The sequence below is a fragment of the Chiloscyllium plagiosum genome, unplaced genomic scaffold (assembly GCF_037043375.1).
Source record: "Chiloscyllium plagiosum isolate Xiang-an unplaced genomic scaffold, Cpla_swu_hap1 HiC_scaffold_4, whole genome shotgun sequence".
NCBI classification, from domain to species: domain Eukaryota; kingdom Metazoa; phylum Chordata; class Chondrichthyes; order Orectolobiformes; family Hemiscylliidae; genus Chiloscyllium; species Chiloscyllium plagiosum.
The window spans coordinates 56,902,361-56,974,449 of NW_028270142.1; positions in this window are offsets into that span (position 1 = coordinate 56,902,361).

Below are 72,089 nucleotides of genomic sequence, written 5' to 3' on the forward strand. Positions count from 1 at the left end.
TATTTTCTTCTGTTCTGAATGGTTAGCTCAGGGGTAGAAACTCTCGGTAAAGGCTGTTATTGTTGTTAAGACATGCCTATCTTGTAGCAGCTGCAGAGAAGTATACAGCAAACCTTGTAGGTCGTTTCCCAGTTCTTCGAGCATGACATTAAACAGGATCAATCATTGTTTAGATTGCTGTATGTATGGAGGTAACAGTGGACTAGACAAGCAAGACAGTGAAAGTAAGAATCAAGGAGACTGCATATGCACCGGAGGTAACAGTTAATAAGATTCCCTACACAATAACCATAGCAGGCAAACAGACGGTTCACAAACTGAAGGTAACAACTGAAAAGATTCCCCAAACAGAAAATGTAGCAATCAAGAGCACTGTTGATACTGTCTGAGCCACAAGTGAAGAGATGTCCAAGGCACTGTGAGTAACACCAGAGAAGTCTGCTGTTATAATGAAAGAGGCAACGCAAGAAGGTATCCAAACACTGAATTGAATTTAAAAGCTGACTAGCCCATCTATATACCAGCATTACAATGCAACAGAGGATGTTTCTCAGTCAGATGGTAACTGACTAACATTCAAGATGTCCACCATCTCTGATGTCATAATAGCAATTCTGACCCCTAAATAACAATCTTCTGATATCATAAACTAGTCGGTTGATGTTCAAAATATAAACAATAAACCATCATAAGTCTTTTTTAAAAATAACTACTTAATTTGAGGAGGCAATGGCCACATGATATTGTCATTGGACTAGTAACCCAGAAACCCAGGTAATTATTTTTGTTTATTCATTCACAGGATGAGGACGTCGTTGGCTAGGCAGCATTTATTGCCCATCCCTAATTGCCCAGAGGGGAGTTAAGAGTCAACCACATTGTTGTGGGTCTGGAGTCACATGTAGACCAGATCAGGTAAGGATGGCAATGTCCTTCCCTGAATGTTTGGGTGACCTGCTTTGAACCTCACTACGTCTGACGGTGAAATTTGAATTCAATAAAATAAATCTGGAATTAAATGATAATGATGACCATAAAATCTATTTGGTTCACTAATATCCTTGAGGGAAGGATACAGTTTTCCTTACATGGTCTGGCCTACATTTGACTCAAGACTCACCAATTACCACCCATCTCAACCCTCTCCTGACAGCATTCTTCAGTTGTCTCACAGAGACTCTTTGGAACTTGAACCTGGACTCCCTAGAGCTGAGATCTTAGTGGTTTACAGCTTGTGCACCCCTCCACAGTCCTTACCTCAAAATTGACTACAGGGATCAGATTTAGTGTATTAGTTTGGAACTCTGAGATTGTCCTTGACAATAAAATGAAGTTAAACAGTATCCATTCAGCATGTTTATTTATCAGACCTGCATAATCCATAACTCCCAATAGAAACAGAAACTGCACCTTCACTCACAAGAATGTTAAAGTAATATTCAGGTAACTTGTGCAGGTAGAATTGGTCGTCAGCGGGGCCACAAAATGAGGGATATGAATTAGCATTTGCTTTCATATCGCAGTTATTCTTCTATTCAACCAGGTGCAAGAGATTTTTTAAAAATCAGGTGAAAACCAACTTGCTGTCACTCATTAAGCTGCACTGCCAATGACCATGGCCTGGATTTTCAAACATCCTTGCGGGCAAGGTTGGCTTCGACATACTTTGAAAGTAGCATTCTCGGGTGACTTATCGGTCTTCCAATGCCTCTGGAACGAGCTGCAAGTTTCAAAGTACATCTGGATTGAAGGGACTGGGGATGGTGTTGGTGCTGGGATACTACAAACTGCTTGCCTCCAATTAACTGGCCATTAAACTCAGGGAAGAGCTTATTAACATGCTTCTGAGGAGATGCTGCAGAGGGGCACATGGGTAAAAATAACAGCCTGGTGAACGTTACTGCAAACCTGTCATGAACACTGCAGGGACCTATAATCTAATGTTGCTGCAGAATTAAAATGTTGAAAGTAAGAACTGATTTTTGAAGCTGAGGTGATGAAGCATTGGCACAAAGTAACGATTGCTTGAGCAAATGCACCATGTGCCGTATAATTATTTGGCCACTTGTAATTGTTGTGAGGCTGATAGCCCTCTAACATCCTGCCTGCTCCAAAATGCAAGAGATCAACAAGTCCAACCATGACTGCCATCTGCCTTGATCAATGCACTCCAGAGCCAGTGCCCATCTCCAACCAGCACCCAGAATCTATAATTAGGGGCTGAGTTCACCCCAGCCTCAGTAAGGGTATTGTAGATGAAAATAACATCCTATCAGCAAAACAAAACCAGCGTGGAGCTGGCATGCAAAATGATTCCTGATCACAGTGGTGGATTCCAGATGGGTTCCTGATAGCAGACTGAAAAATCGAGTTTCATTTCTCATTAAATGTCCGTTTTCTTTTTAACCACCTCTCTGTGGAATGAATTTAGAAGGGACACACTTTTAAGCTTCTTATATAAAAGAAAAGTGAACCCAGTAAAAAGCTACAGGCCACTGCTCTGAGATGGACAGAAGCTGAACATCAAAAGAAACCAGGATTGATGAGATATGCACAATCACTGAGGCACATTGGTATGTTGCCCCAGATTACCAAAGGTTATTGACCATAATTCTATTGAAAATTACACTACTCATGTGTGAATTGATTGAAGATTGTGATAAGAGAGGATCATCGCTTCAGTTTGAGGACTGCTGGTGAATTCAGGAATGGGACAAAGTGTCAGGGATCATAGTTCATTGCTTCTTCTGGTCAAAGGCTGGGGAAAAGCCTAAATTAAATTCAAGTTCTAAGGGAAAGGTTGTGAATGAAAATCTTTGACGTATTGCTGGGAACTGGAAACTAAAATACAGAATAGTTTTCATATTACCTGGAGGAAGGGGAAATGTAGACAAGAAGCTTACAAAAGGGATGTTGGCGCGCCTGATTATAGAGAACAGAACTGAGATTGACTGTTACCTTTTATATTTACTAACTTGCTTGTATATGAAGCAAACAACTACTTGTATCTAGTCTAATCTCATGAAATGTTTCTGAATCTGCATTCAGAAATGTTACATTTGGAAATACGAGCAACTAACTAGATTTCAATTTCAGTTGTAAAATGCTGACTGATAATCTAAGATAGTCTCTGAAAGGAGCAATGAATGAACCTGAAATATTACAAAGGGTATATGAGAAATGGTAGATTGTTGCTACAGTCATTGGCAGGACCAACACATTTGGCAAATGGTCTGAAGAAATTTTCAACTTGGTCTTCTTCACCAAATAATTCACTAGAGTAAGACAAAACCTGCTGCTGTTGAAATGAAAGATTTTTCTGAAGGAAAATTAATCCACCTGATCATCGAACTGGACTACTGCTGCACATGGTATCTGACACTGAATCCCTCTAAAACTTCTGTCATGACTTTTGTCATTGAGAAAGTATTAGTTTATTAAAGATGAAATAGCAAAACATTTAAAAATGCATAATGTAACCAAGTCATGTTAGCAAAGCTCATGAACTGGAAATAATACCAAACACATTTATTACAGTTCTTTCAGGAGGTAACAAGCAGGATGGATAAAGAGGAGCTGATAGATATAATATAGTTGGATTTCCAAAATGCACATGATAAGATGCCACCTGTTAAGCTACTCAATTAGATTAGAGGCTATGGCTTTTGTGGGCAGTATGTTAATATGGATAGAGAATTGGCTAACTAATAGAAGACAGAGGGTTGGGATAAGGGGGGCATTTTCATGATGGCAACCCGTAAATAGTTGACCACCATAATGATCAATGCAGGGCCACAATTATTTATAAGTTATATTAAGTAATTAGATGATAGAAGAGGAACCAAGTTTGCAGATGGACATTAAAAATAAGTAGAAAAGCAAGTATATAGAGTGGACAGAAGGATATAGACAGGTTAATGAGTGGGCAAAAACTTGGCACATGGAATATAATGTGGGAAAATGTGAGGTTAGAAACATTGACAGTAAGAACAGAAGTGATGTTCATTATTTAAATGGTGAAGAACAGCAGAAAGCTACAAAAGAATTTCAGGGTCCTTGTGCTTTCTTCTCAAAAAGCTAACCGACAAGTTCAGAAGGTAATCAGAAAGGCAAATGACTTATTAACCTTTATTTCAAAGGGAATGGAGTGCAGTTACATCTTCCTAAAACTATACAAGACATTAGTCAGAACACAGCTGGAATGCTACAAATACTTTTGTTCCCCATATCAAAGGAAAGTTATACAGGTATTGGAGGCAGTGCAGAGAAGGTTCATGAGGCAGATCCTGGGTACAGAGGGATTTCCTTATGAGGAGAGGTTGAATTGGGTTTCTACTCACTGGAATTCATAAAAATGAGGTGACTTTTTTGAAACATACAAGATCCTTATAGGGCTGACAGGATTGACGTGGAGAGTTTGTTTCCCTTGTGGGAGAGTCTAGGACCAGAGGGTATCATCTCAAATTAAGGAGTCACCCATTGAAAGCAGAGATGAGGAGGAATTTGTTTCTGTCAGAGGGTGGTAAATTTGTGGTATTCTTTATTACAGAGGGCTGTGATATTAAGTATATTCAAGGCTGAGATCAACAGATTTCTAATCCTTAAGGGTATCAAGGTTTGTGGAATAACACAAGTGAGTTACAGATTGTTAGATCAACCATGATCCCATTGAATGGCCAAGCAGAATTGTGTCTACTCCTATATCCTATGTTCTTACTGGGTATTTTCCAGCTCAACAATGTCAATGACAAAAATAATTCTACATCTACAAGGATGGCCAGAGATAAAAGCATGATCTCAACCTGATATATATTCGAAGTAACTCCAGTCAACACTTTTTTTCTTCCAAGAACATCTAAGAATAGGCCAGAACCAACCATGCTTGGTCTTTGTTGTGTGTTACTGGCACAACAATTGGGACCTCAGCCTCTGACCTATGGTACAATGCAGCAGTATACTTTACACATATCTGGCAAAGGCTATCACATGCATATCTTAGTGACATTCAGTTAAATGGAACATCATAATTGGAATCATCCATGCAACCCCAACACCCCATTCCCTTGCTTCCTGACCTGGGAATCATCACTCACCCACATATCCACCAACTCCCAAAAATCCTCAAGCTGGTTGAAACCATCTGTGCTGAAGGCCTATGATGACATGATTGATGCATCTATTGCCTGGCTTTCCATCTCAGCACTCCACTGAAAGCAAGGTCTATCAACTAATATCTTTTGGATCATGGAATGGGAAGCAGAAGTAATCACTTTTTTAAATAAACCGAAGAATTGTGATGCTGAAGGTCTGAAACAAAACAGAAATTGCTAGAGAAACTCAGCAGGTCTGGCAACATCTGTGGGGAGAGAAATAGAATTAACGTTTTGAGTCCAGTGACCCTTCTTCATCTGAAGTTACAGGAAGTTGTGAACAAGTTCTTGTGACAAAGCCCATTTATTGAATGGCAGACATTGAACAATACAGGGACAGTGTTTTGCTAAACAAGTTCAGCAAGGCCCCTGCACAATAAATCTCCAGCACTGGGGCCTCAGTACATGGTCAATATGCACTTATTATATGCACTAATGCTGCGCATTACAATGCTGGACAATAATCACAGTTCAGATTCACAAGAAGACAGAAATATGAAGATTTGAAATTGAGTTCAAAGATATATGACAACTTTGTACAAAGCTAGGTATTCACACTCCTGTTTCTTATTTATTTTCATCCCTCTTCCTAATATTCTTTCTGTACCTCTCTATATATTTCAGCCAATGCAGACTAGCCATTGCTGCCTCAGCACTGGGTAACAGAGTGGCTTCCCTGGGTGATTTTGTTTTCTTGAGCTACCTTTTAAATATTAATTTGGTCTGTCTCCTTCCAATCAAAAGGGCTGACACTGAATCAAACTTACGGATAATGATCACTTTAGTCATTGAAATACAAACGTACTGCTTGATTACAATGGCTCAAAATAATAATTTGGTCAAAGGTGGGGTCCCAAAGATGAAATTTCCATTCCTTTTCTTTTTCTCTCTGGGTGTACAAGCCTCTTTACAGTTACAGTGGGAAAGTTGATGCTATTAAAAATGCAGGCCTCCCAGTCATATTATGGTGCTGAAGCTTACAGTATGGTTAAGAGAATTTTTTTTATTTTTGCTGTAATTGTACACAGACAACCGAAAATAAAGTTAGGAACTGACTTTTTCTTACAACACATGTTCAAATGAGAGAGAATGAAACGACTTAATGGCTCTTTAACCCCAAAACAGTGTTTGGCAATGCAGTTATTTAAAAAAAAGAAAAAGTGCATGTCATAGATTATAGCATGGATTTAGAAATATGTGAGGAATTTCCAAGATTTGAACATCAAGGTGAAATAGTTTAGAACAAGATTTACCTCAGGGAAACAGAACAGTAGTAATTGTGCTACAACCCATGCACAGCTTTGATGTTCCACCTGTTTAGTTTTGGATTGCCAGCTGCAGGCTAACTTTCACCTGCCTTGGCATTCCTCGAGTATTATTTCACACGGCACAAGAAAGGAATGATCGGTGAAGGTTCAATTGCAGACCTTCTGGGAGAGAGGCCTCCAAGGCTCTGAGGTAGTCAGCAGTGCCTTATAAATCTCACACAGCGGCTTGTCTGATCAGTCAGGGCTTCTACAGAGGAATTCAAAGATTGCCTCAGACAAATTGCAGAGAAATCTGATCTCTGTTTTTTAAGACAGTTGACGACCATTTCGAAGGATTTTAGCACAGGGAGTGAATGACAGCCCACAGCTGTTTGGCCAACTTCGGCCTGAGGAAAATGAGTTTGGTTAAATTGTGGAACATTTGCGGGACAAGGTTATGGGCTGTGCCAGCCCATGGAGTCCCTCACAAGCTTTTAGCTCACACAGTTGAGATAGAAGGCCAAGGGAGTCAGGGGACTCCAAGCATCTGAGTATCTAATAAATGCAAAATACTGCAAATGCTGGAAACCTGAACTAAAAAAAAGAGCTGGAGAAACTCAGCATGAATGACAGCACTTGTGGAGAGAAAAACAGAGCTAATGTTTGAGTCCAAAGATGCTTCCTTGGTATGGATAAGCACCTAGTGTCGTTATTGAATTAACTGGATGAACCTTAGGCTGAACTAACTCTAGTTAAGAATAGGCTAATTATAGTGGAAAATTCTGGGACAGGACCTAACCTTCTCCTGAAAGAGATAAATTTGTTAAATGATTTGAAGAGGATAATACTACTTATAAGGTTTTATTTTCTAATAATCTAACTAACCTCTTAAATTCACTCTGTACTGCTTTAATCTTTTCCCTAAAAGTGTCATTCCTACCAATCCATACAATAATATCTAGCTTCTCAAACTCACCTTTAACAATATGCTTGAAACCTTTAGGGACGTCCTTAATCCTAGCATGAGGAAAGTAACAAATCATTCAAAATTTATGCACAATGCCACAGAATCTCCTGTCTATGCTCCTGACAGGACAGTCCCCTATAACCATAATTCTAATAAAACTTGCCAAACGTGGCTTAACATAAGAGCCATTCCAAGTGTTCACTAACTAACTGGCCTTTCCATTTTCCTCGGAGAGGCTAAATGCTTCAACAATCCCAAAAACTCAATATCTATTTGATAGAGGAATAGCAGGGGATGCAGTGGCAACCTTGAGAACTTGAAAGAAAGCAAAACTAGTGTTCAGATTGCTCTGTAATCAGAACAAGGAGGTTATTGTTGTCAAAATACTCAGGAAGAAACCATTTTTTGCAATAGCAGAAGGCTATTTGGATGACAGTGTGCATTGAAATAGTTCTAATGACCTCAGAAGTTGAGCAAAGCTTTGTGAGTTGCTATTTGAATAACAAGAAAGTTAACTGAGAAACAGAAAGGCAATTTCAATTGTAATGCTGTGCTGTTCAAGAAATGCCTTGTTTGTCATAAGTTTGATGGGCTGAATGACTTCCTTCTGTACAGTATAAACCTTTGATTTGATGATATGACATTTTTACTCAGTTGCTGTGTGACTGTATCACTTATGTCAGTTGTCTTCATTCAACAAAGGATCTCTTCCTTTTGCCCAATATTAATTTATTCCATGTCATGAATCCTGACAGATTGTAATCTCAGGATTCAAAGACTGCTTCAGCAAATTTGTACAATGCATTTCTTCAGCAGGAAAACACAACACATGCCAAGGAATGCCAAACCATTGAGTGAGACAGAACAGATATTTGGACATTAATTCATCTAAAAGAAATTCCCTGTCAGTCAATGAAATCAGCTCTGACCTGGCATTTGGGAATAGACTCATGGAAGTCAATGGATTTGTAATCATGTGGACCTATTATTATATGTTTCTCTCTATTTTTCAATCTGTCATCTATCAATTTCTACAAAAGAGACCCGTAGAGAAGCTATTTAATATAGTGTACTAGTCCTGCAGGCCCACGTTAAATTTCTGTCTTATCCTCCAGAGGTTTGAAACCAGGAAATAGAGGAGAAGGAAAATGATAATCAAGATGTCTAATTTCACTGTAACTCCAACAGCACTGCTGCCAAATCAACCGCCCCATCATTCACCCTTTCCCTTGAACTCTTCAGCTTAGAGACATACACTTATGGGATAAGGGAGGGTCACACATTAGCTCAGATGTAAAATTGACACGTGGCAAGCTATGGAGCACTAGGAAACTAGCCAATACAGATGTGCAATTGAAGCCTGATGTCGCTGAGTGGAGGGTTAAGAAATGTCAGCCATGCCTGTACAGCAACCAGATGATTACTTCAAGGGTCTTACCATTAAAGGAAGGATGCTAACTAAACATCAAACACATATGGAGATTCCACACATCCTCTGCTAAGATGTGTGGCAGATGGACGGGAAAATAGTAGAGCGCATTGCCTTGCAAACATCTGGTAAAATGTCATATTGTTGCGGTGCATCTGCAAACCTTTTTCTGCTCTACGGGAGATTCGGACCAGTCTACCAATGTAAAGGCATTGAATGAAGACTGGCAGAACTGGAGAGACATGTTTGGAAGAAATCCATGTCAACAGACTGCAAAGTTAATAGAACTATATGTCAAAGGAAACTCAGTTGACATTCAGGGATTTAAGGATTCTTCTGTTTCTCTGAATTAGGCTAGTTCCCCAGTTACTGGCTGACAATTAAAATCCTGTTCCCAAAACCAATACAAGCTAATATGTGGCCTATAACAAAGTCATTTCATCCCAGGATGAAGGGGAGAACCATGATAGGAGGGCAATCTCTACCATAAGAGACTCAGAATAGTTTGATCTTTGATCAATAGTTTGATCTTAGATCTTTGATCACCATCAGATGGCATGTTGGATTATGTAGGCTATATGATGGTAAATGATCAGCAGGTTGTCAAAGACAGTATGTAAACAGTTGCAGTAAAGATACTGGAGTTATTGATGTAAGACTGCCAGCATTTGAGGCTAGGTTTTGTACTGATGCTGAGACTCAGAATTAGAACGTAATGGCTGGTTGTCAGGACTTAGGATGTGATTAGGACCATTGAGAGGAGAATGAGGACAGATTGCTTCTCAACTGATAGTGCTCCACATGTTGTTATAAATCCACACTTATTATCAAAATGGTGTTTTGCATTTAGTTGGCTGAGAACCACTGGTTAAGTTTTAAAAGATGGATAAATAGAATTTTCAGTAAATTAAAGCAAAGACTACTAATATGATGGAATATTTTATCACACTGGCCAAAGCCATCAAAATGGAATCAGCCTGTTTATAAAACCCCATCAGACATTATCACTGTGTGTGTGTGTGTGTGTGTGCGTTGGGGGGGGGGAGGGAGGCAAATCAAACATCTCCTCACCCATATACAAAACATCTATATACTTGTAGTGAAGCACACACATTACAAATAATCAGTTCAGGAAATGGATTCTGGCTGAGAAAGGAACTTGACAAGCCAAAATCTAAGCACGTCTAAACCATGGACTTGGAATTAAAATCCAATGTCTATGTTTGGGTGACTGGTCAGCTGGTGAGCGGGGATCATATGATAAGTCAAGTAACCCTCTCTTTTGTGTTTAAGAAACTGCTTTTGCTCAAAGCCACAGGACAAAGAAGGGGAGATGCTGAAACAAGACTCCTGAATTTCTTTCTGTCTGAGCATCCTGTAGCTCAAGCCTAGCCTATTATTTGTCAATTCACATTTCATAGGCAATGTTTAAAGAATCAATCCAGCAGCTGCTGTCTCCAGAAGAAATTTTAAAAAGTGTCAATATCTTTAAATTGTCTCAACTCCAAATCCAGAGACCAGCAAGCTTAGTCCGAGACCATCCAAGACATCAATCTCCAGTGACTTTTATTAGATGCTAAAACAAATGACTTAACATATCCTGCCACTTTGAAATTTACTCATGTGTCTAACAGAGAATCATTGTGTTTTTTATTATTTTTATTTAGACTTACTATTAAGTACAATAAATATTTTTTTTAAAAAGAACAAATTACAAGGAAATCTGTCTGTGTGAGTATTTTACAATCATGGCATGTAAACATTTAAACACTCACTGAATTGGCAAAACAATTCTTTTAAGAAATAAAGGAACAGGGGTGGGAAAAAGGGCTGTGCGATTCCGCACAAAGTGGTGATAGCATCTATAAAGGTGTTCCAACTGAGTCTATTCTCAGCTATGTACTAGCATTCGATCTATTTCCATTTGTTTAACAGGAGCAGAGTTATTATCAGCATTTCTGACATCTTCTGAGACACTTTACATTAGCCCTTTCTCCTCTTTAGAAGGTTATGATCATGGATTAACACCAGTTCACACAATGGTATGTAATCCACTGGTTGTGATCCCGCAGCAGTGCTTTGAAGAGCAAGGTAGTCCTCCCCGGTTTCCATCTAACATCATCAGCAAAGTAGATTTTCTGGTCATTATTGGTGTGTGCTTGCCTCCAACATGATGTTTTACTTGAAGCAGTGATGTTTATGTTATCTCCTATAAGAAACTGGGCATGTATAATATAGTGTTGAAGATTCCAACAGGCATTTATTTACATCTAACAATTACATATAATTATGTTTTCTGGTCACAGAGGTGTTTGGGCTAATATTAAGCTTTTAGGTTACAACAGAGAAACATGCTTCCAATAGGATATCATTCTTCAAGTGATCCAAGGTAATATGGCATCTTTATACCCTTAGGTCACATGCTATGATGCAGTGATGATATCATGCACATGCCTCTTAAAGGCACACTGACATGTTAGAACTGTGAGACATAACAGAACAATTATTACATTGTAGTTTGTGGAAATTTGTTGAATAATAACTCTCTGCCAAATCTTTTATAATTTACAGCGACCCAAACTTCAAATGTGCAACATTGGTGATATCGTGCTTTGCGTTGTCCTGAAGTTGTGAAAGGCATTACATAAATTCAGACTATTCCATCTTTTTGACTTTCCTTATTCCTCCCTTTCTTGCATCCCAAAGTCCTATCAGGAATGGTCACCAGAGTTTCACTCTCACTGATTATGGATAAAAATATTTTTTGTGGATATGAAAGTGGCTGTACAACTGAGACATTATCTAACTCCGAAAGCAAATTGTTTTGACTGGAGTCACAAACTTCAGTTAACATAATAACCACAGAATCTACTGGAGATAAACCGTGTCCATATCAGCATCTTCATTGATAGTCCTAGCTCTTAATCCTAGCATTTACCGCCCCTTTTTCACGGAACATTTCCAGAATTAGTAATTTTTTGCTTTAATATACTTGGTTACCTTGAAATCTAAGGTCCAAAATTCAATGTAAATAATGTGTATATACATAGTGGTACTTTTGCATATGGTTCAGTGCTTTCACTCAGAAGGTCAAGCATAAGAACATCATGAAGCACCCAATTCCCAGCTCCCAGCTGTATCATGTTGTTGTGTCTAAATCCCACACATTTAGCACTTTTCAGACAGCCTGTTGGATATGTTTCTATTTGATGTAATACACGGTAATGACTTATCTGTAATAGGAAACAGGCCAGTGCTTCATTATTCATGATATGGCATTAAAGGGATCTCGTACTTGCTTGAGAGTATCATTGTGTAAGGTTGAAGGAAGTGGTTACTTTATTACTATGTTTGAACACAATAGTGAAGATGTTATGGCTCTTCAATGAAATTAACACATGGTCGCATCATTATCAACAAGAAAGTGATATTAAATCATTGGTGACATTTTCCAGGTGATTTAAACCAGGTTTCGTTAACATCCCAGGGATCTGAGAGGAGCAATGGCAGTGAGGTCTACACCAGTTAAAGTGCACAATGGGGACAGAGTTTCCTGATTAACAGAGGAGGGTGAAAGAATCTCTATTCTCATTGGACAGAGGTGTGGGAGATAGAGGAAAAGCACATTCGATCAATTCAGAAACTTGGAGTGCACGTTCCCAACACAAATGTGACTGCCATGACCCACCTACACATGCCCAGTTACACCTCTGACATCATAACAGCATAATTTTAAACTTTAGGGCCATATCTATTCACATTATACACTATCCTCTGCTGAAACTAGGGGGAAATGATGGCCTAGTGGTATTATTGCTGGTCTAGTAACCCTGAAACTCTGGTAACCTGGGTTTCATAATCCCGCCACAGCAAATGGTGAAATTTGAATACACTGTAAATATGGACTTTAGAATCTAATGATGACTGTCAATCTATTGCTGGTTGTTGGGAAACGAAACCCCATCAGGTTCAGTGATGTCATTTGGGGAAAGAAACTCATTTTTACCAGTCTAGCCGACATGTGAGTCCTGACCCACAGCAATGTGGTTGACTCTTAATTACCCTCTGGTTATTAGGGATGGGCAATAAATGCTGGGCCTAACCAACAATGATATTATCAATAAACAAAAATTCACACACTGTATTTACCAAAGCCAGCACATGCTCTTTTAAATGGATAGAGCTTTAAGATTGGTCCATGCTACTGAAACCGTGTTCACTCGGGAGCAGTGGTGGATGAGGACGATGGGAGTGGGCAAGGGATGGGGGGTAGGGGAGGGTGTGAATGGAGGAGATGAATGGGGGTACAGGTAGGATAGGGGATGGGCATCAGGGAAGTAGGCATAAGTGGTGACAGATGATGTGATGGAAGGACACAAGTAAATGGGATTGATGGAGAGAATGGGGAGAATGGGGGAAGGAGAAGTGAGGATGGAGTGTGGGGATTGCAGAAGCAAGGATGGGGCTAATGGGCAGATTAGGATGGTGTCCCTGCTCCCCCCATCACCCTCTCTACCCTCCTCCATCAGTGCTCTCCTCAAGCCCCCATCCTCAGTTCCTCACCCTCCATCTATACACCCTCCTTTCACAATGCTTACTCCCTCTATATCTCTGTCCCCATACCCTGGACCCATCTAGACTCTATGGTTGATAGAATCTATGAGGACAGAGTATCATAGATTTGATCAAAGGAAGCAAGTCAAACTGTTGGAAAACCTTTGTTCATTAATACACCCGGATCAGCACCTAACGCCTACACATGGACTGTTCTCTCATGAAATGAGTCAAGATATCCGTCCTGCCACAGGCTCATTCCTAAGAGCCACAGAGCATACCTGCTATACCAGATAATTGCTGGTTTTTCAACTGCAACAACAACATGCATTTATATAGCATCATTAACATAGTCAAACCTCACAGGATGGCATGATCAAATACAAGTTGAACTGAGCTGCATAAAATGATATTAAGACTGGTGATCAGAAAATTTGCCAGAGGTTTTGAAGAGCACCTTAAAGGAGGTGAGAGATATAGATGTGAGGTGGTTTTGAGAGACAATTACAGAATCTATGATTCATGGCAGAGGAAGGGACACCCACCAATGGAAAATTGGGGTTTATAAAAGGCCAGAGTTGGAGATGGACAGCATGAGTTTCTTATAGATTTCTATAATAGGCAGCCTCCTGACACAAGACACCAATGCCTTCCTTGCCAGAGCAATTCAATTTATACTCGTCAATGGTGATATCAACCTGCAAAGACCATAACAACAGTGCCACAACCAATCCTAAAACCATCTTGGAGCAAGTATTGGTAATTCAGTCTTCTCCAATTGCAGAAAACATCCTTAAAGAGATTCTATTAAACTATCCTCTAGAGATGATATCTTCCTAGAATTACAATGTGGTTTTAGGGTTGATGTTGGGATAGCCATTATGGTGTTTTCAACAGGACAATTACAAGAAAAGTGCAGAAGACAACATCAGGATCTGAATATGTTGTTCATAGTCCCAGCTAAAGCTTGTAACAATGTTAGTCAACTTGGTATATGGCACCTACCCTCCATGACTTGTGGTAACCAGCAACATAAAGCAAACATGTGTTGTGGCTCCCCGACTCTTCCTTCTCTTCTCTGTTGCAATGCTTAAGGAATTCATCAGAAACATGATTTTAGACAGCAACATAAAGTTTAAAATTCTTCAGTCTCCCCAAAATGCATCCTCCATCAAAGGCTCAGAGGCAGTTATCAGAGAAGTTGATTGTATCTCAGCTGCCAACAATAAAAAAAAGTCAAATCTTTGGGAAACAAATTAGGCTTCTAGAGGTTCCATCAATAAAGAAAACTGGCCTTCTAAGGTACCAAGATTATAAAGCAACAACTTTGTAACGTAAAGAAAGTCCATCTCTTTAACAGAACTCTTGAAAATGACTTTGGCCTGTCGGTTCAGCTGCTAAATTCAACGAAATTATACTTCGGAGTGAAGACATCTTTACTTCGGGTCCACAACATATGTTTCCCGAACTTGTGAAAGTGCACTGTTCTCTTTCAACTGTGCTTTCCTTGAGTGTGTCTGTGTATGGGTCATTGCCACAGCTTTAGCATTCTGATCTCCCATTATGACAGAAGATGGAGGCAATAAAAGGGGTGTGATGGGGATCCACATTTGGTGGGATGCAATTAACATCAATGGGTAACTCTCTCAGTGGTGAGATGACCAGTCAATTAAGACACATAAGGCCCCAATTACTGGCAAATTTAAAGCTTAACTGCCATTTCACTACTGGGAGAATGCCCATATCAGCCAACAGTCTCAATGCAGAGTTTGCCAGCTTTATCGAGATGTCTTCCCTGCAGCAGGCGTGGGGACTATCCGAACCAGAGGCTCTTTTTCTCAATATTAGGCTCATTGGCAAGAAAAGCTGCACCCACTGCTCAAATGATTCCTGGAGAGGGGTGAAAATGACCTCTACCATTTGAATTCTTGAATTTTCCTCATGTCTCCAAATGTGTCACCAGATTAAGACTCCCTCGCGATCTTTCCAAGCTCAATAGTACTCACCTCTCCCATGTTATTCTCACTATTCCTTGAATATTTTTCAACTTTGCAGTCTATTGCTCTTAAACTTTTGTAGATGCATTGGATCACATAGTATAATTTATTCCAGTTCACCATACTGAGAAGACATCAGCAAGCCTCTTCCTTGAAAAAGAAAAATCTCCCAAGAGGGATTTTATGCATTTATGATTGAAGATCCAAATCTTCCTATTTGTGGAGAGCAGAAAATAAAATTGCCCATTGATTTCTCCTGGACATTTCCTGCTGGACATCCGATGCAGGATCCAAAATAACAGAAGCAGTCCAGTGGATCATTCTCAAAGCATGCTCCCTATTTACAACGATAGCTGCTGCATTCCAACAACTAACAAGTTTTAAAAGATCCAAAACCACTTTAATAGCTACTAAGGAAAGGTAATTGTGTCATGTAAGTGGGAGTGGGGATAAGGTGACTGGTGAATGAGGCAGTAGAATGCCAGGTGCGTGAGGGGGTGCCAGTTGGGTGAGGGAGAAAGTGGGTGAAGGTGAAAGTGCCCTCCTCGAGATCATCAACTACATAAAAGTTATTTGCTGGATTATCTATTTTTGCTTCATCTGCAATTCTACACATTTGGGGACTTCTCTGTTTCTGGTAGATGTTTCAATAATCCACAGGGAGTGGTTTAGCTAATGCTGAAGTACGTTTTGAATACGTACAAACTTGCACATAATCTAGCTGCTTTGAGTTATGGCTTAATTATTATGGCTTAATTATGGCTTAATCAGGCTACCTCAAGACATTGACCATAAATGGGTTAACAGTTAGAGGCTCCACAGAGCAACATAAATTACTGGAAGAGGGAGAAGAGGAGGGGGAAAAGAACTCTCAGCTAGGGACCATTGCTGCAGAGGGTCTTGAAGGACTACATCTACTGATGGACATAGATGTTCTTTATAATAGACAGAGTATCAATGGCAGCACTTAGAGGTTAAATGGTTGTGTCTCGGCACCAGATGTGACATCAAGTCCCACATATGCATGATGATGGAGACGGCATAAGCAGCTCAGAACAGGGCAGAAACAGCAAACAAGATTGGTGTGCTGCCTGTCATTTAGCTTCTCTCCATTTATGAGTATAGGATCCTGACTCTGATCGCAGTGAGCAAGGTCTGGACTGGTAATGGATGCTGCCTTTGTCTTACTTTGCCAGGAACCTCTGAAGGAAGGCCATCACCCAATTTAACAGAGGCGTCCCGACAGCTATGACAAGCTTCCTGGCTTATATCTATGCTAAACAGAAAAGTAAGACAGCACTGTTGTGAATCTGATATTTCTGGTTGAGGGAATGAAACACAAAAAGGCAATCTAAAGCCATGCAGGAATACTGGGAGGATCATTGTAGGCTCAGAATGAGGTGAGCACCATGAAAGTCCAGAGGTGGACTCCACTCATGGACTGGAGCTGGTTGTGTGCCCCTCAAAGCAATGTCCTTGCTGCAGCATTATACTGATAGTTACCAGTATAGCCTGTGATTCAGCATTCAAGTAAAAGCACTTTGTAAGTGAATTGGAGATGTGCCAGGAAAATTGTTAGAGAATGGCACATTGGATGCCAAAGTCTATGAATGTGAGGTGTATTTGGCCAATGCCCACAGACTGTACACTGAGATTGCCTGGTTTCCAACATGGAAGCTGGTCAGGGCAGGTATCAATCAAGCTAAATCTGCCAGTTGCTGACTCTGAGATTGTTTAGCGAGTTTGACAAAGTTAGAGGCTGAATATTAATGAGGTGAGATGGGCTGTAAACAAGGTGTTTAACAATTAGTAATGACTGTCAATTGGCAACTCTTCACTGCCTAGTGAGAATTTCGGCACACCACTTGTGAAAAACATAAAAGATAGAGGGAGATACTCCCTATGTCAAAATAAGCCTTGCTGCACTTCTCATCTGATTCTGCTACATGTCTCTCCATACCTAGTCACTCAGACTGATTCTGCCTTTTTTCTGTATTATTCTAGCAAAAAATCCATAACTTTTAACAAAAGGATACATACTGTTTGAAATGTGAAATAAAAACACAAAGTGCTGGAAATTCTCAAGAGGTCTGGCAGAATCTGAGGAGAGAGAAACAGAGTTAACATTTCAACTTCAATGTATCACCTCTTAAAGTTATGAAGAAATGTTATAATTCATAATGTTAATTCATTATTTTGACACTGTAAAAGCTCACCCCTTAGCTTTCCTTTTTCAAGGGGAACAAAATCCAACCTGTCAATCCTCTCCTGATGTGCATAACCACACATATCTTGTCTGCCCCCTCTGTGTGCCTCTTTTTCAAATATTCTGTCAACCAGAACTGTATGTTGCATGAAATAATCAAGTTTCATTGCAGATTTAACATAACCTCCCTTCTCTTCAATCAGTTAGAATGAACAGTGTGGGAAGCATAAGATTTACCTGCAACAGTACAGCTTTATTTCTCATTGTGATCCCCTTTTTCTGGGATTAACCAATTTAATGTGCTCCAATTCTTCCTGAAGTAAGTTCCATGAACAAACAACCTGTATTCACCCATCTGGCCATTCCTCACCCATGGCAGGCATGTTTTATGGTGAAGTTCACCCTTCCAACATCAAAGGAGATAATAGCCCTAACTGATATCGATCTCCCTTATACAAGTACACTGAGGCCAAATATATCAGGTGCTGTCTACATAGAGATCATCTACTGTACGTATGAATACGGGTCCAACTGGTTTGTATAATTTATTACTTTACCCATGAGCTTATTGGCAGGCAGAATACAAAAGTCATTTTATCATCAGACATGTGATCACACATATTGCTTGAGTGTACGAGACAGTCAGACCCTGATAATACAATTTGCTATTCAGAATGACATAGTTCAGTCATTCAAATAGGTTTAGCCCAGACTCTGTTATCAACACATAGCAAACACTATGCAGTATTAATATAGAATCATGTTGTCTGTCAATTCCTCCCTTCATCAGATTAGCTTTCTTATTGTTGGTGTCTCCACATCCAGTCATGTTTTAGCAGCTTATATAATGTAATGATGTGGACTCAAGGACAGATATTGTTTAGGCAGCCTAATGTCCAGCTCTTATCCTGTTGGTACAGTTGTTCAACAGTGAAAACAATCAGAAGCAAGCAGTTCTCTTCATCCTCATTGACTATTCCTACCATCAACAGCACAGTTTTACGTTGCCCGCAATTCTACTTTGACTCACGTATCCAAAATTATGAAGAGCAAAGATCTGCACCTAAAAGTTTAGTGACCAGGGAAATGAAAATTGGGATTGTTTGCACCTGTTTCATTTGGGAGGTGAAGGCTTGGAGTTATAGAATCATAGTGATGTACAGCACGGAAACAGACCCTTCAGTCCAACCCGTCCATGCCGACCAGATATCCCAACCCAATCTAGTCCCACCTGCCAGCACCCAGCCCATATCACTCCAAATCCTTCCTATTCATATACCCATCCAAATGCCTTTGAAATGTTGCAATTGTATCAGCCTCCACCACTTCCTCTGGCAGCTCATTCCATATACATACCACCCTCTGTGTGAAAACGTTGCCCCTTAGGTCTCTTTTATATCTTTTCCCTCTCACCCTAAACACATGCCTTCTAGATCTGGACTCCCTAACCCCAGGGAAAAGACTTTGTCTATTTATCCTATCCATGCCCCTCATAATTTTGTAAACCTCCATAAGGTCACCCCTCAGCCTCCAACGCTCCAGGGAAAACAGCCCCAGCTTGTTCAGCCTCTCGCTATAGCTCAAATCCTCCAACCCTGGCAACATCCATGTAAATCTTTTCTGAACCCTTTCACGTTTCACAACATCTTTCCGATAGGAAGGAGATGAGAATTGCACGCAATATTCCTACAATGGCCTAACCAATGTCCTGTAAAGCTGCAACATGACCTCTCAACTGTACTCAATACTCTGACCAATAAAGGAAAGCATACCAAACACCTTCTTCACTATCCTATCTACCTGCGACTCCACTTTCAAGGAGCTATGAACCTGCACTCCAAGTGTTGCTCTTTGTTCAGCAACACTCCCTAGGACCTTATCATTAAGTGTATAAGTCCTGCTAAGATTTGCTTTCTCAAAATGCAGCACCTCGCATTTATCTAAATTAAACTCCATCTGCCACTTCTCTACCCATTGGCCCATCTGGTCCAGATCCTGTTGTAATCTGAGGTAACCCTCTTCGCTGTCCACTAATTTTGGTATCATCTGCAAACTTACAAACTGTATCTCTTATGCTCACATCCAAATCATTAATGTAAATGAAAAAAAGTAGAGGACCCAGCACCGATCCTTGTGGCACGCCACTGGTCGCAGGCCTCCAGTCGGTCAAACTACTCACCACCACCACTCTCTGTCTTCTACCTTTGAGCCAATTCTGTATGCAAATGGCTAGTTCTCCCAGTAATCCGTGAGATCTGACCTTGCTAATCAATCTCCCATGGGGAACCTTGTCAAACACCTTACTGAAATCCATATAGATCACATCTACCGCTCTGCCCTCATCAATCATCTTTGTTACTGCTTCAAAAAACTCAATCAAGTTTGTGAGACATGATTTCCCACGCACAAAGCCATGGTGACTATCCCTAATCAGTCCTTGCCTTTCCAAATACATGTACATCCTGCCCCTCAGGATTTCCTCCAGCAACTTGCCCACCACCGAGGTCAGGCTCACTGGTCTATAGTTCCCCGGCTTGTCCTTGCCACTTTCCTAAACAGTGGCACCACATTAGCCAACCTCCAATCTTCCGGCACCTCACCTGTGACTATCGATGATATAAATATATCAGCAAGAGGCCCAGCAATCACTTCTCTAGCTTCCCACAGATTTCTAGGGTACACCTGATCAGGTAGGAGAAAGTGAGGACTGCAGATGCTGGAGTACCAGAATTGAAAAATGTCGTGCTGGAAAACACAGCAGGCCAGGCAGCATCCGAGGAGCAGGAGAATCGATGTTTTGAGCATAAGCCCTTCTTCAGGAATGAGGCTGGTGTGCCAAGCGGGCTGAGATAAAGGGTAAGGGGGAGGGAATTTGAGGGAGGGGCGCTAGGAATATGATAGGTGGAAGGAGGTAAGGGTGAGGGTGATAGGCCGGAGAGGGGGTGGGGTGGAGAGGTCGGGAAGAGGATTGCAGGTCAAGAGGGAGGTGCTGAATCCAGGGGTTGGGACTGAGATAAGGTGGGGGGAGGGGAAATGAGGAAGCTGGAGAAATCTACATTCAATGTAGATTCAATGTAAATTCTTCCCCACCTCTCCGCCCCCACCCCCTCTCCAGCCTATCACCCTCACCCTCACCTCCTTCCACCTATCGTATTCCCAGCGCCCCTCCCCTAAATTCCCTCCCCCCTACCCTTTATCTCAGCCCACTTGGCACACCAGCCTCATTCCTGAAGAAGGGCTTATGCTCGAAACGTCGATTCTCCTGCTCCTCGGATGCTGCCTGGCCTGCTGTGTTTCCCAGCACGACATTTTTCTACACCTGATCAGGCCCTAGGGATTTATCAACCTTTATGCATTTCAAGACATCCAGCACTTCCTCCTGTGTAATTTGGACATTTTGCAAGGTGTCACCATCTATTTCCCTACAGTCTATATCTTCCATATCCTTTTCCACTGTAAATACTATGCAAAATATTCATTTAGTATCTCCCCCATTTTCTGCGGCTCCATACAAAGGCCCCCTTGCTGATCTTTGAGGGGCCCTTTTTCTCCCTAGCTACCCTTTTGTCCTTAATATATTTGTAAAAACCCTTTGGATTCTCCTTAATTCTATTTGCCAAAGCTATTTCATGTCCCTTTTTTGCCCTCCTGATTTCTCTCTTAAGTATACTCCTACTGCTTTTATACTCTTCTAAGGATTCACTCGACCTATCTATACCTTACATATGCTTCCTTCTTTTTCTTAATCAATTCTAATGCTTTTTGACCTCACAAATGAGCTATGACCTGGGAGCATTAACACAAATGTCAAATCCTCAATGTTTAGTTGCCCACTGGCCTTCTGATTTCTACATGCTTTTTTTTTATGTTTCCATGGGAACAGGGTGCTGAGCTCGATGATCAGCCATGATATGTGTGAAGGGACAAATGACCTACTGTGACTCTTTTTTTTATGTTCTATGTTTCTAAAGATGTGCACTCTTTTGGGATGACTCAAGCTTGATGCCATATTGGTAAGGGCATCAGCAAGTGGACAGTAAATGGCTACTGCTGTCAATATGGAAAATGGGCAGATGATGTCACAATCACCATGCAACACTAAATTGGCCTATTGCCAAGTGAGTCTTAAAATTACTAATTTTGTCTGATCTAGTACTTGGGTGGAAGACTGACTGGAAACCAATTGTAGCAGATTTTCAGGGCTCTTGCAGTGTGAGACAGCTGCAGTGTCCTTACCTGTGAGCCAGGAGGTCTGGGTTCAAGTTCTACATATTGCAGAGGTCCATCATAACAATTGTGAACAGATTGATTAGAAAATATCTACAACACTGATTTATCACCAGCACTGTCATTTTAAGCCACAATGGTTTAAGTAACACTTTTGCTTAATCTTGCACAGCTCAGTGTGCACTCACCCATGCCTTATTTTTGTTTTGCTATCCATTATCATGGAATTAGCTTGGCTGCAATGCAAAACATTCCAGATTAAATTTATAACTTAAATAATTTCATTATCACTGACATGAGAGGAGAGATAGATTGAAACCCCCAAATCCTATTTTTCTGAGAATGATGAAAGTAGATTGCTTTGAAAGAGGTGATGTGCCTGTTCCCAAATCCTTATTAGAGTGCAGTCCATTTAAAAGTGACAAGATTTGCATGGATTGAAACAAGGAGAATTGTTTATTCACACACTCACCCTGGAAATTCTAACACTACTTCAATCACACGTTGCATGCTCAAGAAATATAAAATCAAAGAATTAAAGAACAGTTCTACAAGTTTTAAAACCAAACAAAATAATAATTCTCTTTGAGAGTCCTGTGAAGGAGAGAGATTTTCCTATTCTGGAATCGTAGATCCAGTACAGTTGAATATTTGAATATCCTTTATTGTTACATGCATTCAATATAAAGTACAGTGAAAAGTGTTTAACGTTGCTAATACATAAGCGCCATTTACATTTAAAGAGTCCAACTTTTCCTTTTCTGCTGCTCCAGGCTTCCAAGCCCACGCCATGCCACAGAGAGTGTCTTTGCAGGTCTGATCTGGATTAACTGCAGAGTTCCTTCAATATGACGATTGTTCAGCAGGTCATGTTGGCAGACAATCATGGCTATTGTAAACTGAAGGTTCAACTTCTTTCCAGAATTTTTTGAAACTCTGAAATATAGTCTTTTTTAGAAAACAGACTGGAAGAGGCCTTTATAAAAGACTCCTGATTCTCACATTTCTCTGCAGCTGTAGTATTGCTGAAACTGATCCATGAATTGCCAGATCTCTTCTGAGTTTTGAAATATAAGATTTCAATATTGAAGAACAAATTTATCTATTTTAATAGCCATTGATACACAATAGATGGAAAACGATGGTCTTGCAGTGAGAAAGAATTAGCTTCAGTCACATGATCCATGCAACTGATATTGAATAGAAGATAAAAGGTGGCCTGCTGCACTTCACTGGTGGGTGACTGATATCAAAACCTCTTTTGATACTTCACAAACCTGAAGTCATACAGTCTAGGAGTTAATTGCTCTGTGTTTTGATATATCCTTCGGCAATAGTAAGTGTGAAATGTCCATAGGAGAGCTGTTTAGGTATGTTCATTCAAAAGGGAGTCCCTCTGCCCATTATAATTCAATTTGGAACTTACTGGATGCTTGATAGTCTGTTTTGAAGACACCCCATCATGATTTAAGACATTTTGTGTCCAAGCTGCAATTCAGGGACTTTCAAGTTCACAATCTGGATGGACTCCAAAGTCTAATACTGCTCAACTGCTTCCCTGTCGGGTGAAGACTCTCTCTTCTCAGAGAGATGTAAACTATCCCATTGTTGATAAGAAGGTTTTCCCACTGTCCTAGCCAGGATGTATCTCCATGAACAGTATCACTAACATGCACATTATCCAATTATTCATCTCATTGTTGCTTGGGAGACCTTGTTACGGACAATTGGCGGCTATGCTTGCCCCATAATGCATTTCCCAAGCACTTCATTGGCTGGATCCCCTTCAGACTTTCTAAACTCTTGAGAGTTCACAGAATAAGCAAAGACACTAACTGATAGATTTTGCAGTGCTCTTCAACTAGACCCAAGTGAGTTAGTAATGAGTATCTTACAAAGCAGTCATATTTCCTGGAAAAATTCTTTACGGTTTTCCCTTTATGTGGTTAATCCATGGAATACAATCAGTGGAAGAAATCAATGTAATGGGTCAAGGAACTTCTTTTCCTATTCCATGACTTCATAAGTTTCCACTGTTTGATCCATCATATCAGAAATAGTGGCTGGCTTATTTATTGAATTTTGAATCATTATGGCTAGGATTATTTATCTTTATAGAGTTAAAATGAGTACATTTAATACAATATTATCAATTGCTTACATGGGGACAAACTCTTTCCAGTCTGTTATGGAAAGTTTATTGGGTATAGTCCATTGAGGTCTTTTAAATTTAAATGTAATTATGCCCTCTTGCAAATCTCCTTCTATTAAAGAAAAAAGCTGATGGTTTTCCTGAAAAGTGGAGCAGTTAGTGAGAACAAATATGCTGCTCACAAGGTTTTGGACTAATAATGTTGTATTAATCTGAAAGGGCGAAACAATAAAAGAGAAAAATGTAACTCCAGTCACCAAAACAGGACATACCCTGTTATTAAGGCTGTAAATCTTTGTGTTTCCCAGGAAGAGTTAGAAATGATTAAATCAGCTCTTGGCTGATTAAGAAACTGTAAGTATTGTTACAAGTTGTTAAGTTCCTGCCCTGCACTGCCCTATTCTCCCAGCTGGAAGGGGTTATTTGGAGTTGAGCAGCCTCATGGGAAGTTGAAACTGGGAACAATTGAGTGGGAAATCGAACATTAATAAACTATTGTTGGTATTTAAAGGTTTACAATGTCAAAATTACAGTCTAACTTTATTATGATATGCTCTGCCAATTTCCCATGGCTTCATTTGAAAAATGATGAAGCAAGATTTCAGTTTCCTGAGTCCTGTTGCTTTATTGGCCAAAGATGCTATATTCAGTCATTAACAGAGATAATATGAGAATAACCTTAGCTCTCCCACAAAATTCTCACCAGTGTTGATGTGTTCAATGAAACCAAAAAAATGAATAAGTACATTATTGACCAATAGATGTAGATTATCATTCTTCTGTAAAATGAGGTAAGAATACTAATTTAAATCCTGTTACTGACAAGTAACTTACATTGAAAAATTAAAGTAGCATTGTCATGTGCTAGTGTTAGGGCAATGTTCAGGAGAGAAACCAATCAGGTTCAAATGTGAAACAGACACATGGAGATTGTGGCCAGCTAAAGAAAATCTGATCAAACTATTCCATTGATATCATAAACTGTGAGCACAAGATATATTAATCTGAAAGGGTGAAACAATAAAAGAGGGTTACAAGGTAGCCAGAAAGGAACTAAAGAATGGGCTGAGGAGAGCTAGAAGGGGGCATCAAAAAGTCTTGGTCATTAGGATTAAGGAAAACCCTCAGGCGTTCTACACTTAGGTGGGGAACAAGAGGATGGCCAGAGTTATGGTAGGGCTAATCAGGGATAGTGGAGGGAACTTGTGGCTGGAGTTGGAGGAGGTAGGGGAGGTCCTTAATGAATACTTTGCTTCAGTATTCACAAGTGAGAGGGACCTTGTCGTTTGTGAGAACAGCATGAAACAAGCTGATATGCTCGAACTGGTTGATGTTAAGAAGGATGATGTGTTGGAAATTTTGAAAAACGTGAGGATAGATAAGTCCCCTAGACCAGATTGGATATGGGGGTCAAAGAGTGTGGTGCTGGAAAAGCATAGCTGGTCAGGCAGCATCTAAGGAGCAGGAGAATCAACGTTTCGAGCATAAGCCCTTCATCAAGTGCTTATGCTTGAAACGTCAATTCTCCTGCTCCTCAGATGATGCCTGACCTGCTGTGTTTTTCCAGCACCACACTCTTCAACTCTGATCTCCAGCATCTGCAGTCCTCACTTTCTCCCAGATGGAATATGCCCAAGGTTACTACGGGAAGTAAGGGAATAGATTGTTGTACCTTTGGGAGTGATCTTTGCATCCTCACTGTCCATTGGAGTAGTACCAGATGATTGGAAGGTGGCAAATGTTATTCCCTTGTTCAAGAATGGGAATAGGGATAACCCTGGGAATTACGTCAGTAGTGAGCAAATTATTGGAGAGAATTCTGATAGACAGGACTTTTGATTATTTGAAAAAATATAGTTTGATTATTTGAAAAAACATAGAGATAGTTAGCATGACTCTGTGAGGGGCAGGTCATGCCTCACAAACCTTATTGAATTCTTTGAGTATATGACAATACATATTGCTAAAGGGAGAGCAGTGGATGTGGTGTACATGGATTTTAGCAAGGCATTTGCTAAGGATCCCTAGTAAGCTCATTCAGAAAGTAAGGAAGCATGAGATACAGGGAAATTTGGCTGTCTGGATACAGAATTGGCTGGCCAGTAGAATGCAGAGGATGGTAGCAGATGGAAAGTATTCAGCCTGGAGTTCGGTGATGGGTGGTGTTCCACAGGGATCGGTTCTGGGACCTCTGCTCTTTGTAATTTTTATAAGTAACTTGGATGTGGAAGTGGATGGAAGGGTTGGTATGTTTGCCGATGACACGAAGGTCGGTAGAACTGTAAATAGTGTGGACGGCTGTTGTAGTTTGCAATGGGACATTGACAGGATGCAGAGCTGGACTGAGAAATGGCAGTTGGAATTCAACCTGGAAAAGTATGATGTGATTCATTTTGGAAGGTCAAATGTGAATGCAGATTACAGAGTTAAAGACAGGATTCTCGGTTGTGTGGAGGAAAAGAGGGATCTTGGGGTCCATTTTCATCAATCCCTCAAAGTTGTCAACCAAGTTGATAGGGTTGTTAAGAAGGTGTATAGTACGTTGGCTTTCATTACCAGGGGATTAGGTTTCAAGAGTCACAAGGTGAGCTCTATAAAGCCCTGGTTAGATCACACTTGGAATATTGTGTTCAGTTGTGGTTGCCTCATTATAGGAAGAATGTGGAAGCTTTAGAGAGGGTGCAGAGGAAATTTACCAGGACGCTGCCTGGACTGGAGGGCATGTCTTATGAAGAAATATTGAGCTAGGGCTTTTCTCATTGGAGTGAAGAAGGATGAGAAGTGACTTGGTAGAGGTGTACAAGATAATGAGAGGCATAGATAAAGTGGAAAGCCAGAGACTTTGTCCTCGAGCAGAAATGGCTATCACAAGGGGACATAGTTTTAAGGTGATTAGAGGAAGATTTGAGGAAGATGTCAAAGGCAGTTTCTTCACACAGAGTCGTGGGTGTGTGGAGTAGAGTCAGATGCATTAGGGGCATTTAAGTGACTCTTGGATAGGCACATGGATGATAGTAAAATATAGGGTATGTAGTTAGTTTGATCTTAGGGTAGGATAAAAGGTCGGCACAACATCAAGGGCCGAAAGGCCTGTACGGTGCTATGTTCTCTATGTTCTACGTTCTCTATGACTTCAAGAGGAGAAGAAGTCTTGAAATCATGTCTCTTGTTTTGAATAATCTAGATGATTGTTAAGTCAGTTTTGTGGATGCTAGTCTTTTTTAGGATTTTTACCCCCAAGCTGTTTAGCTGTCAGTGCACCTGTCAGGGGAGAACACAGGGACAGAGTACTGAGTTAGATGGTCAGCCATGACATATTGCCCTGGCCTGCTTCCACACTGTTGGGCTTCTGTGATTTTGTGATATTGAATGGCAGAACAGATTTAACGTGCTGAATGGCCAACTCCTGATCCTACCTCCTATTTGTCAAGCTGCCCTGGTGGATATAGTCCATGTTGTTCAAAACCTGACATGAAGGATGTAAGTGTCGGCCTTGATTCCGTGGCAGCTTGCTCACACTTAAGTTGAAAGCTTCATGGGAAAAAGGACTAGCTGAAAGATCCACTGTGAGGCTGATGATTCAGTACTGGCTGAGGGAGTACTGCATTGCCGGTAGTATTACCCTTCAGATGAGACATTAAACCAATGCCCTATTTATCCTCACACAGACATAAAACATTCTGTTTAACTTTTTGAAGAAGGTTAGGTGTCCTGGCCAATATTTTTCATCTAGGGCAATATTGCTACGATAGATTATCTGGTTACTTACTTGCTTATGAGACTGTGCACACCAATTCGAATATCAAGAAATAACAAACTTTGCAGAAAATGTCAACCTTGGTGAAGTGGACATACTCTTACCTCTGTACCTGAAGATTATGGGCTCAAGTATTACTGGAGAAATTAATCTGAATTGCTTTTTATCTCTCATTTGAGATGTTAAACTGAGGTACCATCTACCCTCTTGTGTGACATAAGACATTCCATGGCACCATAAGATGGGAGTTTTCACTGTTCTGATCAATAGTTATCCCTCAATGAATACCTACATCAAATGATCAAGTCATTTATTCATTGCTGGTTGATGCATTTTGTATCTTACAACAGTGGCAAATAATTCAAAGCTGCTTCTTTAGTGGAATATGCCTAGGAGTACTCAGAGATCATGAAAGGTACTATAAATACACATGTAATTTGACTTTATGTTAATTATATTAACAGAAGTTTCATAGAATTTAATATTATAGGAGGATGACTCCATATAAAAAAGATTGCTAGCTGCACAAAAGCAAGAGAGCTAACAATGTTATGATCCATGTGATGGAAGGTGAAGCATTTTGCGAGATGATGAATTTTGGGATATCTACTGTGCAAGAAAAGTACACAGTAAATGGCAGAAACCTTAATAGTATGAACATACAGAGGGATCCAGGCGTACATGTCCACAATTCCCCAAAAGTTGCAATGGCACGGTGGCTCAGTGGTTAGCACTGCTGCCTCAAGCACCAGAGTCCCAGGTTTGATTCCAGCTTTGGATGGCTCTGTGTGTGGAGTTTGCACATTCTCCCTGTGTCTGCGTGGGTTTCCTCCCACAATCCAAAGATGTGCAGGTCAGGTGAATTGGCCATGCTAAATTGCCCATAGTGTTAGGTGCATTAGTCAGAAGGAAATGGGTCTGGGTGGGTTACTCTTCAGAGAGTCGGTGTGGACTGGTTGGGCTGAAGGGCCTGTTTCCATGCTATAGGGAGTATATAGATAAGTGGTCAAGAAAATGTATGCATGCTTGTCTTTTAAGATATAAAAATCAGAAAGTCATGTTGCAACTATATAGGACTTTAATTAGGCCACATCTGGAATATTGTGTAGAGTTCGACGCACCATAGTGCCAGAAGGATCTGGAGGCTTTGGAAAGGGTACAGAAATGGTTTACCAGGATATTGCCTGCTTCAGAGGATATCAGCTATGAGGAGAGGTTGGACAAACTTGGTTTGTTTTCACTTCAACTTTGAAGGATGAAGGGCCACCTCTAGAAGTTTATAAAATTATGAGAGGCATGAATGGAATGGATCGTCAGAGAGGCAGGTTTTTTTAAACAGAGGGCAGTAAGTGCCTGGAATATGCTGCCAGAGGAGATAGTAGAAGCATTGTAGAGAGTAGTAGGGTTGTGGAATGCTCTGCCTGCAACAGTAGTAGACTCGCCAACATTAAGGGCATTTAAATGGTCATTTTGTAAACATATGGATGAGAATGGAATCGTGTAGGTTAGATGGGCTTCAGATTGGTTTCACAGGCCGGTGCAACATCAAGGGCCGAAGGGCCCGTACTGCGCCGTAATGTTCTATGTTCTCTAGATACAATAGCAACGTTTGGGAGGCATCTTGATAGATATATGAATAGGCAGGCAATAGAGGAATATGGACAGTGTATGAGCAAAAGGCTTTTAATTTAGAAAGGCATCATGTCTTTAGAAAGGTGCAGTTTTGGTGAGCCGGAGGGCCTGTACCTGTGCTATACTGCTCTTTGTTCCTTGAAGCTGGAGTAGTACACAATTCATCATAAGCATAACAGCCTGTTATAACCAGTAACACATTTCAACACTTCTCCTCTTTCTTTAATTTATGCCTGAATTGGCAATTTAATGGTAAAGTTTGAACAATTCGTTATCTTGAGTTTCAGCAATGTAAAGGTTCTCCACAGTTGCTGTTTTGAGTGCTTCCAGTATTTTCTGGATTTGCTTCAAATCTCCACAGATATGTTATAATAGTACATAGTTATAATAATCTTGGGCACCGCTCCTTCTATATTCTTATATTGTTTCATTCATTCATCTGTTAATGTAGCTATAGTAGCAGTTCCAACATTTATTGCCCTCCATTAATTGTCCTCAAGAGTCTGCTGGCGATCTGCCTTTTTGAATTGCTGCAGTCACCAGGATCACATCCCAGTGACAGTATCACCATCTCAGGATGCTATGTGACCTAGAACTGAAGTTGTAATCATGGTCCTTCTGCCATTCCTCTTTTGGATAGTACATGGCACAGGTTTGGGAGATTCTGCTGAAGCAACCTTGATGAGTGACTGGACTGCATCTGACCTATACCTTGTAGATGGTGGACAAGCTTTGGGAAGCCAAGTGGTGGGTTACTTGGTACATCTTGGAGCACAATGCTTATATTTGACTCATTCTGGCTAGTAGCAATAATCGGTTGATGATGAGGGATTCCATTCTAATTTCAGACAGCCCTTTGGTAAGGAAATTGCGAGCTTTGGATTTCTGAGCCATTGTCCAGTTTAGGGCTATTTTGTTGCCATTTTGAAATTCCATCTCCTTAGCTGGGGTCAGAAGATCATGGCCACATTCTGGAATTTCCAATAAGTGATCACTGTTATGGGAAGTGTTGATTATTCACATTCCCACAATCTTAGCCAATAAGAGGGAAGTGAATTCGAGGAACATGGTGACAAACATGGATCCAGACAGCAGCGCTTCCTGAGTGCCAATAGTGGCTATGCATTATATCACTAGGCTGCATTACAAAGTAGAGATGTCTTTAGCTCTTGGAAGGGGTTTGTGTACTGAAACTTCCATCTGTAGATTGTAACTTGAACATTTCACTGCTCTCGTATGGAGATGCATGAGATGCAGTGATGAAACTGCATGTCGTGTTATGGCTTAGCATAGGAAAACAGTAAATGTGGTACATTGGCAGGAAATACTGTGACGTTCATGGTTGGCTATTTAACCAGTATGGAACATAGATGAGTAATTTTTTTTTTTGCTAGATTCCTCCCAGCCCTCTCCTATATCTGTTTCCAGGTTCTGTTGGTCCTGTAAACAATGTTCAACCTGATAGTATCTGCAGCCAGCTTGTATTGAGACCTCCAGCACCAAAAAGGGCAAACATATTCACCAACATGCTCACTTCCCCAATTTCCTGATTCTTGAATGGTGTATCTTTTGCTTTTGTTTGCTATTCTCTCTCCTTTTCAAATGGTTTGAAAAATATCGAGAGTATAAAGAATGATACAGGCAATTTTTGTTTAAGTCACGAGTGAATCTTGTTTGACTTGCTCATAGTTTGAGGGGTTTTTTTAATTGTCGTTGGTATAACCAGCTCAAAGAGACAGTAGCACCACCTTGGAGTCAGTCAGAATGGGATGCAGCACAGTGGAAGTGTAACACTGCCACCTATGGGAAAAGTGTGTACTACAGGCATTATTTGTTCCAGAAAATAACATCATCGCGTTTTCATGTAGTGCATTTATGTAATAAAAATATAATCAAACATTCCAAGTCACTTCACAGAGGCACTATAAAATTTTAAAATGACACCACATCTCAAAAAATACATAAAGCAGATGAGCATCGGGTTGATCAAAGCAAGAGGTTTGAAGGATTGTCTGAAAGGAGGAAAGCAGGTTGAAGAGATAGAGAATTTAGGGAGGGAATTCCAGAGGTTAGGATCCAGACAGCTGAAGACACAGACAGTAAAATGTGAAGTAACTAATGTTGAGGATGCATAAGAAGTCAGAATTAGAGGAATGAATCTTGGAGGCTGGAGAAGAGGACAGAGATAGGGTGGGGTAAGTTCTGAAGGGATTTGAAAATACAGATGAGAATTTTAAAATCAAGGATATCACTTAATCACTAGCTAATGTGCAAAGGGGTGACCAATGAACAGGACTTGGGGCAATTAAAGACACGGACAGCAGACTTGTGAAGGATCACAATTTTATGGAGGGCTGAATATGGTAAGCCAGCATGAAGGCATTGGTATAGTCAAGAATGGAGGTGACAAAGGTGTGAATGAGAGTTTCAGTGGCAAGTGAGATAACCCAGAGTGAAAAACCAGTAAGAAGTAGTACTTGAAAATGAACCTACTGGTCATTCTGGAGTACTGTTCTAAAGCTTTCAGAACAAGTTGTAATTCATAGGTTTTATTGGCTTTCATTCTGGGAAAGCGGGGAGAGTGAATTCAGACCATGCTTTGGAGGTGCAAATAGGCAACTTTCATGATTTTGCTTATTATATGCGTTCAGCTCGACATTGCAGGGTGAGCTAGGATATCAAGGTTGTGAGCTGTCTGGTTTGGCCTCAAGGCAATTGTCAGGGAGAGGGATGGAGTCTGTGATAAGGAAACAGAGTTTGTTACGTGGAGCAAAGACAATAGGTCCAGACTTACTAATGTTTAATTTAAGTAAACTTCAGTCCTTCCAGTCCTGAGTGTCGGACAAGCAGGCTGATATTTTAGCTATAAATGATGAAGGAGCGTCGCTCCGAAAGCTAGTGTGCTTTCAATTAAACCTGTTGGACTATAACCTGGTGTTGTGTGATTTTTAACGTCATTAACATAGATATGGAAACTAATGAGTTTTTGGATGATGCGATCAAGGGACAACATTCCAGTGAGAAACAGGAGGGAGCCTAAGAAAGATCCAAGACAGCACTGTGGGAGGAGATTCCTTTGTTACTTTAAAGTCACTATATAAATACAGAGTTAGATAAGTAAGAATGGAAGCAAATAAGTGAAGTCTTACCCAGCTGGACAACAGTGGAGTGGCATGGGAGCAGCATGCTTTAGTTAATCACTACACAGCTGGTGAGTCAAAAACCTGATGACAATGATTCAAACGTGGAGTACCGGGAAAGAGATTCATTTATTTGGGAGGCAGTAAAATATTTGAGGCCAATGGAGAGGTTGGAGATGGTGTATTCATTTGTAAGGGAAGAGGAGTCAAGGATTGTCAATTTTGAGGAGATAGGTAATGACGGCAGGTTTGACTGACATAGAAACAACCTGAAGTGAAAAAATCATTTACAATACATGAGAACAAGGAAGGGAAGTTGGATGATCAACAGTTTAACAGAACTAGGGCCACAAGAGCAGAAAGCTGGACCTTAGGATAATGTGAGCTCAGGGAGAAGATGAGGGCACACAGCAGATGTTCTTTAGGAAAATAATTCTGAACGAATTAGCGTTGGATATTGTACTGGCTCCACATAGTCTGATAATATCTCTCAGACCTGGGCGGAAAACAGGCAGTCTAGTAGGAAGTCCTAATGGAGACAGATGTGTCTTCTCTAGCTTTTGATAGTTTTTGTTATTCTAACTAATCAATATAACTTGAACCTGTTGCTATCATGAAATAACCTTCACCTTGTTCAGGCACGTACACTTTCTTTGGTAGAATTCAATACTGGAAGTCAGAGGGTTCTTACCATAGAAAGGAAGATTAATGACTCTCCCCCAGTCACAAGACACTAATTTTTGGTCCTGCACTTATGATAGCAGGATGAGTAAGGAATTAAGGTACAGGAAGGCTTAAAGGATTTGGCCTGCTGGACTAGGCAAAAGGAGGGAAATGGTAGAGGCAGGTGATCAGAATTACAGAGCAGCATATTACTGGCACTAACCCGGTTATAAGTTAAAAGATTAGTTACATGACACAGAGGTATTATTAAATCACATCAACAGGAAATAAGTATGGCAGCCAAAAAATGTATATACTGCCACCTATCTTTAAGTCGCTGTGCTCATATACATTGTCTCAACAGTTCTTCAGACTTGCAGTCTTGAGGCATACTCTGTCCTTTTCTCCAAAGCCTGAGCCTTCATGAACTTGTGATTGCTGATACAACTTGATTAGAAGCACAGATAAACGATAACAGTAAACTAACCATGGAACAGAATAGAAAACTGGACTCTGCTCTATTATGTAAGCATTTAACATGCAGCAGTAATGAAACGTAATGGAAAATCATGACAATTTTATTGTCAAGTTTTCAGTAAAATATATTGATGACATTTCTTTCTGCTGATCAAAAGAGGGATTTCATTTTTGGAAAATTCAATATTACCTTGCAGTTTGCACTCTGGGCTAGTGTTCTCACCTTTTGTGAATCTAAGAATCTGTTTGCAAATTGGGCAGGTTTTCCAAAATGCACTTCTAGTTCAAATTTCTGTTCAAGTCAATAGCATAATTACAAATGGAAAATCTTCCAGGAACCAGGACAGTTGGTCAGTGAAATGTAATTTTTTGCTATGCATTAAAAATATACTTTGATAAATTTCAGAGTGGTAACCTAGGAGAAATTTTATGATAGCAACAGAAAATGGGCTGATCACTAAAGATAAGCAACTTTCATTGGTACCTCGTGCACCATTTTTAATTGAGCTGTTTTAAAATCAATAAAGGAATGTAAAAAGCCTATATTGAACCATTTATTAAAGCCATTGGTGTACATCAGTATGTATCTTCACATTTTTTCAAAAAAGTGTAAACATCTTTGAAATGTTCTAATTTGTACTATTATGTCAAGAATTTCAGGCCCAATTTGAAGACCTTTATTGAATGACCACAAACTGCTGAAACACACATCATCATCCTTTTAACCTGGCAGTGTATGCACTGGATCAGCTTTGGACAAGATGGTTTTTAAACCAGTGTTAAAGATTAGTTCATGTCTGATGTAACTCAACTTTGATCTTTTGCACTAGTTCAGCTGATTTCACCACTTGGTCACTGATATGGCTTCTGCATATTACCAGACACTCTACTATCTCCCACCTCATATTTTGTCAATATTAAAAGTTACTAATTCAATTGGCATATGATTTTATGTCAAAAGCTTTGTCCTTTTAATTAGTATTACCTGGCTTTTCAGAATTAGATTGCCAAATACTAATTAGTTCTGGACGTAGGTTTGCTCGCTGAGCTGGAAGGTTTGTTTTCAGACGCTTCATCACCATATTGAGTAACATCATCAATGAGCCTCCGGATGAAGCACTGGTGGCATGGCCCGCTTTCTATTTAGGTGTTTAGGTTTCCTTGGGTTGGTGATGTAATTTCCTGTGGTGATATCATTTCATGCTTTTTTTCTCAGCGGGTGATAAATGGGATCCAAGATCCAAGAGGAAAATCACCTATACAGTGTACTCAAAAAGAACAGATACTTAATGAACACAGTTCGCCAGTGTTTCAGCAACAAACCCCAATAAACAGACAAAATGCACCCAGAAATCCTAGCCACTCTCCCCTATATCAAAGGCATCTCAAAAATGACTGCCAGACTACTCAGACCTCTTGGCACCATTGTAGCCCACAAATCCTCCTACACCCTAAAACAGCAACTAATGAACTTGAAAGACCATACACAGACAACAAGCCAAAGTAATGTCATTCACAAAATACCTTGCAAGAACTGCAACAAACACTACATTGGACAAACAGGCAGAAAAAAAAATTAGCCACCAGAATAAATGAACATCACCTAGCCACAAAAAGACATGGCCGACTTTCACTGGTATCCTTACATACAGATGAAAAAGGACACCACTTTGACTGGGACAACATATCCATCCCAGGACAAGCCAAACAGAGACATGCACAAGAATTCCTAGAAACATGCTTTCCAACCAGAATTCTATCAACAAACACATTGACTTGGATCCCATTTACCACCCGCTGAGCAGAAGAACAGGAAATGACATCACCAACCCAAGGAAACCTAAACACATAAATAGAAAGTGGGCCATGCCACCAGTGCTTCATCTGGAGGCTCACTGATGATATTAACTAGTATGGTGACAAAACATCTGATAATGAACCTTCTGGCTCAGTGAGCAAACCTTCATCCAGAACATCAACCTGAGCTACAAATCTTCTCAAACACGTTAATTAATTAGTTCTAGGTAGCTTGGCATATGACTTCAAACTGAGTTGCTAAAGTTGCTTTATCTTACTCAAGATTCTTTCAGAACCTAGATACAGAATGAGCACTGTTGTTTCATCTATTTTTGCAGTATAGGGGAGATACTCTTTCTTGTACTTGCTTATGAAAATAGCCATTGATGCTTCAGGCTGACTGTGCACAAGTCAGCAGGTTATCTCCAGTGAAGTTCAATGAAGAACAGAGGTAACTGACAGAAGAAAATGACAGATGCCATGCTATGAGAGTTGATGAATTTGCAGGAGAGATTTTCCTCAGTCTTTTCCCAATTCATTCTGTGAGTTGAAGAGATCGGAGTGTAAAGGAAGGCATGCGATTTTCCACATTTAAGATCCAGGAAACCACCTTCTCTACCGTCACCCATTCGCTACCCTCCCACCACCTCCCCCCACCCCATAACCACCATCACCTCCCCTGCCTCACGCCATTGTATGTTTTGTGTTGTAGACAATTCTCCGAGTGTAATAGTAAAAACATAAATGGAATAATCAATGTAAGTCCTGGTGTGCCTCAGTTAATTTGAGTCTGGGGTTGTTCGGCATGAGCATATTGCTGCACACTACTGGAGCTCATTCTGAAAGAGACTAAAATAGTCAGTTACTATTCTGCCATAAATGGAACATTCTTTTTTCCCTAAAGGCAACAAACATATTTGTGGGTGCATTTTTTCATATAGCCATGGCAAGACTTTTAAAAAGAAAGAATTCCTTCCAAACATTCTTCCCTTCAGAGACTGCAGAGAAAGTTTTAATACTGAACTTACTGTGAATTCATCCTTTATAAAACTCGATTAGATTTTCAAAGATGCTTATGCAAAATCTGATTATATTGATTACTATAAACTGTAGGATTACAACTTGGATCCATGGTTGGAGAAATTATTACACTGTGGAAGGTGGAGACTTATCATCAAAGGTAATGGTCCTGCATGGAAACATGTTACTAGTGGAATCCTGCCATATGTCATGTTTATTAATGACAAGGATAAATGTGTCATTTTAAGGATGGCAGACTGTAACTAGTGGAGGGACACAGGGATCAAATCTGGATTCTCAATTATTTGATAAAATCCCTGGATGCAAGGACTGACATTATTGTTGATAGTGACAGAATCTATGATGGGAGGAAAAATAAGAGCGTGAGAGAGGAGCCATCTATTATTGGAGGGTGAGGTTGAAGCACAGCTATGGCAAAAGGTCAAACTTAACGGTGTAAGTGTTGGAAGTGAGTGCAGTGAGGTGACAATGCAATGAAGGGAGAAAAATAAAGAGGGTCAGTTACTTTGGAAGGGGGAAGTGGGTCTGAATTTTGAAGCATCAATGAGATTTAAAATAAGAATTGAAATTGTTGGCTATTCTCCTTAAATGTTGTTGATTGTCTGAATCCAGCTAAATGATAATGTGTCCATTATATATGTTCACAAAGAGATTGGTAGGTTCTTGGATCCATATCCAAATTAAACAATGTTGGGTTTTGATTATCAAAATGTCATATCACAGGGGCATTAAAATTGAAGAGTAAAGGTGAAATTCATCAGGATGAATGAATGAAATACTTTTTCATTTAAAGAACAAAAGCTATTGTGAGTGCAATGCCGTCAATAACATTCTATGAACATGGGAGTAAGATGTAAAATGTTTTGAATATGTAGCACACACAATACTTCAATATGTAAATAAAATGTCCCAATTTATGTCTTCACATAACATTTGTTGCTTAGGAATTCAAATGTTACAGATCTGAGCTCAGCATTTTAAGCTTTTAAACAAGGTAACAGTCATTATAAATGGGTGGCAGGACAGATTGAGAGAACAATTAAAAAACATTCAGTATCCTTTACTTTATTAATAGAGGGGCAAAGAATACAAGATCATAAAGGTGATAGTGAACTTATATAAAACAGTTGTTAGACTTCAGCTGAAGTACTATATACACTTCTGGGCATCACATTATGGGAAAGATTGATTGCATTGGGGAGCGTGCATAAGCAATTTATAAGAATAGTTCTAGGGATGAGGAACTTCATTATGAGGGTACATTGGAGAAGTTGGAGTTGTTCTCCTCGGAGAGATGGCTAAGAAGAGATCTGATAGAGGTTTTCAAAATCATGAGCACATTGGATTGAGTACATAGGGGGATGATGAAGCTGCTCGTAAAGGGAACAAGAACCAGAGGGTACAGACTAAAAGTGATTTGCAAAAGGCATAAATTTGAAGTGAGAAAAAATCTTTTCACATAGCCTGGAGTTAAGGTATGGAGTCCACTGCCTGGAAGTATGGTGGAGGCAAATTCAAGTGAGACATTCAAGGGGACATTGGTTGATTACTTAGGTAGAAATAGCATGAAAGAATATGGGGAAAAAGCAGGACATTGGCAGTAGTAATGATGTTCATTTGAAGAACAGATCCAGATACAATGGGCCAAATGACCTCCTTCTGTACTGTAACACTTCTGTGAACAGCTCATTAGTTTACATTTCTCTCACTTCCTGTACATGACAATCTATAGAATGCTGCATGACATAGTGAAATGAAAATGAAAATTTGACAAAATAAAATATAATGAAAATTTAATTTGACAGTTCTTTATTAAAAATAGATATTTCTATTTTTCCATTGACCAACAAGCAGTAGTTTGGTACTGTTAGTTTCACACAATTTATGAATAATAATTCTACCAAACAAAATCTTCACTCATGCGCTTCAGTTGCTTTTATACGTATTCTGCAATGTAAACCGATGACTAATGGTAATTATCTCCTTTATGAAATTAATAGCTACCACAGGTTATCTAACAATTAAAGTTGTCTGAAATTTATAAGTCAATGTAGAATAATATATCTGAAGTAAACTTTCTTTCCTGTTGAACCTGAAATTGATGCTCTTCACCAGGTGCCATTGTCACATTACTGCATCACCTAATAAAGGAGTTAGTGAAATGAAATAAATAAATGTGAAATCTAAAAGTATCCCCAAAAATCAAAACATAGCCCTTGACAAAATTTGGTCAAGTAGCTCTTTTTTTCTCAAAATTCTCCAAGAAGAACATTATTTTAGCCTCCAATTTATGAATCCTTGTACATCAGTCACAAAATATCAGCATACAGGTGTTGCACGAAATTGGAATGGATCCTTTATTGTAAGAGCATAAGAACAAAAACAGGCTTGTTGTAACTTTACAGATCCCTTATAGAGTACTGTGTACAGTTTTGTTTTGCCAATTTGAGGAGAGATATCCATGCGTTAGAAGTAGGCCAGAGAAGGTTCACTACACTGATGCCTGTAATGAGGAATGATTGAATAGGTTGGAGTTTTGAGTAGAATGAGGCGTGATCCTATTGAAACCCTTGTCAGGGTAGATGCTTTCGTATGTTTCCTCTTGTGGGAAAATTTAGAATGAAGGGGCACAGTTTAAAAATAAGGCACTTCCCATTTTAGAATGTGATGGGAAATATTTTCTCTTCATAGAATACCTACGCTGTGAAAGCTAGCCATTCAGCTCATACCAACCCTCTGAACTGCTTCCCAGCCAGACCCATCCCATCCCTATAACCCCACATGTCCCAAGGCTAATCCACCTAGCCTGCATATCCCTGGACACTACGGGCAATTCAGCATGGCCAATGTTTCTAACCTGCACATCTTTGGGCTTGAGGAGGAAACCAGAGCACCCAGAGGAAACCCAAGCAGACACAAGGACAATGTCCACACAGTCAATCACCCAAGGGTGGAATTGAAGCCAGGTCCCTGGTACTGTGAGGTAGCAGTAAGGAGCATTGAACCATCATTTTACCGCATTCTTATCTTCAAGTCTTTGGAATTCTCTTGTCCAGAGAACACGAAATCTGTGTCATTGACTATAATACGGAGTTAGACAAAATTTTAGTGTAGAAGGGAATCATGAATAATGTGAGAGCAGACAAAAATGTAGAGCTAAGCTGCAAACATATCAGCTAGAATACTGCACCTGGTTCAAGGTACCAAATGACCTACATTTACTCCTATTTCTTACGTCTTTATATTCTTATTGTTGAAAATATTGAGTACAATGTGTGAGAGTCCATGAATTCAATACATATCTGTACTATGTCAAAGCATTGGATTGGGGATAAAAAATGTAATTGCATTTGGATGGAGAACTGAGCCAAGATCTGATAGGTGATATTTAATGTACGTAAATACAATCTTACATAGGTCAGTCTAATATGAATTTTGACTGACACTTTAGTGCAGCACTAAGGGATTACTGAAGATTCTAAAATTCAGAATAGATATTAAACTGATGGCATGACTTTAATTTCTCCAACTGACAGAAACTGATTGAGAGTGGGAGGTTCTGTCTGACTGTACAGTCAAATATAGAAGTTCCCAAGACTCTGCCAGTGAAGAGCATGGGAATTCTGCTGGTGGCCAGGTCAAAATTTGTCTTTCCAGCAGCTTAACCATGCATTGATTTCAATGCTTTTTGTGAGAGCTTGTTTTATGAAAATTGACAGTTATACTGTTTGTATTCCAAAAAAAAACTACTATGGGCTGTTGTCATGACCATGGATCATAACTCCAGACCACCTATAGAACTACCAAAGTTTAATTACAACATTTGTTTTAATCCAAGGACATACAGGTAAAAGTTGACTGCAGCTATCAGTTTAGGGATTGATTGGGATAGTCTCTGGAATGTCAATCTGATGAGGTGTCAACGAAACTTCAAAGGTAGAAAATGCACCACAAACTGAACATTTTTTTCTCGCACTTAGTAATTGATAAATCACTAATTTTGTCATTCATGAAATAGTGCATAAATTGACTCCCTTTAAACATAAGCTCATTTGGTTCTGGGGGAAAAAGCATACATAAGAGAAAGGACACTTTTAAAATTAACATTGCTGTAATCAACCAAGGTGGTGGCTCAGTAACTAAGGGGAGGCAATTCATCCCTCCCCATCTGAGAACTTAACGGTTTGAAGTATCCTGTCTGGAGTTGTAATTAATTGGGGAACCTCACTGGAGAACAGTTCATAACACCACAAGGTTCTATAAATTGTCCTTTGGATATGAATAACATCTTAGAAATACGTGTTCCTTTTCCTCTGCTACCATTTATTTTCATGCTGTTTAAAAATTTATGTTGTCCCTCAATTATATGCCTCCTCTGAATAAGAACTAATAAAGAAAAGAGATTTTGTTCATCACTCTGTGCCAATATTTGCTACAGTCAAGCTAAATTACTCAGTATGTTTCAAGCCTTGATAATTGAACTGAAAATGTACCTGATGTGTTGTTGAGGACTTCCATTGAATTGAAATCCAATGTCTATTGCTTTGAATTGATTTAAAAATCAACTTGGACTGAATCTCGCCCCCACTAGCTTATCCTTATAATTCACTGTGAACTGATCAAAATCGTTATCACATTAAACCTTCCTATTGCAGGACTTTGATAGGGATTTGATCCAAATTAGCAGCCATCTGCAAGTAGGTTTCAATCATTTCTTCATGACAATAATAAATATTATTGAAGATACAGTAACATGAGAAAATGTGATTGCTATATTAATGTTTCCAGACACCATATTACAATGCAGTGTATGTTTGCTGGGGTGGATGATGGATATGGTATAAGCTGGTAACAATGTCAAACGTTAAACAGTTCAATGCTTCCTATTGTCTTAAATGTATCTAAAACTACCCATAACTACCTAAGGATAATCTGAAGCCTGCATTAGTTCTGCTCATTGGCAACTCGACTGAATTCAGTGGAAACAAATGTCCAAGAAGAGCCTTGATGAAGCCTAAGAAGAGTGTTTGGGCCTCAGGGAATTTATTTGTGCTACAAATGAAACAGAACATAGGACAAAAGTCATGTTGATGACACTTAGCGGAAAAGAAGCAAGAAACTGAATTCAGTCAGTACATAGTCTCAAAACAATCAGTGACACTGTTTTTAATACAAAGGATGCATTTTCAGGATGTGAATTCCATGAACTCACTTTGTTGTAACCTGATAAAAGCAGTTCCTTGTTAATAATTGTTTACCAAGCTGTTTACATGCAGTGTGTTTCATCAGTCACATGGATAGAAACATTAGCAGAACATAATACAGGAGGCCCATGCCAGATTGTTGGTACAGGCCTTCAGCACCATATAGCACATGGAACCAGTGTCAAGTAGTTACTGGATTCTATACGCAGCAAGTTGAGGTGTCTGTGACATTAAGTAATCGTCCTGACCACATTGGACACTGATGAAAGCCATAAAATCACAGAATCTTACAGGACAAAGAAGGCCATTTAGCCCATCCTGTACCTACTGACACATCAAAAGAACTTCTCACATTATGTCCACAGCCCAGTATTTCCCCATAGTCCTACCAATTCATCCCCTTCAGGGACATGTCGAATTGCCTTTTGAAAAAGATTCCACGACCCTTCCTGAACCAGTCACCTGAACCAGGTCTTAACCATTAATGTGAGAAGCATTCTCCAAGATTCGTCTCTTCTTTTGTCAATTATTTTAAATTTATGATGTTTTATTACTTATCCACTCAGTTTACAATATATCTCCAAGGCTATGAACCTTCCAGTGAAGTCCCACTGGAAAGTCAACCTTAATTTCAGAATTTGTGAAAAGCACTTTATGATGTGTAATAACAGTTCCCTCATCTCCTTGCCTTAAATTGGGTCTATCACCCTTTGCCTGAACACTACAAAATGCCTTTACGCGTTTAGGACTGAACTTTGACTGCTGCTGAGTTTTGTGAAATTTCCCACTATCCTGATTCAGGAGGATGTGCTCCTATTGATCTGCTATGCATGGTGGCTGGTGTTAACTGGAGATAAAAGGCCCACTTTGGTGCTTTGTGAGCTCACCGCAGCTGTAACAAGAGCAGCAGAACAGAAAACAGCTCTCTGTGGACAAACTATTCAGCTTAACTCATCTGAAATACAAGTGGCACTCTATTAGAGCAAATAACTGCACTTACTTTTCCCCACCTGTTTTTGTATCCTTTCATCCATTCTCCACATCCACTGATCCTGGCTAATCTTGAAAATTGACAGAGTTTCTGTCTCAGTCACTAAGCCTGGAAATCAATTCCGCACCATAAGAACTCTTTGAATGAACAAGTTTATCCTGCACTGTGATCTAAATTTCTTGCAGTTAATCTTGTATCGACGACCTATCATTACTGGGCTTCCCAATTACTGGAAACAGTGTTTCATATTTTCAGCACGCAAAGCATTTTCAGAAAATTATTCCATAACATGCATTGTTTTAATTAAATAAACTCCCAATTTTCAAATGTTTATTAATGTTTAAATTTTCCACATCTTTTTGAATCTGCACTGTAAGCTTTCTAAAGACTCTATAATCACTTGATAGTGCAGAGCCTAATTCGACATAGAGCAAACCAAACTGGGCCTATCACCCTTTTTATGAACATTGGCTGGGAGATGGAGGGGTGAACAGGCACCACAGAATGCTGAGCATGGTTTGTTACCTTCCTGCTGCCTTGGCCTGTTGGCAATAGAGTCAATGGAAAGGGTGATTCTCCTGTATAGACACTAATTGTTCTCCTTAAGTGCCTAATTAATGGCTTCTCCCTTCTGCAGCTGGCATTTTACAGCCACGGAATGAGCTTTTGCCATCTGAGGGGATTGTTTGATGACCCCCTGATAGACTCCCTATGCACTGAATTGGGCACTTTATGATCCAAGGTGTGATCTTTAAGACACCATTAGTAACACTACCCTTGACCTCACCCACCAGCTTCCCCCACTTACCCAACTTAACTTGCCGTTGCCTGTGTCCCTACATCCCACTTACTGAATTCTCAATATAACATCCATGATTCCTGATCGTGACCCGGTGCATTCCCATCAGTAGCCACCATTCTTTGCTGAGCCTAAAAAACTGCTGGCCCTCTGATTGGCTGGCAGCTAATGATTGGAATTATGGTCCTAATGTATTGTCTGGGGGTACTTCTAATGGATCAGGTGGGGCTTACCCCAGCTTTCTGACACCCTGGCAAAATCGAGTTCCAGTTTTTAAGAAGTTGTTAGCTCATCGTTGTCTTTTGGATTTTACATTCTCTGCCTCCTGTTGTAAATGTAGAATTCTTTCCTTTTGAAGAATATACCCTGAGGAATTGGTTCTGATTTCATTCAAACTCAGGCCTCAAATCTTGTTGCTCACATCAGCACCAAATCTACTCACATTTTAGAATATAATTAGTGACATTTTGTTTTAATTGACATGTAGCACCCTATACACAGTACTGGAATGAGTAATCCCAGAAGCCAAGCCTGGGAATGAGAATTCAAATCTTATGGCAGTTCACGAAATTGTATTTGGTTTGTTAAATCTTGCAATAAAATTCCATAACACTAAAAGTAAATATTGTTATAAAAATCCAACTGATTTACCAAGACTCTGCAGGAAAGGGAATTAGTACCTTTACAGTACTTGGTCTGGCTAATACACCAATCATATTGCTAACTCAAATGATCCAGAAAGCCAGGTATTTGGGGTGTATCAGTTGTATGATTTGATGGCAGAATCTAGAAGAAAGTTCTCTGTCAATATTTCAGGAGGATGGGGAATACAATGTCAGTGATGTCTATAATTTATTATAAAAGTACTGAATTCCATCTTCACATTTCAAGCCCAATAATAATGATTTTAAATATCTTCCTCAGTTTACAATAAGGTTAGAGAAATTGTGCCTGGAAAAACCATTAACAGCCAAATCAAAGGAGATGTGAGGGGCAACCTTTTTACACAGAGATTGGTAATGTGCTACCAGGGGTGATAGTGGAGGCAGATATGATAGGGGCACTTAAGGGGCTTTTAGATACGCACATGAATATGTAAGGAATGAAGGGATATAGACCAATGGCAGGCAGAAGGGATTATTTAATTTAGGCATCATGTTTGACCCATTCCTGCCCTGTTCAATGTTCTATATATAAAAAGGCAGAAACTGTTGCAATAAGCAAATGAAGAAATTCTTATTTTAAAGTTAAACTATGAATATTCCGTTTCCTGCATTTCTCACTCTTTATCTTCCAGAATCATGATAAGATTCTGCTTATCCACACATTGTAGCCCTTCAGCCTCCATAATCAATCACTTATCTTTGTCAGTTCCACCACCTCCAATAGGAAACTGCCATCAAACACATCATCTGTTCCTCTTTAAACACTCCCAAGGGAGTTTTCCTTCTGTAATTCAATGGTCTACTTCTCTATCACCCCAACATCTCCTCCCCTTTTTACATGGATTTTGACACAGATTTTGTAGTCAGCAACAAAGCAAAACCATTTGTTGTTCATCTTAAAGAAAGCTGCCCACAAATTGTCACATGTGAACTTACCCATTTCGGTCCACAATTTTATGCCTGGCTTCAAGCCAAGGGAATATCCCAGCATGCAGCTGCAGAGAAGTCAGAAAACAAGTCAAACATCCAATTGCATTAAAGCATTCTCATGGGCAGCAAACCAGTTAGTTAAAAATGCTGGTCATCCTTTCTTAAAACGTAAATATTCAAATGAAAAAAAGATCATAAATGGATTAAGTTAGAACCTAAAATAAAGGCAAATATTCCAACTCTATTTTTTTTAAACAAGCACAGTGATTTTCACCCCTGTGGGAAAATAATTGACATTCTGCACAATATAAAAGTAGCTTTTTGAATCCAACAGTGGCATTTGGAGCAATTATGTTGTTAGTATGCTGTTCAAAGCCCAATTAGACATCACTCAACAAGCTGCAGCTTTTTCTAGCAAGGTTAACGGCAAAACAGTATTGATTCTCTTAAATTCAATAACTTTCCATTGATTACAGTCTACAAGCATCCAGAGCATGCTCTGGAAAAGCATAACATCACTGACAGCAACTTCTGCATCTTTGCATTATTCTGCATAATACTGCCTTCGCTACTGGTTCAATATTCTAATGAGAAACAATGCACTTGGCTGTACCTTACTAGTGGAGTAATTGTGAAAAGCACATAAAGATTGTTCTGTTTATTTCCAATAGTCAGCCATAATACAGGTTGCACTGATATAAAATTGCAGGATTGTTTACAAGAGCAGGCAGCTGTTTGCTTTTAAGCACAAATGTGTTTCATCAATCAAACTGAATAGATATCAATTTCAAGATGATTGAGAGCAAGACTTGTACACTCAACCTATAAATGAAATGTAATTTTTTCATACCAAGTCATATGGGACAGCTACACAATACAAACTTCAAAGGGTCAAAGTTTGACTCTTCAGCACAATACTGAAATCTTTAAGAGACATATATCAACACGCCCTACAAATCAACACTTTAAAATAAAAACAAAAATAACTGCAAATGCTAGAAATCAGAAACGAAACAGAAATTGCTGGAAAAGCTCAGTAGGTCTGGCAGCATCTGCGCAGAGAGGTCAGAGTTAAAATGTTTTGGTCAAGTGACCTTTTCTCAGAATGATGGCAGCTAGGAAAAGGATGGCTTTTGTGCAGAAGATAGGGTGTGGTGAAGGGGGTAAAGAGTAAATAATAGGTAGACACAGAGCCAACAGAGAGAAAAGAACAGATGGACAGACAAAGGAGTGGGTAATGATCGGCTTGGGAGGATGAATACTTATTAGTGGACAGTTAGTGGCTAAGGATGGGTGGTGTGCAGTAGCAGACTATGTTATAACAAGGCCTGGTGTGAAGGGATTGGGATAAGCAGATGTGAAGGTTTCTCAAGCCCTAAAATTGTTGAACTCAATATTGATTCCAAAAGGCTGTAAAGTTCCCAAGCGGAAAATAAAGTGTTGTTCATCCAGCTTGTGCTGAGCTTCACTACAGCACTTTAAAAAAATATTGGTAAGCAATCTATTCAGACATGTTATGACATACTCTGGGGCAGGTGGCACTTGAACATTGACCTTCAATCCCAGACATAGGAACACCACCACTGCTTCAGAAGACCCTAACGAACTTCAAGTCCATCAACCTAATCACTTGGTCACAAATACCAACCCTTAGTATATCATCATAGTCCCAATAAATGACTCAAGTGCAAATACTTGGAATGATCAGGCTGTGGGATTAACAATTTCTCAGCCTACCCTCTGGACGTTATTGAGTCAGTAAGTCTTGGATGACTGTCATTGGACTCTCAAGAATGCAAATAATTTAACATACCCTGGCACATGAGCTGGTGCTGCTTAACTTCAGCAGATCTTTTGAGGTATATCAGGCAGCTTCAGGCCATAGCGACCCACCTCAACTTCAGAAGCAAGACATTGGGCTGTCCTGAATCAATCTAATGAAGCTGAAAGTAGACATTATGTTTTAATTTACCATATTTACATTTTTATTAAATAGCAAGCTTTAGCCAGTGGCAGAGTCAAGCTGAAATACTATCATTTTATTGCATTTTTAATTTTAGTTTGCTTTGGCTTTTTTTTCAAGAAAAAGAAGTGGGTGAAATTAAATCTCCCATGGGAAATATTTCTGAGTTTTAACATTGTAATTGTATCCTTTACTAATAAAATTTAATTTCAACAAAAATGTTGAGAAGAAAAAGAAATTGTATCCAAACAAAATCAAAGGATTTTTTTTTTTGCCAGGAAAAAAGAGAGTCATCTTACATTCAGTAGTATCTGACCTAACAGAAAAGTAATGTTTTGTTTCACACAATAACTGCTCTCTTTAAATACATTTTAAAAGTCCTTTGTTTGTTCATTGCCATTGACAATATTTTCCAGAATAAAATACAAAGAAGAGAACAGAAAGGAATGAATCAGATTAGAATCCAAACCAATCCAAGGGGATAGAAATGCAATAGAACAGAAGACAATAGGATGGAATGGAAAGGGTGAATGGAATGGAAAAAATGATACTTGAAATTCACAATAATATGTTACAATGAAGCACAAAATCCATCTCATTCGACCGGCCTGGAAATGGAATGGTGCCTGCCTGTTAGTATTGACCCAAGCATCACAAACAATCTGGACTTGCAGAGTTGCAATTAGGCCGATAAGTTCCACAAGATCCCCGATGAAGGGCTTTCCTACTGTCTAGCACCATTGCTGGCCGTGTTCAACCAATGGTACAACTCAGAATTGGAAAAGAGTTCTGTACTATCGTATGACACTAATTTATACGTGATATTCGTTATATTAGATACTTTCAATGTGCTCCTGACAGCGGTGGGGAAGGCTGAACCAACATATGGTGGGCAATGCACTGCCAGCTGGAATTGTCTGCCAGTCTTCTTGCCAGTCATGTTGCTCATTGAGGAAGTCATTTAATATCTGCATCATGCAGCGTGAGTGGTGGTAGAGGCTTTTTTTGACTTTGTGGTACTGATGAAGTACATGTTTTTCAAACATAATGAAATTACCTTCATAACATTATTTCCTTTCCACTGATTCCTGCTCTCCTCTCTATGCAACATTTCATAATTAAGTAGGAAAATAGGAGCATAGGAACAGGACTAGACCATTTGACCTCTTGACCCTGTTACACCATTCAATGAAATCATAGCTGATTGGCAATATGATTCTATACACCCAGTTTTTGCCATAACACCTTTGGTTAATGAAATCACAGATTTAAAAACAGCAAGCGATCCAACAAGTGAAATCTTACAGGGGTCTGAGCGACAAGAGCGATGCTGAGATTTGTGGTTGAATCAGTTGAGAAGTTCTCTGAGACCTATCTCACCATTGGGAGTGTCTTCCTGCAACTTTTATATATTTGCCAAGTGGCAAGTTGAGATTCTCAATGAGCAGTGATAAATTACCAATTAAAGCGGGTTATAGCTTGTTAAATGTCTTATTAACACTGCAACTCACCTCAATAATATTCAGGTATCAGCGAAACAAGGCACACATTGTAAATTCTTAACGCGGTGGTCGAATGGGTACCTGGTGACTTTAACACATCAAAGGCTGCTACTGGCCTCCACCCATTGGATACCAGGCACACTCCATGGGCACCAGCCACATACATCCCACATACACAAATATTGGCATCCGATATATGCCAGCCTCTAAGAACTCGCATGACATATCTTTAGATTACTCCAGAATGCTTGAGCATTTCAATGTTGAAACTCAGGTGGTACCAGTATCTATGATTGCAATGTTTTAGCAAAGACACTGTACACTGAAGGATACACATCCAGTGCATGGACTGGACCAGTTGGAAGCTCAATGCTCTTTGCTGTGACAGCATTCATGCATTCACTCACTCTAAAACTACTTGCTCACAGCATCCCTGATTTGCATTGCCTTAGGTGACCTTGCCTTTTCATGCTTTGTCCCTCAGCCAGAGATACCAACCTCATAATACTTATGTCTTGCCTTGCTGTTTAGCACAGATACAGAAGGCTTTTCATGATTGGTAGAGAGCCTCAATCAAGTCAACGGAGATAGTTTGCACTCAAGGGGTCCCAGCACATCAAGTCAAGGGCAGCCTCTGATACCAGGCCAGTGGCTTGGACATGGTTGGTCACTGGCTTGGTGGAGAGTGGCTCAGAATGAGTAGGCAACGCAAAGGGCGTGAAGAGTTAATGGTGTTAGGGGTTAGGGTGGATCACAGAGCGTAAGGGAAACTGTTGCAGATAATACTGAGAGCAATAGAGCACGAGCCTTGATGGGATGTGGGTACATTTGTAGAGATGCAGTGAATGGGAGGTATTTGAGAGAAGATAGTGGCACTTATACTGGTGGTGTGGACCTGGTCATTGACTTTGCTGGGCATTCTTCTGACAACTAAGCCTGCACAGACCTGTGCAGCAGTTTTGGAATCGATGGGCGCTATTGCCGGTCTTGGGAGAGGAGGTAGTCCCATGCCTGTTCCATGGGACTCCCGGTCCCCACCCGCATTTGGAGTCACCATTTTTCACCATCTTCCACAGCTGGGGCAAAGGTTGGAACCAAGCAGGGCAACTCCAGACTGACAGTGTTTTTCACGAACACAAGGAATGCTACTCTTTCAGTGGATATCCACTGAGTGGTCAGTTGTTATGGAAATGGCACATAGTGAAATCAGGACAGACTGAAACGCAACAGATGTTATGGGGGTTGGTTAGATAGCTAATGGCATTAATAAGAGAAACATGGAAAAAATCTGGTTGAACCTCTAGAATCCCTCCAAAAAACTCAAGGCAACTTGCACATACCCAAAACAAAAGCATAAAATTTAGCCTAACCTCAATAACCATTCGCAAAGGGTTCCTCACATCTACCGCCATTTTTGTGGACAAGTGTTTCATAAATTTCACCAGATCTGGCTCTAAGTTTTATACTCTGCAACCAGTGAAAATAGTTTTGAGTCATTTGTGCCCTTTGCTATTCCAGTTATTTAGCTGGTCTTTTGGAAGTGCCCAGGAGCATTGTGGGGATAACGAAATCCAGTTCTTCATCTCTCCCTGTAAGAAAACATTTCACTCAACTCACCAATACTGTCAATGTTCCAGCTGGGAATCACATCGCTGACAGTTACTTGGCAAACTTCTGTACACCTTAACTTTACATAATCTTGTGACATTTTGCAGAAACAACAGTAATCTAGATATTCTAAATAGAGCAGTTTATTTTGGATACTTAACCAGACATCAATATAGCAATCACTAGTTGTGAGAAATAGACTGTATAGGTGGAATGTTACAAGAGTCTGAGTGACATGGGCTAAAATGAGGTTTATGGCAGAGCTGTACAAGAAGTCTGCAGCTGTTGGGAGCATCTCTTTTATGCGTTTGAAAACAGTGTGGTGAGTTTGTTACTAGTCAAAGGCAAGTTGCGAGTTAACGAGAGCTAGCATTTGTTATGTAAGGTAAGGTCGCTATTGTCCCAGAGGACCACTGAGTTACCCTGTCATGAGAGAGAAAGATGACTAGTGGTGGTTTAACTCAAACATCCCCTACCTCAAGGGAAATGAGAAGTTGAAAAGGAAAGACCTTCATGGTAATCTCAGCCAATGCGGGATTTTAATCCACACTGTTGGCATCACTCTGTCTCACAAACCAGCCGTCCAACCAAGTAAGGCAAATGTCTTATTAAAGACCCAATTTGCCTGATTGATAGCCAGTCTCCTAGTTTATTATACACATCTAACAAGCACAAAGTCAAGAAACATGCCTAGTAAAAAACTTGCCACACTATTGTCAAATGCATAAAACAGTTGCTCCTGAAGTCTCCAGGCTTCTTGTACAGTTCTGCCACAAACCTCATTAGAACCCATGTCACTCAGACTCCTGTAACATTCCACTAATACAGTCTATTTCTCACAACTGGTGATTGTTATATTGATGTCTGGTTAAGTATCCAAAATAAACTGCTCTATTTAGAATATCTAGATCACTGTTGTTTCTGCAAAATGTCACAAGATTATTTAAAGTTGAAGTGCATGAAAATCAGTGCGGCTATCTAGCAACTTCAGCTTGCTACTTGCTCTGAATTAGATCCATGTTGCTTAAGAACAAACAGCATCTCATGCTTGATCCACGGACACCAACCGCACACATCCACGGACATTGGTATCCAATGTTTGCCAGCCCTACTTGAACATTATGGTGTCTGCTAGGCCACTCAGGAAGTACATACTTGCACCAGTGACTAGCATTGAAATGCTGCAGTCGGGACATTTTGCATGCACAGATACACACTCACAGATTGGACCATACTTACCATTCACTCAGTTAGTGCCTACTTGCATCCTTGCAGTATCCCTGACTTGCTGTGCCATGCCAATTAATGCAGTTACAGACCCCCACAACTTGCCTTGCTGGTGAGCAGCCCTCCAGCAAGGGGCACACATTTTACTGGATAGCAGTGTGCTATGTCAACCTCACAAATGCCAGCAGCATCCACATCAAGCACACAGCGTACACAGCAAGTAAGGAGCCACATCTCAAAGTCTGAGGAGAGTAGTCCTTATTGAAGTCAATGGAAACACCCATCAGTCAAGGATTCCTAGCAAAACAAGTCAAGGGCAGCCTCCCATTCCAGTCCAGGGGTTTGGGAAGAGTTAGGCTTCAGACTTGAGTTCCTTGATCAAGAAACCCTTAATTGTTTGGACTGAGGAATGGGCCACAGTCACTCCTACGCCTCTGTTGTGGGCAGTCCAGAGAATAAGGTGAATGTGGTTAAGGAGAGGTACAGCCACTGGTCAGGGGGCTGGGCACTTCTCGCCAGAGACTGGCCTTTTGGGTTACGTAAGGGGATGGGCTGTCATCAATCCATGAGGGCCATCCATACAAAGTGAGGGAATTCGTGGGTTTTGGATAAAAGCTGCAGGAAGGAGACTCTGCAAAACACTTGTGAGCAGCATCATCAAATGGGGAGTGATATGGAAAAGTGTGAATCTGAAGGGGTGGTCATGCAGGGGTGGGGACCTCAGTCACGGGCAGAAACACCCTGGCCTCAATGAGGGTTACTGTACAACCTTGACATGGTCACCTCATATATCCACAGCTTGGGATATGTGGGCAGGAGCTGTTGGCTGGGGCGCTGGAGAGGTGCGTAGCCTAAGGGGTTTATGGGATGGGCTGCCAGTAAAGGGGATCCAGATGTTTGGGTCTGCAATGATGCATGGGACTGAGGCTGGAAGGCACTGGGCGAAGAGCACTCACTTCCACCTTCCACTCTGCTGGAAATCAGAAAGTATACAATTGGGAAGTGAATGGTTACAACCACACTCAGAGTGGACTGCCTAATTACTTTACTATTTGGTCATGAGGTGTGGATGTTACTGGCTAGGTTACATTTATTGATTGTCCATACATGGCTGCTAAGCGTCACCATATTGTAATAGGCATGGAGTTACATGTAGGCCAGACCAGGTGAGGATAACACATTTCCTTCCCTGAATGACATTAATGAACCAAATCATTTTTATTCATATAGAAATCACCTGTTGTCATCAGTAGACCAGCTTTTAATTTCAGATTTTTATTGAATTTAAATTTCATTTTCTGCCATGGTGGGATTCCAACCCATGTCCCCAGATATTTAGCTTCGTTTGTCTAGATTTCCAGACCAGTGACATGACCACGACTCTATCAGCTCTCCCAAGTGTCTCACCTGTAATAAAGGGTCTACAGGATCAGTAATGTGAGGGAATCTAAAGAGAAGCAGCATTTCACACTGAGCCATACATTGTACAGGACAGAGACCTTTGGGCCATCCAAATGCATTGATTCATTGTTTGCTGCTCACCTCCCGGCATCAGACATCACTGAATAACTCAGTTACCCCATTACCTCAGAGGCCAGAGAAAGATTAAGGATATCATAGAAGCAGGAGAATGGTGTCAACAGGACAACTTGTTCTGCTGTTTCTACATTCTGCAGCAGACTTTCAAAACAGATATCAGTCCACGGTTCATTTTGTATGGACATGAAGTTATGCCTCATGTTGGCACAGTTACATTTGGGGTTACATAGAGGAACAAACAGCCATCTATAAGGTCAAAGCAATGCCAAATCATGTACAATGCATTGTCACCTGCGATAGGGTGTTGTGTGTATGGAATGAGCTGATGAAGTGGTAGATGCAGCTACAGTTCCAGCATTTAAAAGGCATTTGGACAGGGATAAAGGTTTAGAGGGATATGGGCAAACAACAAGCAAGTGTTACTAGTTTACTTTTGGGAATTTGGTCAGCTTGGGTCAGTTGGACCAAAGGGTCTATTTCCATGCTGTATGACTGTATGAGGGAGGAACTGAGTGATTGAGATGAAAGTAAGTAGTGGTGGTTCATGTCAGGGAAAGGTGATGAGCTGTTTCAAGCAGATGAGTAGGCAGGGCAGAGGGCATGTGTGGTTCGTGAAATGGAAGGTCAGGGAAGGTGAGAGTGAGTGAGGGATGATGTTGCAGGCAATAGTGAGAGTGACAGAACACAAATCTTGGTATGAGGTGGGTGCAATACAGAGATAGAGTGAGTGTGAAAAAGCAAAAAGAAAGGTGTGGTATTTATCCTGAAGGAGGAGAGAAGTTCAGCACTGCTGGCTGTTCTTCCATACTCTGGAGATGGCACTGAACCAGGTGCCAACCTGAAAACAGGCTGGCACAGGATCTGGTGGCACAGCCCCCTCTGCCGCTCCTCCAGTAAGAGGATTGTGCTTTGTTGCAGCACCTTCTTTATCAGGATTTCCTGTTCACGAATGATAGTCATATCTTCACCCTTCTCAGATACATTCAGGAAACATCCTTAACTGAACTGGCTAGATTTGGACTGCCGGTGTTTATCCAGGTTTATACAAGGGTTGCCTTTCTTCTAATGCACATCCACCAAGTGGTAAGTTGTTCTAGGAACGGTGCTCTGTGAGATAGGATTGGAATTAGATGAGACAGATGCCATTGGAATGGCACAGGTTGTTAATAAAATGGATTTGGCAAAATAGGGTGAGAAAGTGTGCCCTGGGATTTCCTCCAAAAAAACCCAATATAACTTTCATTTAGTCAAACAAATTGTAAGATTCAGCCCTATATTTCTGGTTGGAAATGCATGTCCTTTTTTAATGTGCAACAAATTGTTATACTTAGAGGAAGAGTAGCAATTAGTTTTCACCTGAAAGTTAATTTGGTCAAAACGTCAGTCCTTCGGAGTGTGCAGAGAGTGTGCATTATCACATTGAATGTTAATGTATTAGGATAATAATAGCATCAACTTTATTCAGTTCAAATTAATCTACTTAATAAATGGCCCCCTGTTAAGAGACATATCAGATATTAAACTGCCAAGAACAGAAACTACACTATAGTGTTCTAGTGTATTGGAGGCAAATATTATGCACATTTATTAGGATGGGTATTTAAACCTCAATTAATCCTCCCCATCTCCTCTTTATTGGAAATCTGTCATAAGAATCCAGTCTATACCTATTGCCTAACGTGCTGCCAAGTTGCTGTCAGCTGATATTCATCATTATTATGTGTGCTTTACCAAAACACAGGCCCTTGGTTCATTGTTGTCTTTTTATGTCTATCTTTACTGTGCCAGTCTTTTTTTTGCCAATTACTACCTTCAATTGCCGAATCATCTAACATTGATATTCTTCTTTCTCTTCATTGATTTTCTTTTACTTCCTCCTTTTCCTTGAAATCTTCCCTCCAGAACATCGGTCACATGTCCATTTCCTGCGAAGATGTGCTCTAACCGGTTTCTCTGCTTTTTTTTCTAATGTTACCACATAAGAAATTAAAACCAATGTTATAGAGCCTGCATGATGGTAACTCACAATAATAACCTCAGCCTGAGGCCAGTTGCTCAGCAAGAGTTGATTAGAATCCCCACTTATCATGCTCACCATATTTCTTGAATCCCAATTTCCCAGTCTCTTGCTGCTTCCTAATAGTGTTGGTGGTGAAATTCTGCTGCATTGCCAATGGGTTGGGGTTGACACAGTACCATTGCTCGCATCATCATTATTATTTATAACATCGGATGCATATTGCCATACCAAGCCTAGAAGTAGTCAAATTGGATAACTTAACTAAACGTAAGAAAATGGAAAGATTACTCCACCAAACAAATGTAGATTTGTACATTTGTAAGTCACTAACATTCACCAAAGTTTAGTTGATTCCACTCTTGTCTAAGTCAGAAGGTTATGGGTTCATCACCCAAAGACCATAACCTCAGCTGACACTTCAGAGCATTGGGAGTGCTGCGTCATGTTTTGAATAAGATATTAAAACAGGTTTCTGGCTGCCCTCTCAAGCAGATGGAAAAAAAATCCCCGGTGCTATTTTGAAAGAAAGCAGGGAAATGTTCCCCAGAATTCAATATTTATGTCTCAAACAAAATCCTTATTGTGTGAATACAGGATTTTGTTTTTTCCCCTACATTGGAACAAATATTACACATCAAAAGTACTTAATTGGATGCAAAGCTTTAGGGATGTCCTGACTCTGTGTAAGGCCTCATTTAAATACAATCTTTCTTTCACTTCAGACCAATATAAGTACATATTAAGACAACAGTTTGAAGCTAATGCAATGTTTTTTCAATGTTCAACTGGGTAAATGCACCAGAAAAACCACATGAGAAGATTCCAGGCTTGGAATGTTCGATCAGCGCTGAGCTCCTTCCTGTCCCTGTATAGGTGACATTTGTGCGACTTTCAAATCGAAGCTCCTTATCACAATCTAGTCATTTTTGTTGCAAGGTCCACATCAAGTAGGATAATTCTACCAATGCTATTGGGAAATGGAGACATGCGAGCTGTTCGCAATCTTCTGACCTTTAAAAACCTAAGTAATATATTCCTGGATTGGAATGCTCTGCTACCCCAGAGTGAGACACCTCCTTGACAGCATGAGTGTGCAAGATTAACCAATTAACCCACATCAACCCTCGAAGTTACAATATTCTTTATGGTAAAATAGACTAATATGACAGGCAGTCACATGGGATTTGGGATTGCCTAGGGACCATATGACAGCAAACAGAAAGGAGAAACAGCGACAGAAAGGAAAACTGACATAAAAACCACCTGGTATCGGAATGTAACTGCCTGTGCTTCCATATGATCGGGACTTGTTGAAAGGTTTTTGCAACACCAGTTTATCCCTCTGACCGTTGAAGATTTGACAATCGACCACAGGGTCAGGAATAACAAATTTTTCACATCTGCCAGATACCATCACCTAATGAGACTCTTCATCACCTGAAACCTTATCTCCTTTTGACCTTTTTTTCTCTGATTCAAGACATTGTGTCAATTAGCAGTTGGGGTTTTGAACAGGAACTGTGAGCATTGGTGTGCTGCTACAGAACACTAGTCTGTAAAGTCAAGTGGTTTCAATTTATTCCAGATATCCTTCTTTCTCACCATGCAGTAATGTGGAAAGTAAAGAGTTAACAGAGTGTGGAGTGTTAAAATTGTTTCTCTCTCAGAGGACATGATATCTGGGTGGACAGGAGAAATGTGATCGTACAAGGGAAACAAACACAAATGTAGGAAAAGACACAAAATGCCATCAAACAGGGGACACTGCTCCCCTCCCACTCTTTGATGATTCTGTGAAAATATCCGTTATGACTGTAACATTTCAAAAGACACGTCACTACATCAAAGGTTTGTCCTTGTAGTAAATGCTTGCAATAAAAACTTTCGAACTTCATCTTATTCCTGACTCATGGAGGCCTTTGTCCCATAGTACATACAGACTGTTTGCTGCTCTATCAGCAGGACTGCCACTGATGGAGATATGCTACCGCATTTCCATGCTCCTGTGCCAGCCACCTAATTCTGGTGATGGCAATAAACATGTACTCAAGGAGACTTTAGAATAGGTAGAAGGCCACAGCAGAACTGTATCCTTTGTGGAGGTCATCATAATCTATACCATTGGTACAGCGTTACTAGTGGACATTGTAGTCAGTACAGAGCACAACAGTGAAGTTTTAAACAATGTTTAGCTCCTTCCAGGCTGATGTGGAGCGCTTTCACAACGTCAGCTAGTTTCTGTCCATCTTATTGGAAAATTTCCATGACTCGAGACCACAAGTCTGTACAATGTAAAAGTCGCCATTAGTTTTTTAAAAAATATTTGTGTCTGTTAATATCTCAACTAATAACATTACATGTAACACTGTTGATGCTTCCATGTGCTTTTGAGAGCTTGGTGAGACTAAGCTCATGCCTAGCATTAGTGGACTTCAAAAAAAGGACACAAGTAAGTGGCAGTGAACCTACTGGAGCCTGACCCTTCCAAAGTATACACAAAAAGGAGTTTTAGACATGGAACAGAAAGACTGTCGGAAACTTGTCCTTTACATATTCCCCATCTCAGGAAAGCAACGAGACGCATATGCTGGAGTGTTAGAAAGACTATCTTTGCCACCCACTCCTAGACCTTATCTAGCTGAAGCAGTTTGTTGTAATAGTAGATTAGGGGAACAGATTTACAAGTTATCTGACTCAAAGGGAACATATGCTATTAAGGAGTAATTATACTTTAGAATTCTCCATAACAAACAGGGATTCACGTTAAGCAATCCAAGTCACCAATGTAAAACTGTACTTTGACCAGAACTGAATGCAACCAGTAGTATTAGTCCCAGATTACTTGCAAAATACATAGAAGGTTAATTTGTAGGTAAAATCAAACCAACCTGCAGTAACAGTGATAATACAAAGTGATTTCCCCAATATGATATCTCCCTCAGGTTTATGTTACTGCAGCTCCTTTCATCACTTACTTAGTAAATACTAACTTGAAGTCTTGCAGTAAAATTTGGGAGGTATGGGTTGAAAGAGTTAGCCGCATCTCCTTCGACCCCATTTCACTGATATGGATTGGCTCCAGTGAGTCCTACAAAGGAAATGGGGATTCTTTTGGTAATTCAGATGTTATTTCTTCAGTGGCGAATTTGACCTACAAGTCTCTGAAAAATCCAAAGATAATTTAATGATAAAAATGAACTGTACAATTTGGAGGAGAATCCAGAGCTGCAAGTAACCAACAGCACAGGACCAGACAGAGCAATAACAGCTCCAAAGAAGCTGTTTCAATTCCTGATATTTAAAGTATCATTATTGTTCCCATTGTCAAAAGGGGGATTATAAATTAATCAAAGAATCGCACTCAGGTGAGTAGGACCACAGTTTGCATTCTTGACTCTGAACAATCACGTCAACTGGAGAGAAGCAGTTCCCAGATATAATGAACTTCTGCAAAAATTTAAAGTCAAACCATTGGGATCTTGAAGCTATGATTCACTGCTTTGGATCTTACAAAACAAAGTTCATTCCCACCATCCAAAATATATTGTTTTTGTAAGTACAAGACTTCATTTAATCCTCTTTGAATTCAAACACTACCTCCAGTTCCACTCTGTCAATAATACAACACCAAGTCTATAAGGTAATTTCCTCCACAGCCTCATTCAGCAAGAGGATAGCCAATAGCTTGGACACCTGCAGCATCTAGCTTTGACTGTTGCGCAGGACTTTAGCACCCTAGAGTATCCTTGTGATATCATAACAGAGCTGCTCCTTAAACAGCACAGTGTGGGCAGAGTTAAGAAGGAAGAGAAAGATAGACAGAGAGCTGAGCAAAAGCTTGAGATCTAGTCATGTGAATTTTAGAAACACATGCAGAGCAGTATATGGGTAGACCGACTAGCATGATAGACTTCACGGAGCAGTCTTTAAATAATGTAACAATTAGATCAGAGTTTGTAAATCTTGGGTTGGCATGTATTGCAATATTTACTATGAATATGCAATAAACAGTGTTCAAATGAAGCCCAAGCCTGAAGACAGATCTTCACCTTGCCATCTCTATGGGTGACACAGTAGCTCAGTGGCTGGCACTGTTGCCTCACAGCACTAGGGACCTGGGTTCAATTCCAGCCTTGGGTGACTCTCTGTGTGGAGTTTGCATGTTCTCCCCATGTCTGCATGGGCTTTCCCTGGGTGTTCCAGTTTTCTCCCACAGTCCAAAACTGTGTAGGTTAGGTGGATTGGCCATGGTAAGTTACCCATAGTGTCCAGGGTCCATGGGAAATGGTCTTCTGAGGGTCAGTGTGGGCAGGTTGGCCTGCTTCCACACTGTAGGGATTCTATGATTCTATACTCTCAACCACTTGAACCCAAACTCCAGGATTTGGGCATAAAACCAAACAACAAGTTGACATATGCTTAGTGTGAACAACTGAAAATCTGGAGTGCCATGAATGGAAACTATTGACCTCCATACTTAGTTGCTTCCTCAGTCCTTCCTGGACAGAGGCTGCACTCAGGAGAGCTTACCTCTCTATTTTAACGAGATTTCTCCATTCCAAACTCAAAAGAAGTCTTCATAGGACTTACAATAATTATTTTTTTGGATGGTGGGTACAAATTTTATATTGCAAGATCCAAAAGGATGAATTATAGCTTCAAGATCCAAATGGTTTCATTGTTTTTATTTTAGTTTGGCAGGGTGGCTCAGTGGTTAGCACTGTTGCCTCGTAGCGCCAGGGACTTGGTTCGATTCCACCCTCGGGCGACTATATGTGTGGAGTTTGCACATTCTCCTCAAGTCTGCGTGGGTTTCCTCTGGATGCTTCAGTTTTCAACCCACAATTCAAAGATTGGAGGTTAGATAAATTGGCCATGCTAAATTGTGAATAGTGTTCAGGGATGTGTAAATTAGGTGCATTAGTCAGGGGTAAAATGTAGAGCAATACGGTAGGCGAATGGGTCCAGGTGGGTTACTCTTCGGAAGCTCAGTGTGGACTTGTTGGGCTGAAGGCCCTGTTTCCACACTGTAGGGATTCTATTCTATACATCTTGGAAGGTATAATTTGAAGACGTAATGAAACTAAAATAGTACAATTCTACTGTGAGTGAAGGAACAGATGGATCTGAATACACACGAAAACAAATCTTCGACGGTGTGGATTAGTAAGTTATTAAGATAACAAAAATAGGATATGTGATCCTTCTGTAGGTAAAAGGATGGATAGAATGGAAAACACTATCAGTTATTTTTCTAGAGAGAGAGATCAAGTAGAAAAGCAAGGAAGCTGAAACTGTTTTCTTCAGAACAGCGATGGTTAGAAAGATATTTAAGGGAAGTGTTCACAATTATAAGAGGTTGCGATTGAGAAATGGATTTCACTGGTAGAGGATTGCTAACCAGATTAAAGACAATTGGAAAAACTCCAGGTGGGAAATGAGGAGTTTTTTTTTAATCTTGTGAGTTATCACGATCTGGATTGCATTTCAGATTCCATGTTTACTTTGAAAAGGGAACTAGATGGATACTTGAAAAAGCATACATTTGCAGGATTATGGAGAAAGAACAGGGGATTGAGATGAATTAGATCTGACATAAAAAGGTACAAACATAGAAAATAGGAGCAGACACAGGCCATTCAGCCCTTGAGACTGCTGTTCAATATGATCATGGCTGATTATCCAATTCATTATCCTGTGAACTATATCTAATTTTTTTTTTAAACATTCAATGTTCAACCACTTTTCATGACAGAGGATTCCACAGGCTCACCTCTCTCTAGGTGAGCAGGTTTCTCCTCATCTCAGTCCTAAATGGTCTCCCTCATATCTGAGACAGTGACCCTTGGTTTTGGACTTCCTGGTTATCTGATGGCACAGATTCGATGGACCAAAAGGCTGCCTTGTGAAGGCCAGGGAGACTTTTCAGCATGTGTATTCAAGATAATGAATACCAAGATCGGGACTTGTCCGAATTGGATTCAATCGTGAACTCTAGTTTCATGACACACATGCACAAAGCACTTTCGGCAGAGGGTACATAATAGTAGGAATTCATGCAGCCGACTTTTAGCCTTGAATCAATAACACTAATTGTAGAACTCCAATTCTAAATCAACACAGTGAATGCTACAGAGTATTCAACTGCTAAAGCAACATAATTAGGTCCACCCCGTCCTTGTGTGATACTAACACGTGCATCTTTCAGCACAAGCTATTGGACAGCAATCAGAAGAGGGCAGCTTATTGATTGTTTATTACGTTTAGAAAACACTATTGCCAATTATAGAACTCCTATCGTTCCCCTTGACAGAGATCAGAAGACTTGATTCATAACTAAACCTGAGACTATACTGGTCTATATGGTTCAATATCAGACCAGTCAGTTCACTGCTGAAGCATCAAAAAAGTTTATATGACCTTTAACAATAATGCTGAATTAACACCGATCTGTTGACTGATAGCTTTAGATGTGTGGATTAAACTCTACTGGAAATCACACTCAGGTTGCTTGTATTCAATTGGCAATGGACTCTTGGTCAATAGGGAAAGTATACCACATTATGGCTTACTTCAGAAGAAAAAGTGCAATCATGTCATTCTGCCAATGCTTTTAGCTGAGCTTTCCATGTATTGTTAAAGAAGAGTAGAGTGAAAGGAAGGGAAAATGCCCAAAAATTCCAATGCCAGAGAGCGAAAAAGTGCTGGTCACTTTAGGAGTGGCAGTAATATAGTTGGATAAAGACCATGAAAGACTATTGATTAAACAAAATGTTCACACTTGATATCCAAAGAGTTAAAGAACTAATTAAGGTCTTTCAGGATGGGGTGTTGGGGGGGGGGAAGGTGAAAGGTTAATGGAACATAAAAGTGTGGCTAATCCTAATAATGGCAGCCCACAGTGAGACACTCACTTCTGCTTTTCTTCCTCCTGCTTGTATAGTGCCTCATCCTGTTCAACAGCTCTCCTTGTGATAGGCATTAAGGAGGGAAATATTAACCCCTGAATTAAACCTGGATTGTGATCATATCAGCTCCAGCAAATACCATGGCACAACTCTAAATATCGCTGTATTTACCTCTGTATTTTTCTTCCTTAATTTTCTTTCTTCATTGCCAATGTCACATCACAAGCTGAGACACTGTATTTGAATTCAATTTATCTTTAATTTTAATGATGACTAAGAAATGCGTGGCTGCTTCTGACTGCTGTTCCATGTGTTATCTAACCTTCTACAAAAGTACTCACTGTACCTTCATGTTCTTATTCAATTACTATATCATATGCAACTCTCAGGACATCATCCTACCAATACAGTGGTGTCAATAGACATTCTAATAAAGGTCTTCGCTCAAGTAGGCTGGGCATGCTAAAATTTTGGGATCAAGAGATCCAGGGCAGTAATGGCTGCCATACACCTCTAACCAGGTTTCAAGAGTTGGCCTGTAACAGGTCTTCACTTTTACAGTTTCACTGAGGAGCTGGAACAATTTTCAAGCCTCGAAATGGAGTTATGGTGGGAAAAAGTTTGGGAAGTATTGATCGAATATACTAAAGATTGGCGATCTAGAGACAGGATGGGTGAATAAAGAGGAGAACGCATCTTTTGCTCTTTCTACTGGAGTTTGAATTGAACCCAGAAAATGAAGAAAGTATTCACTTAAAGTCCAATTATTAGCAGGGCCATTTTACGGCAACTAGATAGTAATAACTTGGGTTTTGGAAGGATTGCCTATCTTTTGAATTTTGCATCCTCTAGTAATTCTTTCAATGGAAATCACAGACCAGTGACCCTTGTTGCAAAGCATTTAAATATACAAATTTGGAAAGTTTCAAGTTTCTGAGCCTGTTTAATCCAGCATCAACTGGCATCAAACCAACAATCTCAGTCAGAGAGATTACAAACTTGTGGGAAACAGAAAAAATAACTAACATAAAGCACAGAGAATATTTTTCTGTGGTTTGGGCTAATGCACACAGTTAGAAGAGGATACTGTGGAATTATTCATCTGGCAGTTTCTTGAATAGTCTGATGCCAACCGTTCCCACTAAAACCTGAAAATGATTCTGGTCTTCAGGCTATTCTCACCTTAAGAACATAAAAAGTTTACCGGTGTAAATATTTCACTTTTTAGGAGAAAATGATAAATCTATGAAGAAGAAGCAATTTGGCCCAGAATTATCCCTGTGTTCCACGTTTCCCTAAAAATAGCAATTCATCTTCTGGCAGCAGATTCTGTTATCTTTGAATTCTTAACAGTTCCCAAAGCTTCATCTGATCCCTATTTACTGTGGTTTGTCCATTTTAACTACTTCCAAGCAGTCTTCTGGTTCTCAGTGCAGTCTATAACGATCAACACAAGGAAAATCACAAATTAATCTTAACTAAGGATATTGCAATGCATGTATTAAATCCCTTGGATAATTGTTAGTAAAACCAAAGACATGATTAGACTAGTAAATTAAAAGCAGGAATTTCTCAGTGAATGTTTACTAATACTGTTAGTCTGTCTGCCGTAATGTCAGCTAAGCAGTGTTGCCAAAATCCAACAGCATGGAAGTCCTCTACCTGTGTTGCAACTACCAGGATAGGTCTGCTGTCATGGTGCGTTACACTCATTTATCTGATTATCAGATTGGTCATGATCTCATTGAATGGGGGAGCAGACTCGATGGGCTGAATAGTCTACTTCTGCATTTATGTCATGATCTTATCTTCATACACCCACTGTAGCCCCTCTGTGATCGCTCTCTGACATCTTTGCCTGGCTTGATGCCTCTTTCTGCTGATCTCCATTTTGCCCTCCAGAAGAGACCACTGTAGTTTTTCAGCTCTGGTCAAATGGCTGAAATACTGACTTTTACTTTCCTTATAATTTCAAGCATTGCTCCATTTTTGTCATGGTCCATCTATGGAATGTTTAGCTTATGTCTTAGTGCAACTAGTAGAAAGTGAGGACTGCAGATGCTGGAGATCAGAGCTGAAAAATGTGTTGCTGGAAAAGCGCAGCAGGTCAGGCAGCATCCAAGGAGCAGGAGAATCGACGTTTCGGGCATAAGCCCTTCTTCAGGAATGAGAAAGGTGTGCCAAGTAGGCTAAGATAAAAGGTAGGGAGGAGGGACTTGGGGGAGGGGCGTTGGGAATGTGATAGGTGGAAGGAGGTTAAGGTGAGGGTGATAGGTCGTAGAGGGGGTGGGGGCGGAGAGGTCGGGAAGAAGATTGCAGGTCAAGAGGGCGGTGCTGAGTCTGAGGGTTGGGACTGAGATAAGGTGGGGGGAGGGGAAATGAGGAAGCTGGAGAAATCTGCATTCATCCCTTGTGGTTGGAGGGTTCCTAGGCGGAAGATGAGGCGCTATTCCTCCAGGCGTTGTGTTGCCATGTTCTGGCGATGGAGGAGGCCAAGGACCTGCATGTCCTTGGTGGAGTGGGAGGGGGAGTTAAAGTGTTCAGCCACGGGGAGGGGGGGGTTGGGTTGGTTGGTGCGGGTGTCCCAGAGGTGTTCTCTGAAACGTTCCACAAGTAGGCGGCCTGTCTCCCCAATGTAGAGGAGGCCACATCAGGTGCAGCGGATGCAGTAAATGATGTGTGTGGAGGTACAGGTGAATTTGTGACGGATATGGAAGGATCCCTTGGGGCCTTGGAGGGAAGTGAGGGGGGAGGTGTGGGCGCAACTTTTGCATTTCTTGCGGTTGCAGGGGACGGTGTATATTTCCCTCCCCTCCCCTATCAGCGTTCCGGAAAGACCACTCCCTCCGCGACTCCCTCGTCAGGTCCACACCCCCCACCAACTTCCACTCCCGGCACCTTCCCCTGCAACCGTAAGAAATGCAAAACACCCGCATGGCTGAACACTTTAACACTCACTCCCACTCCGCCAAGGACATGCAGGTCCTTGGCCTCCTCCATCGCCAGACCATGGCAACCACGACGCCTGGAGGAAGAGTGCCTCATTTTCCGCCTCCAAACCCTCCAACCACAAGGGATGAATGTAGATTTCTCCACCTTCCTCATTTCCCCTCCCCCCACCTTATCTCAGTCCCAACCCTCGGACTCAGCACCGCCCTCTTGACCTACAATCTTCTTCCCGACCTTTCCGCCCCCACCCCCTCTCCAGCCTATCACCCTCACCTTACCCTCCTTCCACCTATCGCATTCTCAACGCCCCTCCCCCCATTCCCTCCTCCCTATCTTTTATCTTAGCCTGCTTGGCACACCTTCCCCATTGTGAAGAAGGGCTTATGCCTGAAACATCGATTCTCCTGCTCCTTGGATGCTGCCTGACCTGCTGCGCTTTTCCAGCAACACATTTTTCAGCTTATGTCTTAGTGCCCCTATTTCAATCCACTCTATTTTCTTCCACAAATCTTTTATTTATTGTCCAGGTTTTGGATGCAAACAGGAAATTAGAATTAGTATTAGGTTTAATGTCACATATACACACATGAGTGCAGTGAAAAGCTGACAAAGTTGCCACTTATGGTGCCATCTTAGGTATAAAGTACCTACGTACAAGAACTTAGAATAAATTAGAAAAAGGTAAAGAAATAAAACATGTGGCATTACAGTCCTTCTGAATGTTTTTGCCTCTTGTGTGCTCATACTCAAACCATATTCAAACTATACTCAGGCCTACAAGTGACTCCAGACCCATTGCAATGTGGTTGACTCTTAACTGACCTCTGGACAATTGGGGATGGGCAATAAATGCTGGCCTAGCCAGCGATACCCTTATCTTGTGAATGGGGTATATTCACTCTCAGTTGTGTACAGAATATGTCAGTTGTGGCATTATCATGACAGGTATCTGAAGTTATTTTGAATCTGTTCTCAGTAATGCCCATTGACCAGTGTGGGAGCCAATCCTAAAGGTAATACGGATATCTGTGAGGGACTGTATCAAGCTTCTCTCCATGCATTCCCTAGCATATGAAAGTCAAATAAAGCAGAAAGATATGAGCTTGAAGCTTTTACAGTAGCTTCCTGAGCATTCATAAGCAATACCCTTGACTTGGCATAGGACTATTGAATTTGCTACACATTGCCATGCACTCCATGATAGGCTGCAGTAGAGACAACCTTTTTTTTCTGTCAATCTAAAATTTAAATTAGTGGACTATTACATAAACCTATTCCTCAAACATTTTTGGATAAGGCACATTTCTTGACCCTTCTCTCCCATTCCCTGGTTCCTGCCTCTTACTGTCTTTTAACTTCCAATCGATCACGTTTTCTTCCTCTGTTACACTTACTTTGCCTTTCAGCCAGATCGCTTCTTCCTTCGGCCTCCACTTTTGTTGTTTTTCTCTTCTCATTCCTGCAATGTTCTTTCTGACTCAAAGGAGTTTGTGCTTCATCATGTGGCATGATGGCTCAGTGGTTAACACTGTGGCCTAACAGCGGCAGGACCTGGATTTGATTCCAGCCTCAGGCATGGATTTCCTCTGGGTGCTCCGGTTGCCTTCCACAGTGCAAAGATGTGGAGGTTAGGTGGAATGGCCATGCTAAATTGCCCAGAGTATCCAGGGATGTGCAGAACAGGATTAGCCATGGGAAGTGCCAGGTGATAGTGTAAAGGATGAGTCTGAATGGGATAGTCTTCAGGTGGTCAGTGTGGACTTGATGGGCGGAATGGCCTGCTTCCACACTGTAGGCATTCTATGATTATTCCTCCTCCCTTATCCTTTTATCTCTACCTTTCCTCCCTCAATTCACCTTTGTACCCCAAGCCTGTTTCTTCCCTGGTGAGAATGCAGATTGACTGTGATCTACCGATCTCATTGTTGCTGAAGGAGAGCAGCAAGCCCATTGATCAGTTCTCTGTGTGGATGGGAGCATTCACTAAATTAGCATGGAATACATTTTGGATATGAAGAGTTAACCTGCAGGCTTATTGCTCTTGAAAACAACTTATGATCAGCTTTGATTTCTCAATTACCTTGAGTAGGCAAAACCCCTGTAATGTGAAGTCCTTCTAAATCCTTTCTGTGATCAGCCTTCTCCACTACCAACCCGACTGGATGGTTTAAAACCATATTTTTAACAGGCAATTTGTTTCAGAGCAAAGGCTGCCAGCATGTATTAAATGTAATGTAGCAAAATGAATACGTAAGGGATACGGCTGTGTAGGGAGTTAGTGTGTCAAGATTTATTTCCCTCTATGTCTAAATGCCTCGCACGAAACATATGTTTATTACATTCCAAACAGTGAGCTGTTGGAAATTCAAAGCAAGAATTTTAGAAGTGTTCTTTTGGCTGACAGTTGATAATTCACAAACACCTTGCAATCTGCAAAGATTTCTGACTCAACAATCACATCTGGAATATACGATATCTGGTGGTATTTGGTGAATGTTGCTCTATCTACCTCCCTCTATGCCACCAAAGTCCCCAGTTGACCTACAGCTTTAGGGAACTGGGCTCAATGTAAAGAGATGAACATATTTGACCATACTTTAAAAGGACTACGGTTCTGTTTCTCATCTTAGGCATAGCATTCCCTGTCAATCCTTCCTCATGAAGCTCACTTCATCCAAAATTACAGCCATCCACTTCCAATTTAAATTAATTTCAGATTAGTCCAGGAAACCTGGTGACATCTGGGTCCCTCCCCCAGAAACTTAGCCATTGTCTACCTTATTAAGAGAGCAAGATACGGTTTCACTATTCAAAAGGTTGGCCAGATGATGCCAGAAAGAGGAAAGACCCAGATGCTTTCCAATGGATTTTACTGGAATCTTGCCCTCATTGATATCTGGGTCCCATGCCAAACCATGTTCGCCCCATCATAAGGTCAGAAGTGGGGAATGTTTCTCTTTGTTAAGTTTCTCCAGCACTTCTGCTTTTGTGTCAGAAATGGACCTCTTTGATGCTCAGAATCAGTCACCTTTGCTCAGAAGCAATCCATTCCCAAAGGCAGTAAGACTTAAACAATATCAAACCTTGGGCTGAAAAGTGGCAAGTAACATTCACAACCTACACAAAAATGCAAACTACTGTGGATGCTGGAAATCTGAAACAAATGCAGAATTGGAGATACTCAGCAGTTTTGGCAACACTGTAGTGAGTGAAACAGATTTAATGTTTTGAGCCAATATAACTCTTCAACTCTCCAGCAATTTCTGTGTTTTACATGCCAAATGGCAGGCAACAACCACAAGAGAGAATCTAACCATTGTCCATTGACATTCAATGCTGTTACCATCACTGGATCCTCCATTATCAACATCCACAGGTTACCATTCACCAGAAACTGAACTAGACTAGTCATATAAGTTTGGATGGCTACAAGAAAAAGACAGAAGTTAGGAATCAAGAAGTGACTCTGCAAGGCACAACTGAGGAGTGTGAGGAAAACTCCCCACTTGCTTTGATGTGTGCAGCCCCAAAAACACTCAAGAAGATTGCCACCATCCAGGGCATGGTTGGCACGATGTCCACACAAATCTAATCCCTCCATCACTGACATTCAGTAGTGTCAGTGAGTACCACCTACAAGATACACAGCAGAAATTCAGCAAGACGCCAAAGACAGCACCTTCAAGTCTACAACACTTCCACCTAGGATGATCAAGGCAGCAGATACAGGGGAATATCACTACCTACAAGTTCCCCTCCAAGCCACTCACCAATCTGACTTAGAAATATGTTCCTTTAGTGTTACTGGGTCAAAATCCTGGAACTTCATCCTTAGTAGCAATACGGATCCACCTACATCAAATAGACTGCAGTAGTTCAAGGAAGCAACTCACCACCACCTTCTCAAAGGCAATTATGGACAGGCAATATATATTGGCCCAGCCAGCAATGCCCACATCCAATGAAATAATGACAAAAGAAAACAGCAACCCCAAGAATTTTAAGATCTGCAGACTTTAATGAAATATAGTTCCACCTTAGCAACAGGATAATATACAATTTGTTCCTTAGTCTAAAGGGACAGTCTTGCGAAAATAATATGAATACAAAGTTACTACAAGAACAGCCATGTTAAAATATGATTGAATCAAAGGCTAAAATTAGTTTGCAGTTGTAGTCAAAACAAATGAATTGCCAAAACTTTTACTTTAATGGAAAAGATGTTTGGTTGGAACTTGAAGTGATCTGCTGACTCACAGGTTTTTGAAGTTCTTATGGTGTAGTGGTAGTGTCTCTGGGCCAGACAGTCCAGGTTCAAGTTTCACCTGTCCAGGAGGTGTGTCATAAAATGTCTGAATAGTTTGAATAAAATTATTGTCAGGTTTTTCGCCACAGCCGAGGACCAGTGTCATTATCAGCCCTTCTCCCCACAACCATCAACCTCCCCACCATCACATATTATTCTGATTAAGAGCTGAAAAAGTTTTAATTCACAGAAATTACTTGTTAAAGAAGAAATATCAATTTCTGATTCAGTGTCACTCTTCATCAGGATTGTGCAAATGAGCTCTCTCAAAGTTCAAAATTGTTATTTTATAAGCAGCTAAGTAATAAGGACAAAGCAACATGCATAAATTAGAAGTATGGAATTACATAAAAATTCCAGCTCAGAAACAGCCTTTTCAGCTGAACTAGTCTAGAATGTGCTCCATTTTCTGCTCCCATTCCAATTCCCTCATCTCAGCCTTTCAGTTTATCTTTATATCCACATTTTTCTCATGTACTTGTCTAATCTCCATTTCACATCATCATCTAACACATTTCCCAAGAGTTATTATTGGTGCCGACGAGTGCTAGGCAGACCATTGACTCATCTTGTCCACCATGAGAGTGAAGATTTGTCCCAAAAGTAAAAACCAAAATCAGAACACTATCAAGAAATTCAATGTTGACATCCTCCAAGGCATCAACCATGTCCAGAAGTTCCAACAAAACCTTCAAGAGCAATTGCCTCAACAAATCCCACCATCCATAGAAGACCATTGGAACCATCACTTCCTGCAAAGAAACAACTGGGTTCAAGATAATAAAACATCAGGATTGGTTCAATGGTAATGACAAATTACTCCAACAACTCATCAATGAAAAGAGAAAAGCTTTCATCACTTTACAAAATGACCAATAATTGGCTACCAAAAGGAAACACTTTCGGGAAGGCAAGGCTGCAGTCCAGAAGAGCAACCAAAACCTGAAAAACCAATGGTGGAAGAAAAAATCTTAAAGAAATCTGACAACTAGTGGATGCCAATAACACCCGAGGCTTCTCCAATGCAACTAGAGCTATTTTTGGATCATCCACTCACGGTCAAGCCCCTCTCAAAAGCAAAGATGGTTTAACCATCCTGAAGAGCAATGCTGACATTAATTCTAGATGGAGGGAACACTTTGAAGATCTTCTAAATTAAACCATCCCAGTTGACAGGAATGTGGTTAACACCATTCCAAAACAGCCCATTGATGACTCCCTAAGCAAAATGGCAACATTTGAAGAAGTCAAGGAAACCATCAAAACCTTGAAAAACAACAGGGCCACTAGACTCGATGGAATACTAGCCGAGGTCTACAAAATTGAAGGTAATCTGCTTCATTATCAACTGCATCAACTTCTCATCAAGATCAGGATAAATGAAGACGTACCAACAGACTTTACAGACTCAGCAATCGTTACCATTGACAAAAGGAAAGGCAATCGGTCTGAATGTGGAAACTGTCATGGAATTTCCCTGTTAGCAACAGCAAGAAAGATCCTCACCTGCATCATGAACAACCGATTCAAGCCTTTAGCTGAAAAGTTCCTTCCAGAGACAGAAGCCGCTTTTAGATCATCACAAGGAACAATCAACATGATCTTCACTATATGACAACTATAGGAAAAATGTTGTGAACAATTTCAACCTTTGTACATGACATTCATCAACCTCACCAAAACCTTTGACTTGGTATCAAGGGAACTCCTATGGGATGTCCTATCCACCTATGGATGCCCTGAAAAGTACATTTAAATCCTGAGACTCCTCAATGATGGCATGTTTGCCTCAGTCATGGTCAGCGACAGTAGCTGTGAGCCTTTTCATGCAAGGTCAGGAGTAGAACAGGGATGCGTGATTATCCCAACTTTGTTCACCATCTTTATGGCAACAATCATCCAATTAGAGTCATAGAGTCATAGATATGTACTGCATGGAAACAGACCCTTCAGTCCAACCCGTCCATGCTGACCAGATATCCCAACCCAATCTAGTCCTACCTGCCAGCACCCGGCCCATATCCCTCCAAACCCTTCCTATTCATATGTCCATCCAAATGCCTCTTAAATGTTGCAATTGTACCAGCCTCCACCACGTCCTCTGGCAGCTCATTCCATACATGTACCACCCTCTGTGTGAAAAAGTTGCGCCTTACGTCTCTTTTATATCTTTACCCTCTCACCCTAAACCTATGCCCTCTAGTTCTGGACTCCCTGATCCCAGGAAAAAAACTTTGTCTATTTATCCTATCCATGCCCCTCATAATTTTGTAAACCTCTATAAGGTCACCCCTCAGCCTCCGATGCTCCAGGGAAAACAGCCCCAGCCTGTTCAGCCTCTCCCTATAGTTCAAATCCTCCAACCCTGGCAACATCCTTGTAAATCTTTTCTGAACCCTTTCAAGTTTCACAACATCTTTCCACGCAATATTCCAACAGTGGCCTAACCAATGTCCTGTACAGCCGCAACATGACCTCCCAACTTCTGTACTCAATCATCAAGGATGACATACCCTCAGAAATCGAAATTGTCTTCAGAACAGCTGGCAGACTTTTCAATCTTGTCCATCTCAAGTCCAAAGACAAGACATCTACGAGTTCCCTCATTGAGATCCGATACACAGATGATAACAGTGTTGCAGCTCTCTCAGAAAACCACCTACAACAGATTCTGACTGCTTTCAACCATGCATACTCAAAACTTGGACTTATCATCAATTCCATGAAGACCCAGATCATCTATCAACCTCACCAATTGAGACAAATCAGATAGGAGAATCAATTCAACTTGGCAAAACAACCCTGGAAAACTTGGACCAACTTCCGTATCTTGGAAGTCACTTCTCCTCCAATGCCGACCATAATGACGAGATCCAAGATCATCTTAAATGCGCTGGAACTGCTTTTGGACGACTCGAAACAAGAGTCTTTCATGATCGTGACATCCGGACAGACATCAAAATGTATAAAGTGTACAAAGCAGTGGTGATCCCAATGCCCTTGTATGCATCAGAAACTTGGACAACATACCGACAACACCTG